Source organism: Amborella trichopoda, chromosome 4 (assembly GCF_054954075.1).
Source record: "Amborella trichopoda isolate Santa Cruz 75 chromosome 4, AtrichopodaSantaCruz75HAP2 v2.0, whole genome shotgun sequence".
NCBI lineage: Eukaryota > Viridiplantae > Streptophyta > Magnoliopsida > Amborellales > Amborellaceae > Amborella > Amborella trichopoda.
This window is the reverse complement of record NC_142339.1, coordinates 5,118,476-5,190,564: the sequence shown is the minus strand read 5'-3', so window position 1 is coordinate 5,190,564 and position 72,089 is coordinate 5,118,476. Positions and strand designations below refer to the sequence as shown.

The window sequence follows — 72,089 nt, the reverse complement described above, 5'->3', positions numbered from 1 at the left end:
AAATATTTTTTAAAAATGAAATGACCAAATAACCCTAAAACTTGTAGGGGTATTTTGATCATTTTATTTTGTTGGAAATATTTTTTTTATATTTTTTGTAGGTGTGATTTTAAGAGATGAGTGGATGCCCAAAATTTGATATCAAGATGGTTGGTATAAAAAATTAAAAATAAAACAGTGTAGATGTGTGGCAGCAAGTGAAGTCTAAAAAGCTTTCCTAAACGTCAATCCATGAAAAAGAAGAAATTGAGACATAAAAAAACGCTCTTCACTATCTACAATTAGTTGCTTTGAGTCACTTCAGTTGACTATAACTGTTTAGCTGTAACTAATTTGTTCCATAAATATGTTTCAGCCTTTCCAACAACTAAAGAGTAACATAAATACACTTCAGTTGACTACAACTGTTCAGCTGTAACTATTTTTGTTGGTCCATAAATATGTTTCAGCTTTTCAAACTAAAGAGTAACATAAATACACTTCAAAGACAAGATGCTATCGAGGCTTCGACGATTTCAAGAAATTTTTCAGTATTTTGAAACCAGAAATCGGATTTGGCCATTTGTGGTTCCGAGTCCCCCGAGTCAAATCATCGACGATTCAGGGCGAGTTGGATATGATAGAAAAATCATCTCGTTCACTACAATGAACCAAACGTTTTGGGATGAATCGGGGCGAGCGAAAATTTTGGAAGAAAAAATAGATTTTATTAGTATTTTTATTAGCCAACACGGGACCATCATCATCATCAAAGTTTTTCTAATGAATTGGGTTCGGCTAATGATTCGGTTCGGCTCTACGAATCATGAACCGACATTCAGCTCTATTAAGGGTCATATTCTTAGTGAGAACATAAATCACCATATATTTTCTTACTACTTCCAACTATATCCTTCTAAACCTATCCCTAAACTTTTTTCTAGTTTAAAAAGGGTGAGGACCTTAAACTTTTCCATAACCCGATCCATGCCCATGGGCAGCTAATGTAAATCTTTGCCAAAACTTATTATAAACCCTAAACCTACAACCACGGGATGTCTAATAGAAATATCATAATTTAAAATAACTTTAAGTAAACAAACATATCTTTTGTTTCCCCCTTGTTGACTGCAACATCCATAGTTGTAAAATTAGGATAGACCCACCCTTAAACCCTTTGATTCCCCGTTGTTGACTGTGATATGGCTAGTTGTCAAATTAGGATAGTTTCAAAAAGGTTCGGGCCCTTTTCTTAGACAAAAGTGTGGCTCAGGAAAGACAGACGGGTGGCTGGTCTAAAGCTAACCACTGAAAGCATCATGCCTGGATGAAAGAATGCCTGGATTCGAAGAAAAATACTCACTTTGGTGATCCTAGAAATTTCTCAAAGAGAAAATTTATAAGGATATTTCCATTTTTTTCAAGGGAGGTCTTGATAAAATATCAAAAATGTTAAAAGCAATAATTACCCAAAAAAAGAAAGAAACAAGTGATAATTACCCAAAAAAAAAAAAGAGATCCGGTTCACATGCGAGCGTATGTAGAAATACGGGCCCCTTAATAAATTTATTTTTGAGATGGCTCTCTCTCTCTCTCTCATATTTATGTACACCAACCGTTTCCCTATCATGAATCAGCAACTCAAGATCCTAGAATGGAATGGGGAGTTGATCTAATTTAGAGGTATCTCTCTCATATTCATGTACACCAATTGTTTCCCTATCATGAATAAGTAACTCATATCCTAGTTTGGAATGGGGAGTTGATCTGATTTAGAGGTTCTTGCCCCGTTTGTCATAAAATCAGGCAAGTTTGTCAGGTTTCGGGTGATCCGAATTGGGCGGATCACCTAACTCCCGCTTATTTTATTTTTTATTTTATTTTTTGTCATATTTAAATATGGATCCGTTTACCACATTAATATTTTTTTGAGAGACTAATAGAACGGGCCCACAGGTCCGGATCGGTCAAATCCCCAATTCCCACTCTTCAAAAAGTTGCCTTTTAGGTGGCAAACAAAAACATAACTCGAGGAATTAGCGTGACTCAAAAACTTGTCCAACCAAATTATTCCCTAACTAACCAATTGTTGGGACGACAATACAAGAGCCAACAATTTCAAGCTCTAATTACAATTATAGTTATGGCCCACTGTTCACTTTCGCAAGGTTAATCAATGATTATTTGTTTTCACTAATTTCTTGATAGTTTATTTTGGACGATATATCCAATGAGACCGACCCACCGTGAATTAATCTAACTTATGCACTATGTAAATCTAAGACTCTTAAGTATACCCCAAATAATAGTTCTAGCAACTTCCATATAATCTTCATGGCCCATTTATGAAATAAACGGCTCATATCTCTTACCTCATAAGTCATCCAAGATCAATGGTGCATATTCAATCTCACATAAAAATGCAAACAATGAAAAACCCTAAGATCCATTGAAGCACTGTAAAAAAGTGGAGCACCCTATCCATAATTCTCTACACTAACTTTCTATCTCTCTCTCTCATATCCACATAGAGGGCACGCCCCACTATTAGAAATTTCTCCCTCTCTTAAAAAGTTTCTCTATCTCCCTTATGCAAACAAAGGGGCACGCCCCCACTCTCTTGGTCTCATGGAGTTCTCTCATCTCTCCCATCTTTCATTTTATGTTGGGGCTAAGGTTTAGGGGATAGTAAAAGAGACTATATCTCAATTAGGTTATCAAGGGGGATTCACCTATGTTTGAGCTTGGCCTGAACTTTTTTTTCCAGTTGAGATTGAAGGTTGACTATTGTTCCAGCACCATCGGAAGGTGGTGATTCTTTGTGGGGTGTAAGAAACCCGGTTGAAGTAATCTCTTGCATTTTCTTTTGTTTCTTGCATATTTATTTCTTACATCTTTTATTATTCCCAAGCATAGTTTGTGTTTTTCTTTTGGTTATTGAAAGAAATGTTTTATGTAGCATCAAGTTTTGAGATCCTAAATTTATTTCTTTTATTTTATTTGAAATTGATTTATTGTAAAAAAGACTACTTGTGAGTGATCTAAACCGTGAAGAAAAGAAAAAAAAAGCAAAAAAGCAAAAAAAAAATATACACTCTAACTAAGATTACACGAGTCCTTCTTTCAAAAACTACAAGGATCGAAAAGTGATAGTAAAGAAAGAAAAAAGGGTAAAAGACGAGTTTGGGGGAGTAGACGAAATAGAAAACATAGGAGGAAGGGAACAAGAAAGATAAAGAGTTAAGACGAGGCTCCTTCTTTGGCTAAGCGATCAACAACTCGATTTCATTCTCTGTGCGTGCGGTTGTAGACTATTTCTCTCCCTTGTAGAGCTAGAGCAATCCCGTCCATGATTGAAGTCTAAGCCCACTAGGTGATAACATTGATAGAGTCCCTTCAATGATTAGGCGAGAGTTGCTAGAATGAAGCTTGGATATGCCTTCCTTCAATGCCCATAGCTCAGCCTCATTTACAGAAGTGCATGCGGCCTTGGTGCTGCCACTGGATTACTCCATCTGAGTTCCGCAAAAGTCCCCCAGAACCTGCTAATTGTTCCTGGATTTTGACACTGACGTCAAAGTTTGTTTAACCCAATCTGCTGGTGGCACCCTCCACTGGGTTGCACGAGAAAGACGCTTTCGTTTAAAATGAAGGATCTCCCTGAAATGAGTGAAGAAGAGCTCTTTTGGGATGGGTCGGAAGGGGGCTACGTCCTGCGTCCATGTGATGACTAAAACTTAAATGGACCCGGATAACCGGGGCATGTCTTTGCTTTTACCCTCAAAAGTTTTGAGATTTCTTTCTTTCCATGCATTTCATATCACGGTCGATGTCTTTGTTTTTACCCTCAAAAGTTCTGAGATTTCTTTCCTTCCGTGCATTCCATAGTACGGCCGCTACTAAAATTCTCCAAATAATAAGACCGTCATTTTTACAAAAAAAGGCACATCAAAATTATGATCTTGCGTAGCTGGTCCGTGGTGAGGGGCCTTCGATGACCAAATAACCACAAGAAGGCTCTCACTCTGTGCGGGCTTGTAGTTCCACATAAACCTTGTTGTTTTCTTCGATATGGCAATTACGATAGATGATATCATAGAGCGAGGTGACTGTGAAGGCGCCATAATAATCCCATACAGGACCAGAACCCCTTTCGGACACCATGGTCAGGATATTACCATTTTTCTGATTAGGCCTCTTATATAGATCTGGGTATGTGAACTTGAGGGGACATTGGCTGAGTCATTTATTGTGCCCCATCTCCAACCACCGTTCTGGTACAGGCCAAGAAATAGGCATTTTTTGTTAAAGGGTTCTAACGTCATATTTTGTTAAAGGGTTTTAACGTCATGAATCGTACCTGGCATTTTTTGTTTCTCAAAAGGTTTTAAGGCATTTTTTGTTTTTTTGGGTTAAAATGATTGTCCAACAACCTCCAGGCTAAGTGTCTTTAACCACAAGCCCCACGCTACTTCATGCGTTTCACACACGTTGAAATTCGGTAACAAAGTAGTATTTATTCCTATCAATTTTCTTCCGTCTTTCCGACGTGGGATTATTGTAGTAAACGGTAATAGCTGAAATAGTAATATAATATAATCTTTAAGTCGGGCAAATAATAACACAATTCCAACTATGGTGTGTTGGTTAGCACACCTTTTTCTCACCTTGTAAAAAAAAGAGAGAAATTATCCTATAAAACCCTAACACAACCATGTGTGTAGGACTCCAAATGATCACTATTAAATTTGGCACGGATCTAAAAAAAAGTCAAGTCCCACACCAATGTGATAACTTTTTTAGGGATCCTTGTCAAATTTAATGGTGATCCTTTGGGATCCTACACATATGGGTGGGGAACGGTCCTATAAGATCATTACTCAAAAAATTATAAAGTTCTTGTCAAAAAAATAAAATAAAAAGGTCATACAACAAAAAAAAAATTTGTCAAAAAAAAAAAGTTTCTTGTAAAAAAATTCGAGTAATGATCCTATGAGACGCTCACATACCCATGTGTGTAGGATCCAAAATGATCACCATTAAATTTGACACAGATATTTAGAAAAGTTATCACATACCCATCTGATAACTTTTCTGTATGTTATAACTTTTCTAGAGATCTGTGCCAAATTTAATGGTGATCCTTTGAGATCCTATACACATGAGTGTGGGAGGGTCTCATAGGATCATTACTCAAAAAAATATTTTGGGATCCTACACACATGGGTGTGGGAGGGTCTCATAGGATCATTACTCAAGAAAATATTTTGAGATCCTACACACATGGGTGTGGGAGGATCTCATAAGATTATTACTCAAAAAAATATAAGGTTCTTGTCCAAAAAAAAAAAGGTTATACAACAAGTATTTCTTGTCAAAAAAAAAAAAAAGTAATACTACAAGCATTTCTTATAAAAATAAATAAATAAAATGTTATTGTTAAAAAAATAAAAGGTTTTTGTCAAAACAAAATCAAAAGTAATACAACAAGTATTTCTTGTCAAAAAAAATAAAAGGTTAGATTATTTATTATTTGTATAATAAAATAATTATAAACTGTAAACCAACAGTTTCAATTGCAGTATATAATATAATAGTTAGTTAGGTTGTAATAATTTTGGATATAGTTAATTATATTGTAATAATTTGGGGGCTTTTTTTACAGATTAGAGTTTTCTGCCAATTCGATATTCTGGCGGCGATTTTTCATCGATTTAAACTATTTTTTATTGTAGTTCATGTATGATTATATACTTCATCCATAATAATTTTGTAATTTTTCTTTTGTGTGATGTAAATTTATTGATTAAAATAAGTTCATACAGGGAAAGAACATCTCAATATTCGCATATTGATGAAAAAAATGAAAATTAGTAATATAGTACCCTGATTTCTTATTGGATTCCTAAAAAATAATATTTATAGTGAATTTAATAATTTTTTTTATTTTTTTTAAAGCTTAATCTGATCGATTCCATTGATTCTCGATCCGAATCACATATTCACTGATCCGGATTAGTATTTGGTATGTTCGATCTGAGGCACTGATCCGTGTTTTAAACCACTAGTTCTAACCAATGCGATACCTTTTCACACCCAGGATATTGGAGATCTTTGCGGGCTTTGTCTAGAATGAAACCCCCAGGGTCCCGACCATATTTTCTTAGAGACTCCTTCTCAAGAGTTAGCCTTGTTGTCTAGACAATCTTTACCACCATTTTGTCAAAATTGCTTTATTGACTCTTGCTAGTCTTTTGATACCCAAGCCACCGTCTTTCTTCAAGAGGCAAACATATGCCCATCTAAAAAGGTTAAGCTTTTTTTTTATGCTGCCTTTTACTCTATAAAAAGTTCCTCATTGAAGACTCAAGTTTCTTAATTATCCAAGCTAGTGCTCAAGATTTAGGTGCATCTAGGATCGCTCATGCAGGGGTGGCAATGGACTCAGACCGGACCTGGATCCGGGTATGGGTCTAATTGGTCCAGGTTAAAAAATCGGATCCAAACACTATTTGAATCCAGGTCTGGGTCCATGTGGACCTAACCCAAATAGCGTTACTATTTAAATAATATTTAATGTGTTAATAATATTTAATAAATATAATCGTATATATTTAGTTATAATATTTATATAAAGGTGTGGTTTGTATAGAACCTAGGCTCTAAACAATCAAATTAGAGCCTACCTTCAAATAGTATCGAGAAATGTTGTTTCAATATTGGAAATTTTTGTGATAGCCTTCAAATATATTTTCATACTTATTTATAAAGTTTAGAGCTTCAAAAATAGTGTAGATTGAGCAAATCTACGAAAACTTACATCTTGAAAATTGACGGTCCTAAAATGCGTTACAAATTATACTATTTCCAAAACTTGAAATCCATTTTTTTCTCATGTCCATGCATCTTGATGTCGAGATGATCAATTTGAAGATATTTGAGCCTCTCTCTATCAAATTTGAGCCTATCTCAAAAATTTGATTGTTTGAGCCTCGACTCTGTATAAATTTTTCCCATTATTCCCTTTATATAATGGGAAAAGTTTATATAGCATCGAGGCTCTAAACAATTAAATTTGAGCCTACCTCAAAACTTTTACTAGAAGATGTTGTTTTGATGCTCAAATATCTTCAAATTGATCATCTCAACATCAAGATGCATGGACATGAGAAAAAAATAGATTTCAAATTTTGAAAATAGTGTATTTTGTAATACGATTTTGGACTGTCAATTTTCAAGTTTTCATATATATGTCGATCTACATTATTTTTTAAGCTTTAAACTTTATAAATAAAGATGAAAATATATTTGAAGGCTATCACAAAAATTTCCAATATAGAAACCGCATTTCTCGACACTATTTGAAGGTAGACTCTAATTTAATTGTTTAGAGCCTAGGCTCTATACAAACCGCACCATTATATAATACATGTATATATTTAACACAATATATATATATATATATATATATATATATATATATATATATATATATATATATATATATATATAGATATTATTTTGGTTGGGTCCAAACGAGTTCAGTCGGGTCCGAGTCCCATATTTTTTTCAGACCGAGGTCCGGCCGGACCCGGACCCAACCTGACCCGTCCCAATGTCACCCCTAAGCTCATGTTTGGTGGACTCCACTCTTGCAAAACTCATCTAGGATACGGATTTTGGATTCAAAATTTTGAAAGTTTATAATAGAGACCGGGAAAAAAACAAAAACAAAAACAAAAACCAAAAAAAAAAGAAAAAGAAAGAAAGGAAGTCTAATTTCTATTGCTCTTTTATTATTCAGTTTAATTCTACAAAAAGCTAACCATGCAATTGTTATTCGAGCTCCAAATTTATGGATTTGAGATGAAAATGAATTTATAGTAATTTGAAATGTGTTTTGGATCCTAATTCTTCATAAGCTAGGGAGGACCTATGAGTCTACCGATTCACCAAGAACTTTATCAAATTTAAACTCATTATTTGACTGCACTATAAATTCAAAGGGGCCCTCTCACCTGACCCACCCCCCCAAAAAAAAAAAAACACAGTTAACGACTAGCACATGTTCAAAAAAAAAAACACAATGAACGACCGTGCTCATTATTTTCAAGACGCAAATAAAATTGAACTCTTTGATAATGTTACCAAAATGTTCATTATTTTCAGGACGCAAATAAAATTGAACTCTTTGGTAGTGTTACCATAACAGAAAAAGAGTGATTTCAATTAGCAGTTCACCAGTCCTCAAATTATTTGAACTGATGAAAACCAATCAAAATTACTTAATAAATTACACCAAAAATCTGATTTTTCAAAAAAAAATCGGATATTTGTTGTTCACAACACTTATTTTACGAAGGGTGTAGTTTGTATAAGGTTGCAACCTTAAACAATCAAATTAAGGTGCACTTCCAAACTTTGTCCCGAGATGCAATTTTGGTATTGAAAGTTTTAGGATGGCACGATAATCTATTTTTAGCTATAATTATAAAATTTTATACTTCAAAAATGGTTCAGATCAAACATATTATAAATTCATGAAAATCTTGAAAATATACAGTCCAAAATAATATGTTGTAAAATGTACTATTTTTAGGACTTGAAATATTTTTTTTTAATCTAAATTATATATCTCGATGTCATGATGTTGAACTAGATTTTTTCAACTTCAAAACAACATTTTTCGTTGGATTTTAGAAATGCACATTAATTCTATATTTTAAAGTGTCAACTTTATATAAACCTTAATTCTATATTTTAAGGTGTCAACATTATATAAACTTCTTTTTCCTTTTAGGAATACAATATTTTTAGGAATACAATATTTGATGTGGAGATATGACCCAAGACCTCTTTTATGTTGAAGTAGAAAAATGAATTATAGGGAAGTATCAAATCGGTGGGACCTGTCCCCAAGTCTCAACAGGCTGCAAGGTCGTGTAACATCGCTGGGATGGATACACAAGGCAGCAAAAGGACTTGTCACAACAAAAAAAACAGGCAAAACTCAAAAGTCACGCTAACTCCTCTACTAATTGTCCATCTACTAACAACAAAAGGTGATGTGTCCCCACAATGATGGATGATGCTCATTATACTTATTAGGGGCATCAACAGGTCGGCCCGGGTCCGGCCAAACCCAAACTGGACTCATAAAAATGATATGGGACCCGGACCAGACCTAATCGGATTTGACCCAAAAATTAAAATATTTATGTGTTGAACCATATTAAAATATATTTCATATATTGGGATCTGAAAAATATTACCAGGCCCGGACCCGAAGAGTGTTCGGGTCCAAGACTTGGGCCCGGACTCGAATAGTGTTCGGGTCCAAGATTTGGACCCGGACCTAACATGCCGGGTCCAATTTCTGGACACATATCTGGACCCCGATCAGGTCTACCCCTCAGGTCTCAGGTCGGGTCTGGGTCCAATGCCACCAAAGACAAAAGTGAATCAAGCGATGGCTAGTTTGATCGTTGATTTATGTTTAGGTCAGTCTGGTCCAAAGATTAATATTTGTTAAAATTATTAAGTGTATTTTCTAGAAACCATATTAGTTTTTATGTTATTTTATTACGAGTAATACAGTGAGGTTGTACTCGGAAGTTTGTGAAGTCGGAAGTTATGAAACTACATAGTAGTTAGTAGTTACTGTTGTAAGTGGGTCGTTTTTTTGGTAGTAAATATGATTATAAAAAGCCTCTATTTAAGGAGAGGAGTGTGGTGCGAAAATTGGGTTACATGTTTTAGGATTAATCTTAAGTGTCAAGATTGTAATACCTTTGTATGCTTCATCTTTCATCTTTGAATGAAAGTTTTTCTTCCACCTCATCTTAATTGTTCTTTTTCTATCTCTTTGATTGTGAGTCTTTGGCTAGTATGACATTGTTATAAGGATTGCTCTGGTATTGTGGCATCCGTCTTTCTCCACATGGTATCAAAGCCACAAGGGTAGTGTTGATGTTGTCTTGACTCCCTTGGTGAAGAAGATCAATCTTCTCTTTGAAGATGGATTTGGGAGGAAGGTTGGTTTTAATGTTGAGTTGAGAACTCAACTTAAGGCGGTCTTTCTATTTTCAAATCTTCTTAAAGATCTAGAATCTTTGTTTGGAGATCTCTCGTTGATCTGGAAGAACATATTTGAAGACACAAATGAAATGAGTTGTCATTCATGGGTTAAAGAGAGAGTATATTTCCTATGTTATTTCTATTCAATGGTGGGTTACGTAGACATCTTTGGTGGAGTTTAAGAGACTCTTTGGAAGCTCGTTAAATAGCTGTATTTTCAATTTAGAGAAATGATGGAGATGATCACCTATGCATTGTCTCCTTTTTATAAAATTACTTTAAGTGGGAGTATTAAACTGTTCAAGTGTATTTTCTAGAAACCATAGTAGTTTTTATACTTATTTTATTATAAGTAATGTAGTGACGTTGTACCTGTAAGTTTGTGTAGTAGGAAGTTATGAAACTACTAAGTGGTTAGTAGTTATTGTTGCAAGTAGGTAGTTTTTTTTTGTAATAAATATGGTTGTAAAAAACCTGATTAAATAGGGGTGTGTAGGGGAAAATTGGGCCATATGTTTTAAGGTTAATCTTAGGTGTCAATGCCTTTGTGTACCCCATTTTTAATCTTTGAATGAAAGTTTTTCTTCTACTTCATCTTGATTACTCTTCTTCTATCTATTTGGTTGTAAGTCTCGGATTATTGTGACATTGTTACATAAATTGAGAAGCGGATTGTTCTGATAGTGTGGCATCCGCCTTTCTCTACATTATTTGATTAGTTTTTTACAGTATGTCTCGTCAATTTTGACTTAGTTGGTTTGGCCAAAAAAATTCCACCACATAGTTGGACATATTTTTAATATATCTCTCATATTTTTGAAATTATTAATCCTATTTTATTTATATTTTTGAAGTTCTATCCAACTAGTTCGACCCAGTTTGATTGGTTTGACCGGACTAAATTACCCGCTAGTTCTCTAGACAGTTAGACATTAATGACACCAATGCCCACTAGGATTTCATCATCAATTAGGCCTAATGCATACGCTTGCTCAACTCCTTTCTTTCAAAGTATATTCTCTGTGTCCTAGACCTTCAAAGCATATTCCCCTCTTTCAACTTAAATTCTATATTTTGTTAGAGTCACTGTAACAACATGGGAAATAAATTATAAAAGATGGAGCCTGTTAATGACCATCAGTCCCTGTGAACGTCACTATTGAAGAGCTTTATACGATGTAACCTCCTTTAACTTGCCAACTACCCTAATTAGAAACAAAATACTTGAAAAAGTCATGCATGTGCCTAAACTAAATAATGTCTTGAGATTTAATAGAGGTTTAATACTTTTTAAATAGTTGTATTTAAGTTTTTAAGAAAGTTTTGATAAAGTTTTACGTTGACTGCCTACCTAACACAACCCACATTTTTTACCTAAGCTTAAAACGAGTTAAGATGGAGTTTAAGGTCATCACCCTTCTTAGAAAAAAAAAAAAGAGTTGGTCCAAAATATCATGGTTGGAAGTAGTGAGAAAAAATATGTGGATTTATGGTATCACTGAGTGTATGGCCCTTAATAGAGTAAAATGGCGAATTAGGATTTATGTAGCCGAATCCAATTGGGAAAAGATTCTGATGAAGATCATGATTTCAATTTTTAATAACTCAAAAATTCAATATTAGTTTGAAAGTACTAATTTGGTGATTCTAAAGTGGATTTCACAGTTTAAGCTCTAAAAAGTCTTCTTCAATGCCTCTTTTTCTTGCACAATACATTTCCACAAGACTATACTATATGTGCTCTTGATATTATAAAGCATGGGTGGCAATGGATCATAAATGTTGCCAATGCGTTTGTTTCTTAGGAACCTCCAGTTATTACATAAAATAGTAAGGAATTTGGGTATATGTGAGTATTCATAAATGTTGTGCAATATTGTAAATGTTGCCAATAATATGGGTACATGATGGTACAAAAAGTGCAAGAAAAAAAAAAACTCATAGTCATAGGATGACAATGGAACCAACCAAACTCGGGACTCGACGGGTAGACCCGACCTCGAGTCCGAGTATGGGTCTAAATTTTGGACCCAAAAGGTTGGATCAAGTCCAAAACCTGAACCCAAATACTATTCAAGTTCGGGTCCAGGTCCGGCCGGACCAAACCCAAACGCAACCCGTTGTCACCCTATTATGAAGGGCACATAATGAATGGGCATTTTCATGACTTATTTGTATTTGTGTCTGTTTTTAAGAGAACATAGTTCCCACACGAAATAAGAAATGCATCAAGCTGTGAGCATTCTTTCCCTCTATTCCCACCTTGTTGAGCAATTGTCCCCCGAATACAAGAAGCTGGGCACAATGTCCTTCTCACTGTGCCACCTTGTTAGCCAGACTTTCCATGGATCGTATATTGGTTTGTTGACACTTCAGAAAATTTCTTGAAAGCTTAACAAAAAATATGATTGGCAGTCCAACAATTCAATAACCATACAGAAACCTTTTCATTGTATTAACTTAATCAATCACTTTCTCTGCACCTTCTTTTGCCAAAGTGTTTGTCTGGTTTACTTTTCTTGAAAGCCTTACAAAACAAATGATTGACAGTCCAACAAATCAATAACCATACAAAAGCCTTTTCACTGTATTCATTTAATCAATCCTTATCAAAGTTGTTTTCTCTACACCTTCTTTTGCCAAAGTGTCTGTCTGGTTTACTTTCTATCCAAGTGTGTTGGAAAATAACCCCCCTCCTTGCAACTGAATCTCTCACCTTATTTAGGATTTGGGTGAGATGCCATGGCTTTTTCAGTGCACCCCTGCACCAATTTATAGTGTTCAATGAATCTCTGTCTATCGCGCTCCATTCCTACCATTAACATATCGAAAAAAAAAAAAAAGGAAACAAGGAATCTCTGCCTACTATAACAATTACTGGAAACTCCCTTCATTGCAACAAGGCACATGGTCTCATTTGTCATACAATGTCCACAAGTTCCTAAATAAGTGAGAACATGTGTTCCTTGATGACCACTCACTTGCCTGACTAGGACACCCATAAGAATTATCATCTTGACAGCTCTCAAAGGTGGAGGAACCAGCTTTGAGGTTCAATATGAATAAAGCCCATTGCCCACTTCCTTATACCTATGGGTAATTAATGTTTGGGTAATTAATCAAGGGTACTTACACATTTTTTTGATATTTGATACTCTTATCTCATTATATATTAACTTTTTTTGTCAAAAAGTATTTTAGGTAATTAATCAGAGGTAAAGTATAAATTCTTGATAGAAAGATAAACATTAATTAATTATAGTGGAGGATTGCATTATCAATATAAGGTGTAACATCAACCACATGGATCAATGAGTGCTGCTTCTATTTTTGGGTAATTTAGTGGCGAAGACAGGCCCTTATCAATGAGTGCTTCTTAACCAGTAGTAAAATGTCACTAGTTCTTTTATAGAAATATCTATCCTACCCATCATATTCATGAAAAATACCTTCACTCAAAAAATTTTGTATTATAAAATAAGAGGCTATAAACCTCTAAAAATGTTGAGTATATTAAGAAGATACTCATCATATACATGAGTACCCAAACGTAACCCATATCTGTTGCCAAGAAAGAACATCAATAATATGAAATTTGAAGCTTTCATGTGATTCCGTTTTCCCTCAAATTCTCTCAAGACTGATCTCCATTAATGAATATCTATAACAAAAATTAAAAATAGGGGAAATTTATGTAAATATCTCTTATATTTTGTAAAATTTAATATCTGTCCCCAATATTTCGCATTCTATACTCATGTCCCCTTTTTTTAGACCGCGTCATATTTTAAGTTTAAAAGTTTTTAATATTCATCTGATTAAGCACAAATTTTGGGTGTCCATCTTGTCAATATTATGTACCTGTAAAAATACAAAAATAATAATTTTAAATAAATAAAATGGCCAAAATACCAACTAAAATTTGTACATATATTTTGGTCCAAATTTTTTATCTGATTATTTTTCTTTGTTTTACATATGTATGATGACAAGAAGTATAGACCCAAACTTTAAGCTAAGTCTATGTATAGAAAAAGTGATAAAATTGAAATACTAAAAGTTATTAAAAAGTGAAACACAAACATAAAATATAATACGTTAGAAAAAGTTTATATAGAACCTAGGCTCTAAACAATCAAATTAGAACCTACCTCAAAACTTTCACCGGAAGATGTTATTTTAATGCCCAAATATCATCAAATTGATCATCTCGATCCATAAACATGAGAAAAAAATGGATTTCAAGACTTTTGGACCGTCAAATTTCAAGATTTTCAAGCTTTCATAGGTCTACTCAATCTACACTATTTTTTAAGCTTTAAATTTTATAACTAAATATGAAAATATAATTTAAGGCCGTCACAAAAACTTTGCAATATTGAAACCATATTTCTCGTATTTGAAGGTGGGCTCCAATTTGACTGTTTAGAGCCTTGGCTCTATACAAACCACACCCTAAAATTTGGGACATTAATTAAAATAAAAAGTTTATATAATGCCGAGGCTCTAAACAATCAAATTAGACGTTACCTAAAAAATTTCACTAAAAGAGGTTGTTTTTATGCCCAAATATTCTCAAATTGATCATGTCAACATCAAGATGCATGGACATGAAAAAAAAAACGGATTTCAAATTTTGGAAATAGTGCATCTTGTTACACAATTTTTTACCATCAATTTTTAAGATTTTCAAGTTTTCATATATCTGCTCCATCTACACTATTTTTTAAGCTTTAAATTTTACAATTAAAGATGAAAGTATATTTTAAGACTATCACCCAGAATTGGACTTAGGTCTAATCCAAGTGACTTGGACTGGTGACTTGGACCTCACTCGACCCAAATCCGTGTTGGATCCAAACTTCGGTCTAGCAATTTAAAAAAAACAAAAATTTATTTTATATGTTATTTAGTGTATATTTTATACTAAGTCTTGGATCGGGTCTACCTTGACCCATAACCGTCCCAACCAGATAGAGTCGATGCTGGACCCAAACCTAACATAAGTTGAGTCGGGTAATTTGAACCCAGCCAGACCTGCCAAGTCCAAAACATGGACAGGGACTTGGTTCGGATCAACCCATTGGGTCGACAGACCAACCTGACCTGATTCCCATCCCTATATGCTAGGAAAAAAAATAAAAAATGAAAATAGTAATAATGTAAGAAAGGAAAGTAAAATGAAAAATTAAATAACAATTAGGTAGAAATTTAAATACATATGGACCTAGCCAGACCTGCCAAGTCCAAAACATGGACAGGGACTTGGTTTGGATCAACCCATTGGGTCGACAGACCAACCTGACCTGATTCCCATCCCTATATGCTAGGAAAAAAAATAAAAAATGAAAATAGTAATAATGTAAGAAAGGAAAGTAAAATGAAAAATTAAATAACAATTCGGTAGAAATTTAAATACATATGGACGTAAAATCAAATATTTGCTTGAAAATTAAATACCGGATTACAATAAATTTGTTTTAAAATCTAACAGAGCTTTATTCTATTATTTTTAAAATTTGATCGTGCGACTCGAGTACCATGCAACACACATGCATAGTTTTTGTTAAGTGGTCCTCCATAAATAAGGGATTGCAAGTGGCATCAATCTATAAACAAGGGAATGTCATTTGATTTTATGAAATATATCAAAATACTTATAAGAAACAAATCATTCAACATTTTACTTATTTACAACTATTCCAATTCAAGATCACATGTTATTTTATAGGTATTTTGAAATTAAATAAAAAAATAAGTAAAGTATTAAACTGTTGATATCTCATTGTTAGTTTAATAAATTTCTTTCTAATTTAACATCCATGCATTTGTAAATGCCTTCCAAAGATATTTGCTCTAATCTAGAACCAATTTTTCCGTATAATGAGATGAACCACCTTAGTAAATTGCAAAGTTCTTTAGAATGTATTGTTGCTAGATCTGAAGTCACCTCAACTGCCTTCATTGGGTTCACTAGAGAAAGTGTTATTTTTCACTTCATAACTCATCAAAAATTGTAATTCAAGTATTGAAAGAACTTTACATCGATCATCTCGACTTGAATATTTTGATTATGAAGAAAAATCAGAATTTTAAACTCTAAAAATAATGTATATTGTAATAAAATTTCTAGACTGCCCATTTCACCCTAAAAACATGTGTTCACATATTCGTAAAATCTGTACATTTTTTTGCTTTCAAATTTTATGATCGGTGTTGAAAATTAATTTTAAAGCCATTGTGGAGATTTCCGTTGCCGAAAGTGAGTTTCAGACGAGGATTTGAGATGAGGCTTTATTTTGTTTTCATAAAGACTAAGCTCATAGAAACTTCATCCCTTTTTTAATTTAATGAAATAGGTTAGTGAGAGTATAAGTTGAAGTTAAGAATACAAGGAACGAAAGGTACCTTTGGAACAATTCATACTTGTGCATTTATGAAGTAATAGTGACGCATGAAATTCCTCCTATCGATCTCTATTGAAAAGTACAAAATATTTACTATTCAGTATTTACTTTACGACACATTTGGTATATACGAAAATATTTTTATGAAAGTATTTTTATATGAAAGAACTTCCTGTATTATTAGGTGTGAAAGTTTTTTCACACTAATTAGTTCTAACCATCGTAAGAAAATCAAACCGAAATGGTTACCTGGACATGGGTTCAGAAGTGATTAACCGTTACTAACCGGTAAACTCGGCCGATTCAACCGGCCTAATTGAGCAAGTCCTAAGCAGTAAAAAATAAGTGTTAAAAAATATATAAAAAAAATCTAATAAAATATGAAAAATATATTTAAAACATGATTAAACAAAGCATATCCAAATGAAGTTGAAAATTAATTAAAAAAATAGATGTTAAAGAATCAATTTGAGCCTAGGGGTATTTTTAAAAAATTTCAAAAAAAGATGAGAAAAATGTAAAGATAAGTATTAATGGCTTAAATAATATTTAATCTTTGCCAAAATGATGAAAATATCAAAAAATGCATTACAAACAAAATCCCTTATTTTTTAGAGTTTTTATAGAAAAAAATTGCATATTTTTTAAATACCCGGTCGGTTGACCAAGACTGACCGAAACCGGTTCCGATCTAATCGTGTACCTGATTTTTCCTATATTGGTTCCAACAACATTTTTTTATGCCAATTGGAAGCCAATTGTTGTGAAAAAAACAATCACACCTAATCACAAGGGGGAGTTATTTTATGTGAAAATTGTCGGCAAAATTGATGGAGCGTACAATATCAACCCGAGATCAGAGAAGAGATGCTGTGAGGCCGGTGATCGCAGAGCCCTGATTTTTCTTGCCCTTTGAGAGAGAGTAGAGGAGTTCTGTAAAACTTTGTATATCTTTTTTTCTTTTATGACTTTCTTCCTCTCTCAGGCTTCTCTTTTTTATAAGGAGAAGAAAAGCTATCCGTTACATTTCTCAACGGGTCTCTGAGAAAACAAGAGTTCCCTAATCTCAGGGATATATATCCCATGTTCATAAAGACATTGGTTAATGTGAACGTTAGATAGGATTTTTCCCACAATTGTAGGCTTCTTAGCCCACAATTGTAGGTAAAGTCACGTAAGGCCTTATGGATATATGTGCTAACATCTCCCACTTGGCCATGATGGTCGAGTGTAATAATCAGTCACATGCATACTCCAACTTTTGATTATGATCGTTTAAGCGAATTTTTTGTCATGAGGTTCTACTCACGCTTTAGCGAATATGCCTTTCACAGCAAACGTCTATCATGAGGACTTTCACTTTAATACAGATTTCTCACTCATGAAAACTGTCTGACTTAAACATTTTTAAGTCTCAGTAAGCTAGTCTATCATGAGGATTTTCACGCTAATGCCAATTTTTCACTCGTGAAAACTGTCTGGCTTAAACATTTTAAAGTCTCATTAAGCTAGTGTGCTTAGACAGTATTTCAACACTTAGACCCTTTGATGGATCAGCGATCATATCTGATGATGGCAAGTAACTAATGGTTACTTCACTTTTCTCAACTACATCCTGAATATAGTGATATTGGATATCTACATGTCTTCCTTTGGAGCTATTTGCTCTACTTTGAATTAATTTAATTGCAGCTTAATTATCACAATATATTTGGATCAGTCCGTCGATTATTTGCAAATTCAAGTTATCTATGAAGCGCTTTATCCATATGGTAAAAATAAAAGCAGTGCTACATGCAATATATTATACTTTTTGTGTGTACATTAGCTACACACTTTTGTTTCTTGCTAGACTAAGAAACAATAGCCCCTCCAAAGAGGAAAATATATCTTGAGGTGGACTTACTATTGTCCTCATCCCTAGCAAAATTTGCATCTGAATATCCTATAACTTCAAGCTTATTTGCCTAAAAACACAATTTTAGATGCATTTATTCCTTTAATGTACCTTAGAATTCTTTTAACGCTTTCCAATGACTCAAATCTAGTATTGTACATCTCACTGTATATACCAAGCTATCAATAGCTTATGCATAGAGAACGTTAGGCTTTTATTGTCCTTCTAATGGATAATCCTTCTTAGACAATTTTATTTCCCGTTTTAACAGGAGTAGACAATGGCTTACAATTTTCTATTTTAAATTTTTTTAGAACATGGTCAAGATATCTCTTTTGGCTCAAACGCAACAAATTTTTATATTTTTTATTTTTGGTGTCTGTTTAAGTGCATGGAAGGTCATTAAAGATTTTCTATAACTCTCTTATTGTTGTTGAAAAGAAATCAGAAATAATACTTTCGAGAAAATGTTTTCACACATACAAAACATGCCCTTGGGTACAAGAAAGTCCCAAATCCAAATCAATTTCAGCTATTAGATATAAAATCATATAGTAGTAAAGTGTGTTATTCATCGCGGTTAAAATCCAATAACAAAATTGAACTTTGTGACACATTGGTAAAGGGGTAGGGGTACCTAGTCACCACATTGTGGTTTTTCATTCCCACATAAAGTCATAACGAAAATCCTAGCTTTATATGCTTCCCCTATAATATAATACGTATATACTTCCCCTTATCCAACCGTCCATTCTGAATGGAGGGCTAAGATTGCCCCAATCACAATATCATGTCTCTACACTATTTTATTTTTAATTTTTTTTTATAAAGTATTTTGACACCAAATTTTGGACTCCAATTCTCTATTATACTCGCACTAGCAAAAAATATAAAAAAAAATATTTCCAATAAAATAAAATAACCAAAATACCCTTAAATATTTTAAGGGGTTTTTTGGTTATTATATTTTATCAAAAACTTATTTTTAATATTTTTTATAGGTGCGCCCCAATGAGAAGATGACACATACCAAGTTTCGTATTCATACAATTTATACATAAAAAACTAAAAATAAAATATTTTAAGACGTCGGATCTAAGATCAAACGGTGAGTGACTCTCTTGATCAAAATTCAACGGCTGGATGGGAGGAAAATCATAGATCTTCTATGCTGTAGGGGAAATACATAAACCTTTCCCTTTTTATTAATACTGCTATAACTAGTAAAAATCGTCTAGTCTCATTTCTGACATTCCCATCCCAACTAGGAAAGCATTGGATACTCTTTAGCATTTGTACTTCAATAAGTGCAGGTGGTTGTTTTAATGCTCTAAGGGTGGTCTCGTGGGAGTACATTGTATGCTTATTCTCTAAGAGGTCAAAGACCTACTTAGGAGTGTTCCAACAATCTTAAAAGAAAAAAGAACAATCTAAAAGAAACAAGTTTATATAAGCTGTCAAAAACCCATTGAAAAATGTTGTTCCGTCACTAAAATTTTTCAAATTGATCATCTTGACCTATGGATATGAAAGAAAAATTGAATTCTAAGTGTTAGAAATAGTAGATCCTGTTATACATTACCTAGATCATTCACTCTTAAGACTTTCAAGTGTTCATAGATCTGTTAGTTCTGCACCAATTTCATAATAGGGGTGAAAAATAGACTCTTAGGCCATAATGAGAGTTTCGGCACTAAAAATACATCTTTAACGAGATTTTGAGGTCCACAATACCATGATTGTTTAAGGTTTACACCTTGTATCATCCATCTTAAAAATATGGGATCACTTTATACTTACAAGATAAATATTAAAATATAATATTTGAGTTTTAAATTCTTAGATTTGACTGTTAAGAAAATAATAATTCTCAATTAATCTTAGAATGTTATTTCTTAAGCAAATATAAAACGCTTGAGTATATTCTTCTTCTTCTTCCCCTCATTTTTTTTTTTTTTGAGGTCAAACACTTAATTAATTAAGTTATATCCTCAAAATTCGAGATCCATTTTTCAACCAAGCTTTATAAGTATGAGTTAATATGTCACTTAGCCTTTAGATACCCGGGTTCCACTTCCAAAAAGAATATTGCACGGTTCTCCGAATATTTGATTGGTGGGCTTTTTTCACAAAATCCGAGAGGTGTGACTTTAATAGGGTAGCATGAAAGCTGAGGCTTCCCCAAATCAATGTAATTTGAAAGTTGTTGGAAGCAACGACTTTCAAATTAGCATCGACTTTTAAATTAGCATCACATTGCCGATGTAACAAACGCATAAAATGTTACAATTTGTTGCATCTGTAGGCCTCGGCATAAACAAAACAAACATGCATTCCGTGACAAGAGTGGAGATAGTATGGATCTGACACGCTAAGGGCAATGTATGTTTTCTTTCAAATGGGGGTATCCTATGTCACCAAGTCTTGGATATTGGTTCTAGAATCAAAGTGCATCTTGGTGTAATAATGAATTAAAATTGAGATGGAAGGTCTATTTGCATGATTATTCTTTATAGCCAGATCAAATTTCTAATGCATGAATAATAAATTATAATACAAAATAAATAGTAGAAACAGTTTATATAAGGTTGTAACGTTAAAATGGAGAATTAAAGATGCACCTCAAAATTCTATCGAAAAAAGGTTGTTTTAATGTTAAAAAACACTCAAATTGATCATCTTGACATCGAGATGTATGAATATGCAAAAAAAAATAAAAAAAATTGAGTCCTAAAAATAGTGTATCTTGCAACACATTATCTAGACCGTCCATTTTCAAGATTTTCATATGTTTATAGATCTACTTGATTTTAACCATTCTTGGAGTTTAAAATTTTATAATTAGATATGAAAATAGATTTTCGAATAATCTTAATAATATTTTACACCAAAATTACATATTATGATAAAATTTGGAGGCGCACCTTAATTGGATTGTTTAAGGAGGCAACTTTTATAGAAACCACACCCATAAATAATTCATATTAACTAAAATTAAAAGCAATTCCACAATGGCAAATAACATATACTTGACAAAAGATAATAATTTTAAAAATGAAATGTGTCAAAGTGTCAACACGTGCCAATGGTATCTAGGTCATGCTTTCAGGAACTAGAATTTGCTTAAAATTTTGTTGATGTTCTTCTCCAGTTTGATAAACAAACACTAGAAATCCCTCGAGGAGTCTATCTAAACAAGAAAGAATTCAACAAAACAATATCTTGGGCATCTGAAAAATTATTGGCCATTGTGGTCATTCACTTAATTAAGTAAGGCTATTTTCATCAAAGATAAAGAGAAAATTAAATATATGAAGTTAATCTTGTAAGAAAGGGCGCTACGCTATAACCTCTTCTAACGTGTCTCCTTTTTTTTTCCTTTTTTAATAGTTTTGTTATTTTTATTATCTTATAACTATAGCCTCTTTTTATTTTATTTTTATTTTTATTTTTCATTGTTTTATTATTTTATAAGAAACATTTATAAAAGAAATACTCTTTACTTGGGTTATTTCACATTTTATACATTTTCAACTATTCGAGATTTTTAAAATTAAGTATATGACAAAGAGAATTTATCAAAATAAATTTAAAATATCATTATTATTATTAGAGTTTTCTTCTAACTATCTGGAGTCGGCTACACACATTTTTATCCGCCATTCTACTTTACCAAAGTCACATCTTCTATGAATTTATAAGTTGTATCTTTTCTCACCATTTTCAATCATGTCTTTTTGGTATTATCAAAATGAATTTAAAAAATGAACTGTTTAATATTTTGCTTATATTTAATTTCAAAAAACCCATCCTACTACACATATCGAAGTTAGAATAGTGGAAAGAGATGAAATATTAAATAATTAATAAATTAAATTATTCAAAAAGTTTGTTTTTATTCTTTAGAGTCAATTACATGCATGACCGTGTGTTCTTTTATTTTTTATTTTTGGGCAATTCAATGGGGAAGATATGCCCCTACCCGTTTTTTCAAGTAGATTAGGAGTTCGCAATTTTTAAGGTGTTAGTGGTGTGGTGTTATTGGTGGGAATGGAAACTACAATGCAGTGACTAAGATGCGGGGTGGTACCACCGTGCCCCCCTTTCCCATTACCGTGTGATTTTTGTTATTATAAAAAGTACATTCTTGCTTAATTTCTTTGTTTTTCTTTTTGTTCCAAAATTATATTTTTTTAGAATTTTAAAGTCAACAAATTATTTGGAATTTTTGAATATTCAAATATCAGAAAATTCATTTATTTGTAATTTTGGATTTTCAAAATCTAGAAAAATTGAAAATCAAAATAAAATTAATTTTTTAATTTTGGAAAAAAAAAACAATTGCTCGTCGCCGATATGGCTCAAGGCTAGGGGAATTTTTTAATTTCAAAAATCTGAAAAGTTTATATTCTCAGATTTAAAAATATGAAAATGCTTGTGGTAAAAGTTGTAAACAAATCACTCAATTTCAAAAAGGGTAAATTTCATATTGAAGATCCGAATTATGGGTTGTTTGGTTATTTTTAAAACAACTATAAATAAAATAAATACAAATATAATATAAAAAATATTTAGTTAAATTTCAAATAACCTAATTTTAAAATGGATAAAATATCTATAAGGCCTCAGGTCTATAAAAACCAAATAAAGTATTAAATTAAGCCTTTGTCTGGAAAGCACTTTCGGCCACATAAATCTCCATGATGGTTCTAAAATCAATTTTCAATACCAACAATAAAATTTGAAACTAAAAAAAAGCCTACAGATCTTGTAGATTTTTGAACACTTATTTTTAGGGTGAAATAAGTAGTCTAGATAATTTGTTAAAATATATATTGTTTTTTTTGGAGTTTGAAATCCTAATTTTTTTCACAAACATAATGTTCAAGTCGATGTAAAAGTTTTCCAATGATTGAAATATATTTTTTGATTAGTCATTAGGTGAGACTTTACTTATTTTGATAGGGTTGCACTATCAAACTATTTTTTAAAAAAAATGGATGAGGTTTCTATAAGCGCTAAGCATTATGAAAACAAAATAATGCCTCCCATCAAATATTCTTTTGGAAAGCATTTTTAGCAAAATAAATTTCCATGATGGCTCTAAAATCAATTTTCAATATCAACAATAAAATATGAAACTAAAAAAATAGTTCAGATCTTACAAATTTGTGAACACTTATTTTTTGGGTAAAATAGATGGTCTAAATAATTTGCTTAAATATACACCATTTTTAGAACTAGAAATCTTAATTTATTTTCACAATCATAATGCTCAAGTCGAGGTGATCAATATAAAGGGCTTCTAATGCTTGAATTGTGATTTTGGAAGAGTTACTAGGTGAAGCTTTACTTACTTTGATAAGGCTACAACCCTTTCAGGTTTCTTAAAAAATAGGAACATTATTTGATAGGTAAAGCCTCACCTCATAACTCATCGAAAACTGCAATTTAAGCATTGAAAAACCTATGCATTGATTATCTCGATTTGAACTTTATGGTTGTGCAATAAATTAAGATTTTAAGTTCTAAAAATAATATATAATGACTGTACATTTCGCCCTAAAAACAAGTGCTCATAAATCCACAAGATCTATACTATTTTTTGAGTTTCAAATTTTACTGTTGGTATTGGAAATTTATTTGGAGCCATCATAGAGATTTTGCGGCCGAAAGTGTTTTCGAGACATGGATTTGAGGTTAGACTTTATTTTGTTTTCATGAAGCCTAGGGCCTTATATAATTTCATCCAAAAAAAACATATGCGTAATTTTGGCATTCTCTAATATAAAAATTAGAAGAACCAAAGGATCAATAAGGACAAAGAGGAGGGCAGATAAATAGGAGGAGAAAAAGGGAAAATCGCAGTTTGATGAGGATGAACAAAGGGATCGTAAGGGTCTCGAATATGCCTAATTTTAATATATTATTTAGTATTATTTTTCTTCTTTATAGGGAGTGAATAGAGTCAGAAAGAGGCTCTAATATGCTTAATTTTAATATATTATTTCGTTTTATTTTTACTTCTTTGGTTTGGGAAAAATGCAGGTGCCTATGCTCTCTCTCTCGCTACCTGCCATGGCAGATTCACAGGAAGAAGAACCAGATGCCCTTTTAAACCCTAAATCACGAGTGTCTCCCCTTTCCGACGCTTGCTTCTCTTCGATCTGTAAGCTCTATCTAACTCTTTCTCTGCCTCTCTCTTCAAATCTACTCTCCTTTTTTTAGTTTTTTTGGGTTTTGTGACGAATTTGGGGATGGAGTTAGGGTTTTCTCAATCTTCTTTTTTGGGGGTTTTGACTGGTTTATGGAGGTTGTGGTTTCGGGTTTTTGATTGATCTTGTGGTCATGGATGCGTTTCTGAGTTCATTGTGATTTTGTTGTGTTTGGTTTGTGTCTGGTTTGGAATGATGGATTTGGTTAGGGTTTTGGACGGGGAGTGTTTTTTTTAGCATGTTAAATGTTGGGTTTTGTTTAGTGCATCATGTTGTTTTCATGACTGTTTGGGCATTCATGTTTTTGAAGTATTTCAAGGGCATTTATTTCTGGCTTAAAGTCTCTGGTTTTGGTAAATCTTTAATTGTGAGGTTGGGCTTGTTAGATTTGGGTCATGTGTAGTGAAATTGATTTCGAGTTAACCTATTTTGATTTCATTTTGTTGAATATTTACTCTCCCTCTTTGATATGCGTAGCTTCTCTTTTGAACATAGTGGTAGTGTTTGGAGTCTGAACTGTGAACTTTGCTCTATTTTTCACCTTGAGCTGAGTACAATATTACGTATTCGCTGGTAAAGAGTTCCCAAATGCCTGAAAAGATGTGAAATAACCCTACGAGTTTTATTTGCAAAAGTTTTTTTTTTCTTTTTCTTTTTTTAGGAAGAGGATTTGCTCTATCTTTTTCAAACTTATATATAGGAAAAAAGGAACTTTTTATAGTTCTTCTTTTGTTGATTTTCTTGGGGTATTTGGGTTCATTTTGATCTACTGTGATCGGGTTTGTGACATATCGTATATGATTTATCTGAAAGTATAGTTTTTCCATGTATTTGTTACCATCTTCATTGTTTTTCCTTTGTGAAAAGACACTATCAATCCACTTTGAATCAGTAATTTTCAGGTCATGCGAGTTCTTCTCTCTAGTCTCTGATTGACTAGAGATTGGGAAATGGGGGATACAGTGGATGTCATTTTAGATTACTTGAGACGGCATCGTTTTACCAGAGCTGAGGCAGCTCTTCGTGGAGAGCTTAGTAACCGTCAGGACTCAAATGGATCCCATCACCATCCTCCTGTCGAAGATCCAATAGATATTATTGGGAATGAAAAGGAATACGGAAAAATAAATATTTCAACAGAACCCAGCAATTATAATATAGCCCAATTGCCCAAAGTTGAGGCACCACGTTCAGATGCAAAGCCCCCAAAACCCCAAATCACAGGCACTTGGAGTGGAGAGACTTCTGGAGAACTTATTGTGAAGGAGGTTGAGTATGGGAGTGTTCGAAATGCGTCAGAAACCAATCGTAAATCTACTTCCATTGCAGAAGAAGTACACTCTAGTTCTGAAAAATTGAAAGCCCAAGAGCTGGTCGGGACAAGCGAAAGCAAGTTCACTTTTAAGCAAGGTTCAGAGAACACTCAAAACCCGACTTTAGCAAGCCCCTCTGAGGACCTGTATCCTTGGAACTTCAATGGTGGGCCTGTTGGCAGAGATAGTTTTCTGCACGATCCTGATAGGGATAGTTTATTAGAGCTTCAAGCATCTGGGCTATCTAAGTATCTGCCTGCTCGGGCCTCATCTAGGAAGAAACCAGCAAAAGATACCAATAATTTGGGAGAAAACCATAAATGGGTCCAAAACACGAGGGAGATCGATCAGCAGCCAGAAAATGAACCAAAAAATATCGAGTTTGAGCAAGCTTTTAGCCAAATGAGTGTGTCAGGGAAGAGATCTTCTTGGTCTGGTGGGCCAAGCTCGATTGTTGATCCGAAGTTTGAAGCAATTTGGACGATCCAAAATAATGAAGTTGATCGATCTTTGAAGTCTTCAGTGAAGGTTTCTAGGGAGGTTTCATCTTCTGAGGGGAGTAAGCTTGTGGGTCCTTACTCCACAGAGTGCTTGCCTGAATATTCATGGCCAAAAGGGGATAAGCTTTGCCAGTCTTCTTCTTCTGATGCTTGGAAAGATTGTTCCATCAAGACCGTCTTCCCATTTCCAGTTGGGGATTCACTCTCCGATTATAAAGGTTTTCATAGTTTATCTGCAGACCAAGGGGACAGTAGAATGGAGGGGAAATGGAAAGTTGAAGAGAGTGATCTTTCTTCTGAAAGAGAGCTTCAATTTGAAGGGGTCAACCGAGCTTCCTTAAAGGGGAAATCTCAAGGAAGCAGTGACCAGAAGAACATTGTGAGCTTGGATATGCCTCTAAACTCAGAGTATCACCGGGAAGAGCTCCCAAGGCTGCCTCCTGTTAGACTCAAGTCTGAGGAAAAACCTGTTAACATCCATTGGGATGAGAAGGCAGATCGAAGAGGGTCCGGAATCAAGCCCTCTGATGCTGACAGTGCTTTCTTAATAGGATCATTTCTCGATGTTCCAGTTGGGCAAGAGATCAACTCCTCAGGTTACTTTAATTAGTCTCTTTAATATAAAATGCTTTCTTTGATCTGTTGGGTAATGCTTGATGAGTAATCATCTTTTATAGAATTTTCTGTTTCTGAATTAATTTGAAACTGAGTGGGCATGTTCTGGCATATGATACCATAAGAACTTGAAAAAGAAAGAAAAGAAAAAGCAACAGGCAGATTATTTGTCTATGTCTATTCTCACTTTATGAGAGACCTTGAATTCTTACGATGACATCAATTCATGTGCTGCGGAAATTTATTTGTAGTGTTCCTATTTTTTTTGTTGAATTATCGTAAATGCAAACATTTGTCAACATCAGTTTGATTTTTGCAAGTGTTACTTCATATTTTCTGTGTTTGATCCTGTATTGTTGGGATATGCAAATTTCATGTGAACTGTTTGGTTTCAGTTTTGATCCCACACTGTCCAACAACAGAAATTGCTAGAAGCATGTATTGCATACATGTATTAGTAGCATCATTGCCGCTAACAGGTATTGGCACCTAATACATATTTTATGTTAATAATTATCTCAAAACTTTATCTCAGGATATTATGATGCAGAGTGGAGCAACGAAATGATTTCAAATATAAAAAACTCATGGTTTTTTGACCGGTTACATATCATTTGATATCATTTCGAAGTCTATGCATAGCCGAAGAATAAGGGCTTCCCATTACATGATGCGAACTGGTTTGGTGAATAAAGTTTATTCTTTGTATGTGAGTTGCACTCGTTTCAAGATTTTCAAATGCATAACCATGATCTTGGTTTTAGATGGTTATACCTTGTGATGCTTAACTCCTCAAAGTGGTAGTCACTATTTCTTGAATTATTGTTTGCATGGATTGAATATAGAAAATTTCCATATTTCTTATTGATTTTTCATTTTCTGTTTTCTGGAGTATGTATTTACCCTCAAACTATCCAAAGTTTCCTATTATCGTTTGAAGTTTGAACAAGGCTGGCAGAGGTGCGATAAGTCCTAAACATGGAATATGTTGAGCTGGGATGGAGATTTTCTAAATATTAAAAATTTAATCAAATTGCAAAAATCCAAAAAAAAAAAATAGAATGAAAAATTTAAAAGGGGAAAACATTGTTATTTCTTGTAAGATAGCATGTTCACCTTGTATGGTTGAAAGAAGAAAAAAATCATGTCAACTTTCATTTCACGACTATAGGTGTATAGTGATATGATATGATAGAAGCACTCAGTTCTCAAGCTCTTAGTTGTATTTCTAAATCTCATATTAGTCTAAATGTTCAAGCTTACGTCAATTGCTGGTACATCTTGGCCCTACACTTGAGGGTCTTAAAAATTGACACCTAAGAGTTAGGACTTCAAATTATGACCGTTTTTTGATCCTTCTCATGATGATCAGAGCTATCGTCTCTTATAATAACGTTCAATTGCATGCAAGGCTTCAAAAAGCGCTAGGTGTCCGGCTTGGAGCCCAACGCCTAGTCTAGTGCCCAAAACCTCAGGCGCATTGTAGTACAAATTCTTTGGATATATAAATGTATGTGCTGTCCAAACGCACTTATATGAATATATTTGTGTCAATTTGAAAAGTCAAACCATATATTGCATGTTGAGAATAAACTTGTTCAAAATTTCAAAATTTAAAACATACAAAATTTTAATTTTTTTTAAAGTCTAATAGGCTATGTATTAGTAATAGTTTGATAGTCTCCAACTCTCCATATTCCATAATGACATGGACTCCAAGTTTCCAACTCTTCACCAAACTTTCCAAATTATAAAACCAAACAACAAAATAGTCCAAAAAGGTAAAAAGTGTAACATCCAAATGTCTAAAGTCCAAACCAAGATGGTGCAATAAAGATATGACAAAAGAAGAAGAGAGAGGACATCGTCGTTTCTCCAATCATCATCAATAAGAATTAGAAGCAACATCGTTATTGCATCTACTTCAACATCATCATCAGAATCGTCACCCACTTCAACATATTGCTTTTCTTCTGCAGTTTCTTCTAAATCTGCCTCCTCTTCTATCTCCCTCTCCCTCTGTGAGTGTGAAGTACGAGCAACAATTGTTGCTCAAGTAGCCCTCCTAGGTTCAGAAGCGCGACTTGAAGCCTCCTTGACCATTTCCCAAGTCAGACCCTCCCCGGGGAGGACCTCGGTACCAAGGACCCCAACTATCCAATCAGAAGCATTTTCCATGTCTTTCGAAATGATGGGATCCTTCTTTTGCTGGTCATACTTCTCCTTGAGCCTCTGATTTTCTCTAACAAAAACCAAGTCATTGAGCTTCCTTTGCTCAACCCAATTTCTTCTCTTTGTATGCTCATATAAGGAAAAAATGCATGCGTATTAAATTGCTAGTGTACTACTATTATTACTAATTAAGCTATCTGTTAGTAATCTATTATATCATATATTAATATCTAATTATCAATTATCTTTTATGAATCTATATTAGAAAAATGAACTTGTAAACAAAAAAAGAATATAAAATACCATCTCAAACAAACTCCAATTGCTCTCACAACCAGAAGAAGTAGTTTTCAAACTCAAGATCCGAATAACCATCTTCTGGAGGTGTGGAGCGCGACTCCCATGTTGTCTCTACCATTGGGCTGCAACATATGGGAAACCTTTATAATTAATTTAGGTATTTAACATTATCATATAGAATTTTAGGAACTTGAAAGAAAATTTTCAAACAAAAATACAAAATATATTATTATTACTTGGTTCGTCTTTGCTTCTCTGTCTTACTGCCATATCTTTGCCGAATGACATCAAAGCACACTTGTATGAAATGAGCTCTTCAGTTGATATCTTACCTTGGATATTTGGATCGAGAATTAATCTCTCAAGGCACTTATTAAAACCATCCATAATTGTTTCTTTTGCCTCAATATCTGCATCAACATAAAAGAACTTGGGGTTCAAGTAGTACTCCGCTGCATGCAATGGTGTATGGAGCTGCCTATCCCACTTCATATCTATAATCTCCCAAATTTGGCCGTACTTGCCTCATCATTGCGAAAGTTCTCTTCAATCTCCTTCTTAACTCCTTCAACTGCATCATAAATAAAGCCCATAGAGGGCTTATCAGTATCAACCATGTACAAGACCTTCACCAAATGTAGAAATACTAGTATCGCATGCTTTACCCCATGCCAAAAATATTTGGAAAGAATAATATCCCGTGCCTTCATACCCTTGGCATCTCTAGACCACCTACACCTACTCCAATCCTCTAAAGCAAACATAGTCCTCAATGGGATCCTCATTTTATACATGCTCTATAGACTAAGGTAGACAGTGGCAAATCTAGTGACTTCGGGCCTTACTAGGTCCCTCTTCTTAGTAAACTTGCGCATCATTCTAGGGATAATAATGTGATTGTATATAAAGACTGCAACCTCCTTAGCTTTAGGTAGCACTCCTTTAATAACAGACATCTCACCAATGGCCCCAATCATAAGGTCAAAGCAATGTGCAGTGCAAGAAGTCCAAAATATGCAAGGCCTCTTCTGGCGAAGTAAATGACCTGCAACTATATTGGGAGAAGCAATATTTGTGACCACTTGAATTACATGCTCCTCCCCAACATCCTCAATGCCCTTATCAATGAAACAAAGTACATAATGAACATCATAAATATCATCAAAAGCATCAATGGATCGCAAAAAATATGTACTTAAAGGACAATTTACTAACAAATTCATGGTACTCCTTCTATCACTCCATAGATTGGTCATTAAAGAAACCCCAAATTTAGCCCACCCATCCTTATGGGTCTTGAGATATTCCTTTGTATGCTCAACTTCTTTCTTCAATAATGGCTCGTCAAGCTTATATGGAGTTGGGTCTTTCAACCCTGGCCCAAATTGCCCAATTGCTTCCAACATTGTATGGAAGCTATTCAAGGGAGTAGTATTAAAAGAAATGCCCGCATTGTAAAACCACCAAGCAATATACTGAACCACGTGTCCTGTCTTCCTTCCTAAATCTATTTTCAATTGTGATTTGCTATTTCCCCTTACCCTTCCATTTCTCAATTATTGTTTCGGGGTTAGGTGTAAAAAAACTATCAATAGGCCCTTTCATATGAGGAATCATAGACCCAAAACTCCTCTTACTCATAGAGCTCTAAGTAGCAACCATACCTACCTCGTCTTCCCCTTCGTCATCGTTATCAATGTCAACATCATCATAAAAAATATGGACCCGTGCCCTCAATTCTGCTATATCCTTTTTTTTTGTTATTTTTTTTTTTTTTTTTCAGCTCCAATGTACTCAGAAATTTCGTTTTTTACAAGTTCTAGGACCTTCTTACACGGGGCGACATCACCTCTAATATATGCAATGTGTTTCTCGAATCTATTACATCCACAAAAATCGCACATAATTTTATTTTTGTCATTCTTATTCGGGTTAACACAATACTTTCATCCCTGATCCCCACTCGTCGTAGACCCCGCAGAAGATATCTCAAATCCAAAAAATGAGACTCAAATAAAGATTACAAACTGACCTTTTTTGCCCAATCTTTTCTCTTCGATGTTTGTGACCTCAATCAAGCTACAAATCACCTCAAAAGTCTTCTAATACCTCCAATAGCACCCTAAAAATAATTCCAATGAGAAAAGAAAAGTTTAGGAAGCTCTTCAAACTACAAAAAATATTTTTGATTATCAAAAATAGGTATAGCTAAGAGATTGAAGGCTTATGGAAGTGTTCTTTTAATTTTGGGGGTTGGAAATAACCCCCATAACCTATTTAATCTCTTTGGGGCTTAAAATTACCCCCTTTTCCCTTTTGGACATCTTTAAAAATTGAAAAAGGACCCACTCCTTGGGTGCCCGCCTAGGTACAACCGCCCAGAATGGGCCGCCCAGGCCTAGGCGTGCGGCCAGATGTGTCTTGGGCATCTAGGCACTGTGCGGATTGTTTTTCGAAACGTTGATTTCATGGCTGCTTTATCTCCCTGTCATACATTTCTCTTGTTTAGGTATAGCAGTAAGCCAGTAATAGAAATGTAGGAAAATGTGTATGTTGCATTTTAGCTATAAGATGTGATTTGAGGACTTGGCCTTCAGAAATTTTACCATAGAAAATTTCCTTTTTCCTTAAAAATATTGTTTTGGTCCTCCTCAATAATAGACCGCCTGAAGAACAGGCAGATGGAACTTAAGCACAATTTAATGTGTACCCCTTTCTTTTGAATTTTAATGACTCTTTTCTCTATAAGTGAATTTTAATGAGATTTTTTCGTAACAAAAAGAAAAGTCTTGTACCTGGGATTAACTTTTAGAAGAGCTTCAACCTGGTGCACTGCCTTCAAAATAACAAAGGATATTTATTGTGTAGAACAAGTGGAAGATACATGTATTTTAGGCTCTCTTTTTGATGGGCGAGTCTTTTTATGGATTTTTGTTCACAGATTACTGTTGCCTGCACAGCTCTTTTTTAATCGAAGACTCTTTTTTTGTATTTTTTTTAACTTTTTGTCCTTCATTATTTCATATGTTTTATTTAATAAACATGTGTTCTTTACCTTAGTTTAAATTATTGTTTCTGTTCTTGTACTGATATTTTAGTACCATTCCAATATAAAGCCCTTTTAATAATGGAAATTGGCTAAAACAGGTGGAAGGAGAACAGTTGGGAGTAGTTGGCTCTCCGTAAGCCAGGGAATTGCCGAGGATACATCTGATTTAGTTTCTGGCTTTGCTACCGTTGGGGATTTGAATGAGTCAGTTGACTATCCAAACGAGTACTGGGACTCTGATGAATATGAAGATGATGATGATGTTGGGTACATGAGGCAGCCCATTGAAGATGAGACTTGGTTTCTGGCTCATGAGATTGACTACCCTAGTGATAATGAGAAGGGAACAGGTCATGGTAGTGTTCCGGACCAGCAGGAGCGAGGTCGAACTAAGGACGAGGAGGATGAACAGTCTTTTGCAGAGGAGGACTCCTACTTCTCTGGGGAGCAATATTTTCAGTCTAAAAACATTAAGCAAGTTACTGCTTCAGAGGATCCTATAGGATTGTCAATGACTGAAATGTATGGGAGATCTGATGAAAATGATTTAATAGCGCAATACGATGGGCAATTGATGGATGAAGAAGAACTAAACTTGATGATGCGCACTGAACCTGTTTGGCAGGGATTTGTTTCTCAGACGAATGAGCTCAATATGATAGGTAATGGGGGGGATCCTAGTGAATGTGAAAGGCCTCGACAAGAAGACCTGTGCATCGATGATGACCAGCATGGTTCAGTAACTTCGGTTAGATCCATTGGAGTGGGAATCAACAGTGATGCAGCTGATTTTGGCAGTGAAATGCGAGAAAGTTTGGTTGGGGAAAGTAGTGAAGGAGATGTGGAATACTTTCGTGATCATGATGTCAGTATATGTGGGTCTAAACATGCCCAGCATGAAAACCTTAGGAGTTCTAGTGATAGATTAAACCGGGAAAAAACAAAGACATCTAGAGGGGATTCTAATAAATTTGTTGTTGTTGAAAATGATGTTAGTGGATTTGGGGCCACTTACAATGATGGCTTTTCGTTCCCATCTCCGTTAAGACCTGAAGATGTGCTTAAGGGGGAGTCTGGAAATTCCTTTTGGTCAAGCAAAGTGAACAATGCTAATGCTGCTGTTCCAGATGATTATGAGAACCATTTGATTGGTCCCAATGACGTGCTTTCTTCCTGGAAACGAAAGAGTAATGAGTCCTCGCCCATCAAGAGCTCTAGAGATGAAAACATAGCTAGTGCGAGAAGATCAAGTACTTCAACGGCATCAATGCGATCGAACTCTGCCTATGCTGAAAGAGAACTCACAAAGGATGGTCGACAAGAGAAAGTAAGTGATCATACAGAAGAAGAGGCTGGGGCAATTGTGGATGATGAGGAAGCTGCGGCAGTACAAGAGCAAGTGAGACAGATACGAGCTCAAGAGGAGGAATTCGAAACATTTAATCTCAAGATTGTTCATAGGAAGAACAGGTAATTTGATCTCATGCATTGGTTCTGTCATTCTAGGAACTTACCATTCCCAATTGACACATATATACATGTGGTCCTGTGAGCATTTTGTTTATTATGAAGTTAACTGTTGTATTAAGTAAAGGGGAAGAATACAGTAGTCCTTCGAGAGAGCCCACATGCCGGGCCTCTCGGCAGAAAATAGCCTTCCGTGGTTCTGTGAGCGTTTACAAAGAAACAGGGTTGGTGAATGATTGGTTTTCGTCTCAAGAAAAAGGAGAATTAATGAACTTAGCAATATGATAGCAATAACAAAAGTAATGTTATAAGTAAAATGATATTATCATTTTACTTAATGCTCTATCAAAAAGAAATCTAAGGTATATGAACTGTCTTTTTTTTTTGGGGATATACTTTCATTTTTAGTTTATATTTTTTTCTTTTATAATCATTCCTAGGGTAAATGCTTTCTACAATATGTTTTAGTTTTTTTTTTTTTTTCTCATGGTCATGCTTCTGATTTTTTTAAGAATTTGCGTTTTTCATTGTTACAGAACGGGCTTTGAGGAGGATAAAAATTTTCATGTTGTTCTGAACTCTGTTATTGCTGGGCGCTATCATGTTACTGAGTATTTGGGATCAGCTGCATTCAGCAAAGCCATTCAAGCACATGACCTGCACACAGGCATGGATGTGTGTGTGAAGATCATTAAAAACAACAAAGATTTCTTTGATCAAAGTCTTGACGAGATAAAGCTTCTTAAGTTTGTAAACAAGAATGATCCTGCCGACAAGTATCACATTCTACGGTTGTATGATTATTTTTACTATCGTGTAAGTTGAACTTCTTTCAACTCTTTCTTAAAGATATTATCCGCTTTATGAATCTATGAATTAGGTATATTTTTTCCTCTTCTATCTATGAACTATGCCACGATGTGGTTATATGTTGTAGAGTTCAAATTAATTGTTGCTTTTATTTACTGCAACCTGAGACAGTGCTTATTATATTTTTCTGTGTACTGCATGTCAAGACAATGCTTATTGTTCTTATGTCGTTAATTCTCTTGAGACTAAGACCATAATTATTTGTAACTGGTTTCAACTGGTAATGTTTGAACCACGAGAATCTCTTCTTCAAGTATTAGACTTCATCAGTTAGAGTTCCTGGGTTTGAGATGGTAGTGATTGGGGGTTGTTAAGCCCTACCTGGTGCTATTACAGAGGGACGTGTGGCAGCAGGTGTGGAAATATAAGGTCAGGCGGTTATATTGGAGGTGAAAGCATGGCAAAATAGCTAGGTTCACTGAAATGACATCAGTTATTCTGAAATGCATTTTCTGCATTTTAATTTTTCTTTAAAGAAAATAAGATCACTATCACTGCTTGCTAAAAGAAAGAGAGAAAGAAAGTTTGTGACCAGCTCCAGAATCTGACATGCATGTCTTTGGCTTGCTTGTTGTCATACCCTTTATTCCATGAGTAATAATGCTGTTAGTCTGAGGGAAAGTGTTGGGAGATATATTATTAATCTTGGGTTTGCTTGGCAGATCAGCATTTTAAATTAGAATGGTTGTTTTGTGTTCTAGGTCAGGTTTACTTGTTTCTCTTACGGTTTGGACAGAATATTAGTTGAATCATGTTTATGTGCTAGTCTTAATTCATTTAAAGAACAGCAGATTACCCTTTATCTTACCATCCATGGTATTGCGGCATTGATTATTCTGTTCTCTAGATAATTGATTTCCATTTTCTCTTGTGCAGGAACATTTGTTGATTGTATGTGAACTTCTGAAGGCAAATTTGTATGAATTTCACAAATTCAATAGAGAATCCGGGGGAGAGGTTTACTTTACCATGCCAAGGTTACAGGTCTGTTCAAATATGTGCTAATTCGAAATTGAAAACTCTATCAGAAAAAGAGAGTTTATTTTACTATGTTATCTCTTTGAAGTGCTAGTATATGACTATATCATGGATATTCTCTTGTGCAGTCAATTACCATTCAGTGCTTGGAAGCTCTGCAATTCTTGCATGGTCTTGGCCTTATCCACTGCGACTTGAAGCCAGAGAACATTTTGGTTAAGAGTTATAGTAGATGTGAAGTGAAGGTCATTGACCTTGGGAGCAGTTGCTTTGAGACAGATCATTTGTGCTCATATGTGCAGTCCCGATCTTATCGTGCACCAGAGGTTATTTTGGGCCTTCCATATGACAAGAAAATAGACATTTGGTCACTTGGGTGCATCCTGGCAGAGCTTTGCTCGGGAAATGTAAGCTATTAATACAACTGTTTTTTTAAATTTTTTTCAATTTATGATGTGGACACATATATGATATTTTTAGAGAGAGCATGATCCCATAGACTATGCTCCATTGGATAAGAAATGTCCGTTGAAATGATGGATGCTGTGCGCCCCAGTAGTTTTAAAGTGTGGCATGTCCAACTCGGACTCGTCTGAGGTACTCTGGCTTGGCAAGATGCCAAACACAGGGGCCCCCAAACTTGGGGGTATATATAATTAATTTATTATTGATTATAGTTGATTTATAAATGACTTTAACCTTGACGAAACCAATTATGTTTGACTTATTTTGGTTCAGTATATTTTATTATGGTTTTATATTTTCATATTTTTTTGGGAGAATAATATTCTACCAGTTGTTTTTTATTTTTAATTTTTATTTTTTAAATTTTTTTCTCATCCTTATATACTTTTTCTGTTGCTGATATTTTTTTTGTTTTTTGTAATCTTTATGGATTTTTGGGAATTTGCCCAATGTTCTTGGGTTTTTTGGCTCTTTCGGTGGCTCAGCCCGAACTTGGGCAAGTTGACTCGGACTCAAGTAACTCAAACTAGGCTAGGGACCTTGTTTTGCGCCCTAGCAGAATTTAAAAACACTTTCTACCATTTGGTCCATGAAATGATAGTATACGTTCTCAATTTATACGTGAGGCTTTATCATGTAGTGAGGAGTTTTATTCATTTGTTCATTTATTTATTTTTGTGAACTCAATTTTTCTCATGTTAATTTTACATCTTTTCACTATGCAGTTCTATTTGTGCAATACTTAGCACTTCTTGATATAGTACTATTAATGCAATATTCAGTACTTCTTGATGTTGTCATTTCGTAGCAGTCGGCCTTTTATTATAGTTACATATAGGATTCAACTGCTGAGCAGGTAGGTATGTTATCTAAGCTAACATTTAAGCTAAAACATGCTTTGGAAAAGTTAATTTTCTTGTAATTCTCAGAAAAATGTTAAGTCCTTATACTTTAAGGGGATTGTATACTATGAGACCATTTATTTTTGGTAGGAGGAGGTCACAATCATTTTTAGCCCATTGGGTGTGAAATCCAATAGCTGAAAGTGTCACAAAATTCGACAAATTTTCTTTTGAACTTTGTGCCTAAACAATGACAAATCCTCAACCACCTGATTTCAAGTCTAGCGGTCAATGATGATTGTGACCTCCTTGTATCAAAAGAAAATGGTCTCATTGTATGCATTTCCTACTTTAACACTGTTTAGGTCGTCCCTCTTTTAAAGAATATCAAGATGGTTACAATCCTCTGTTATGTTTGCGGGTTAACAGTAACCTTACCCTCCTTGCAGAGTGTACCATTTTGAAGTTTCAGGAATGTCTTTTAAGATATATAAGGGTTCTTATCAACCAAAAACAAAACAAAAAAAAAAAAAGAAAAAAAGAAATTTTCGTGGGTTTGCTGATTATGGTTCCAAACAAGCAATTACTTTTTCTAGATTGACCCCAGTCCACGTTCATCTTGGGTTAACTAAAGAATGAGGATAATTTCTATGGGTTCTTAGGAACATTGTATTATTATGTTACCACCTCAAAACCCCTTTTACAGTGTGCAAAATCACCTCCAAATAACATTTTATTTGGAGCTCTAAATAAAATCAAACCCTTAGATCTACCATCTACTTTCTGATCAAGATGGACGCCTCAAATCTGGTTTCTGGATGGCGATATTCTGGAGCACTTATGGAGCTCCAAGCCAAGTTTTTATGAAGATATCTTTTTTGTAGTGGCTTCTCCAAATAAGATTTGATTTGGAGCTCCAGAAAAGCTTCAAATTACTTTGAGTATCTGCCCATTGAATTGGGCGGCTCAGATTCAATTTGGCTGTAGCAATAGATTTGAATCAATTTTTTGGATCTCCAAATGATTCCTTTTTAGGAGATTGGCTTGAGAGACAGCGAGTCTGATATGAACTTTTTTTTGTGGTTTTTGAAAATAATAATATAATGTTCTTGACATTTGGAAATTTTCCCTTAAAGGCCTACCACCTAATTGACCTTTGATATGCTGCATGATATCTTGTTCTATTGTGCAGAAGTCATAAGTTATGGTTATCTTAAATGAATTGGGTCATATTCTCAAAACATGTGGAAAGCTTTAAGAAGCATGCAAAACAAGTGCTATTTGCTGTAGTTTTCATGTTTGTCGTCTGATATCTTAATTGTTGTGGTTTACCAACAAGTGGGAACAAAAGCTTGTTGCTTTCAAATGGATGATCAAATTCTGCACTGTAAAAGTACATTGCTGCAGTGAAGGTCAAAATTTCCATATCTGAATTCATTTGGACTGTAGTTTAGCAATTACTTTCTCCAAGCTGGATGCAACACTTGTGCATTTCAGTGGTGAGGTTGTATTTGGTTAGGTGAGAATGAGTGTTCATCTTTCATTTCATGGCAATGGTAAAGTTTCAAAAGAGTCCAGTTAGTTTTAGTTGTAACTGAGGGTGATTAGTAATTATTATGAAAACTGATAAAGGTGGTGAGAGAAACTTGGTGAAGAATGCTTTGATTAGTTTGTAAAGGTTCCTGCTTAGTTTTAACTAAGCTGCTCAACTGAAAGCTGATAGATGTGGTGTGGAATTATTGCGATGAAAGTAGTGACTAGGAGGGCGATTCTTTTTGGCTGGCCTCGTTCAGTGTCTATGTGAATATCTTCGTTGCTTTGATGCTCATCTAAAATCACAGATAGTGATTGAGTAGGATATGCTTTTCTCAGAATTACCTTTTACTGCAGAGATCCAGTCCAGGCTTGTTTCTACACAACTTGAAACATTGAATTGCTGATGATTTGAAATTAATACTTTGTTCTTAAGTGCATGTCAAGTTATTGTTTTCATCTATTTTGTGTACTTCCAATATCTATTTTCATGCTAGTGAAGGTTCAAGGTAATCTCATTCTAATCTTTATGCAGGTTCTCTTCCAGAATGATTCCCCTGCTACGTTACTAGCTCGTGTGATCGGTATCATTGGCCCCATTGAACCAACAATGCTGGCAAAGGGACGGGATACATACAAATATTTCACAAAAAATCATATGCTTTATGAGCGCAATCAGGTATTTTACATTTTTTTCATGTGGTAGTTTGACTGTGCGGCTTTTGTTGTGGCCTTGGCGTCATTGGGGTGTAGCATCTATTTTTCCATGGTTTGGTTATGGAAACAGTTCATATAAGGTGTCAATCTTATACTATTGAAGTAAGGTCCACATCAAAAATCTTCTAGAAGAGAGTGTTTCAATGTTGGAAAACCCTCCGACTGATCATCTCGACCTCTACATATATAGATATGAAGAAAAAAAATTGAAGTCCGAAAAATAGTGCTTCTTGTAACCAGTCATCGGGAACATCTATTTTCGAGATTTTCAAGTGTTCATATATATGCTTGATTTGTACCTTTTTTTGGAAATTTAGATCTCATGACTGGGGATGAAAATAGTTTCAACCCTTTGCAAGGTTTCCAATACTAGAACTTCATCCCTAGGAAAAATGTAGAGGTGCGCCTTACTTCTACAGTATGAGGGCACCTTATGCAAAACCCACCCTTTTGTTATTAGTGGGAAAGCTTATATTTCTTCTGTAGGAGGACTAATTTAGCATTATCCTATACCATTTTCCTAGCATGTTGACCAGAATTTGTGGAGACCTCCAGTAAGCCAGTCAAGAGATTGACAGAAACACCTTTGCCACAACTTTATCGGTTATTCTATGGTGAAAATCTTGATAGATAGCACTACTAGTTCACCTTTTTGGGACTGCTCTGTCCATTTACTATTTATTATTAACCTCTCCTCAAGTCTTCACCAACGAAATGAATGGATGGTCAAAATGGGTTAGGACACTGTTTCAGTCATTCTATGGGAGGAACAAAAGTTTTTCCTTTATTACATGCCTGTGTTGTTATCCTGTTTCTAACTGTTCCTCCTCTGACTCTTTGATCCCTCCCTCTCTCTCTCTCTCTCACACACACACACACGGGCGTGCACAATATGTGTGTGTACAACCTTGATCAACCATTAATGAGTAATCCCAGTGTGGGTAGATTTGGTCAGGGGTATGCAGAAATAGTACTTCAAGATCCATTAGGTATCCAATGTTTTTTTTCCTTTTTGGCATACTAACATGCACTGTCAACTGTTTGAACTGAATAGTGCATCTGCTGATTCCAATTAATTGTTAGAGAGAGCGAGTTAGGGAGAGAGGGCTTTCAAATTGAATTATGCACCTGCTGATTACTAATGAGAGAGAGAGAGAGGACTTTCAAATTTAGCTGTGCTCCTGCTGATTCCTTTTAATTGCTAAGTGGCTCTTCGTTGTTTCCCAGGACACAAACAGGTTGGAATACTTGATACCAAAAAAGACTTCCTTGCGCCACCGATTACCAATGGGAGATCAGGGTTTCATCGATTTTGTAGCCCATCTGCTTGAAGTAAATCCCAAGAAGAGGCCGTCAGCTTTGGAAGCCTTAAAACACCCATGGCTTTCTTACCCATATGAACCCATTTCCTCTTGATTTTTGGCTCATAACTGAATGGTGATTCTAAAGGTTCAAGAGCTCTCTGTGTGGTCTAGTGCAGGCTGAAGAATTTGCTTTTGTATCAGCAAGAACGAAACCAGAGCTCTTTGGGTTTCATTTTTCCACCTGGGTTTCACAGCATTGGGCTGGAAGTGTACAGTGAAAGGTGAACCAGCGCCGGGTCTTGTGTTGATCAATCGTAAAGGTGTGATTCTTAGGAAACATCATGTTGTATCCTTTAACAATGTAACGTTAGAATGTAATTTTGCACACGCCCAAGTGGTTCTCAGATTCTTGCTTTGAAGAACTTGCATTGTGTATATGATGTGTTCTATTATTTTCTTTTTGATCTTTAAGCTTTGGCATCTTTCTTTAAGCTTGGGTTGGATGCTTGGATTGATCTCAGTTGGATGAGATCATTTGTGGGTGAGATGCTTGCCATGTCAATGATGGTTAGATTAGGCCTAATTTTTCGGCATATTGGCTGTAGAATTCTTATGATTCTACATTTTTTTCTCTTGGCTTTTGGATCATTTGGTGGCTTCAGGATTCTGGTTTTTGTATGATAATGGAGTGTGGCAATATGTTTTGAAGGATAGGTGCTTTTGTGTCCAAGTTGTGAATGCATGGATCATCTGTTCAATCTGTGGCTTTTATCTGCTCAAAATATGGGAATCCTACGCAGGTTGATGGCACAAAATGTTACTGAATAGATGATATTACAAGTAAATTTCTGATGTTGAATAGAACCCGCAGAACCCTAAATTTTGTAGCGTTTGAGGTTCAATAATACGAATAAAGAGCTAAAATTTAATCGAGTGTGAGGTTCATTAATATAAAGAGACAACAAGGGGGTGGGGGGATGATTGGTATGAGGTTAAATATTTAGTAGAGAGAGAGAGAGAGAAAGAGAGAGAAGGGTATTGAGCATGGGGTTCTAGTATAATGAGGGGAAATGGTAGAGCGCTAAGGGTTCCATTCCTGCGTGTTCGCATGTCGAGATGTGAAGAGGGATATTACGGCAGTCAAATATTGAAGTACGATGCGTACATGACTGTAAATACCATGATCACCATCCAAGTGATGTAACAAACGGCGATGCGATAAACCCAAAGGTTTTTAATGGGACTATGTATCCCATTCAAATGCAGCATCCATCTTTTTTGAGATTAAAAATCCATCCCTTATGTATTTTAATTTATTCTTATGTCCCTATTTTTAAAATTTTTTCCCCCCAGAATGGCATTTGTTTGGAATTTAAAATCTGTTTGGAGCTTCAAAATCAGGACCAAAAGTTTTTGTGAACTAAAACGATTTGGATTTTGAAATTCTAAGGTGGTCTATTTGAATTTCAAAATTCAAAATATATTATTTTTAAATAAGGAAAAAGTACAGCCATTAATTTCAAATAAACCAACTTAGAATTTTCCTTCTAAAGATATTATTTTTTATTTTTTTACACATTAGTGATCTCTGTATTAGGTATTGCATATTCTTTAAAAAATGGAAAAAGTTTATATAGAGCCGAGGCTCTAAACAATCAAATTAGAGCCCACCTCAAAAATTTCATTAGAAGAGTTTGTTTTGATGCCAAATATCTTCAAATTGAGCATCTCGATATCAAGATTTATGGACATAAGAAAAAAATGGATTTCAAGTTTTGGAAATAGTGCATCTTATAACATATTTTTGGAACGTCAATTTTCACGATTTTCAAGTTTTCGTAGACTTACTTGATCTACACTATTTTTGAAATTTTAAAATTTATAATTAAAGATGAAAATATGTTTCAAGGCTATCACAAATATTTTAAATATTGAAACCATATTTCTCGATAATATTTGAACATGCCCTTTATTTTAATTCTTTAGAACCTTGGCTCTAAACAAACTGCACCTTAAAAAATAGGATCAAAATTTATTTTTTAAAAAAAGATGATTAGGAGACCAACATTTGCACGTATGAGTATGAGGACTCATGGAAATTGTTCGGTCCTTCCGCAAAACTTGGGGTGGCAACGGGCAGGGTTCAACTGGACTTGGATCCGGACCCGAATAGAATTCAGGTCCAATTTGGACCCATAACCGGACCCGTCGAGTATTGGGTTTACTCATCGGGTCCTGGGTCTAGTCGGATCCATTACCACCTTATGACTATGAGTTTTTTTTTTTTTTTCTTTTGCCCTTTTTAACCATCACATATAACTATGAGCTTCACTTTGATTTTTTTTTTGCTAATAATACAGTGTGGCTTCTATAAGGTTGCAAACTTAAACAATCTAATTAAGGTGCACCTCCAAATTTTATCATAATATATAATTTTGGTGTAAATTTTTTTCAAGATTTTCTTAAAATTTATTTTCATCTCTAATTATAAAATTTTAAACTCCAAAAATGGTTAAAATCAAGTAGATCTATAAACATATGAAAATCTAAAAAATGGATAGTGTAGATAATGTGTTGCAAGATGCACTATTTATGATACTCAAAATCTTTTTTTTTTTTTTCATATTCATGCATCTCGATGTCAAGATAATCAATTAGAGGTTTTTCGTTTCAATAGATTTTTAAAGTGCATCTATAATTCTATATTCTAAAATTGCAACCTTATCTTAACTTCTTTCTAATCGATAAAATATTGCCAATATTAAGACAATATGACCACCTAGCTAGCGCATCAAGACATATGATTACCATCATGTACTTTACAACTACGGGTGCGGCTGAGCTCTGGCACCAGACCGGAATACTATCCAAATCTAAAAGTTAGAGGACCCGAGGTCGGGTCTACGCGTCGGAGATTCTCGTCAAGTTCATTGCCACCCTTCACAAAACCCCTCAATTCATTGTAAATTATCGAAAATACGCTTATTTTTCCCTGACCGTTTTATAAATGTGCACATACCTGGAGGTCACACACTCGAACTCGAGGCTTCAGATTTTGTTGGCAGCAACGAAGAGAGAGAATAACGCTTTGAGAGTTAACAGAGTTAGAGAGAGAAATGGAAGAGAGATTGCAATCTCCTGCAACTTCAACCCCTTCATTTCCTCTCTCTCATTCTCAACGGGAAGAATTGGCAGAGTTAGAGAGAGAACCGGGAGAGAGGGAGCGGCCTTCTGGAAAAGCAACCACTTTGTTCCCTCTCTCTCACCCTCAACCTATTAATAGGAGCTCTCACCTCCAGCAATGGCTTTCCAGTTCGAGTTTCACTGTTGATGTTGCGTCCTTGCCAGAAGTTGCAACTTCTGGCCGCCAATTAGGGCACGAAGATGCAGCGAGTTTAGGGAGAGAAAGCGAGGAAGAGAGAGAACAGCCTTCTTCGACAAAATCCCCTTTGTTTCCTCTCTCTCATCATCAACCAGTTAGTACTTCCCATCACCGGAAATGGCTCTCCAATTCCAGTTTCACAGTAGATGTTGCTTCCTTGCCAGAAATAGCAACTTCTGACTATGAATTAGGGCATGAAGATGGTGAAGAATTATCACCTGAGAAACCTTATTATGGAATTTTGGATTCTCCAGCTTCAGAGTCAAGCAAAGGCTTGCGTGAAATGAAGAAGAGGAAGAGAAAGAAACGTAAGCGGAACAGAGAAGTGGAGGAAGATTACTCAGGGAAATCTAGGGTTAGAGTTTTGTCAGGCTCTGGGTCTAAGTTGAAGAAGGATTACTATTTTGATACTCGTGGTGATCGTGACAATTTGGCTTTTGGAAGTCTTTACAAGTATGTGTTTTTTCTTCTTCAAACTCCTTAGTTTTTTAGCTTAAGCCCATTTTTTAAACTGAAAATTGCACTCCTCAATTCATTTTTAGGCTTTCTTTTTTTAACCTGAATAGCATTTAAATTTTGTATTTTTTAATAGAAAGACGACCAAATCAAGCTCAATTTCATTTGGTGTGAAAGAATTTTTCATTGAAGGCTGAAACATTTACTGAGTAACAAAAAAGAGCTGAGCTATTCAGCCTTCATGTGTACTTTCGGGCTTTTGGATGCTAAGTTCTATAGTTGTCAAGTATTTCAATTGAGACACATGCATGATGACTTCACATTCTTTCACACTTTTTCGTTGCTAAACATGATTTACATTTACCCAACAACTTACCCTGCAATACATGATAGAGGTTTTCCCCATTATGTCTTACAAGGACATATGAATTTGTCTCTTCATTGATGTTGGATACATTGAGTGAATCAGAACGTAATGGAAGCACAAAATAGAAGGATTGGATATAGGTGACATAACTTTTTCGATTTTGATTACCCTCTTGTGGTTGGTACCCATCTCGTGCTATCTCTCTTCCTTTCCCTTGTGGTGTCTCCAAGTTGAGAGTTCAATGCCCACAACCACAGGTCGACTTTTAATTACGAGAGCTAAAACCACAATTTACATAGATGGATATGGAGACCAACGGAGACTTCTCGTCCATCCGCCAAATTTGGGTGGTACTTGTCTCATTCTAGGATTTTCAGGGAGACATGAAACGAAAAAGGAGAGAGAAAAAAGTAGGGATCTCATTATTGATAGTAAGCAAGCAATAGTTGTGTTGCTAGTTGGCTATAAACAAAGAAAATCATCAGTTTGGTTGTTGTCTTGGTCTTTAAGGTTGGGATCGAGATCCCAAATAACAGGAATCGAGATCCCTGACAGTGGGGTTCGAGATCCCAAAATTTAAAAATAGAGATCCCTGAGAGATCCGTTTCGGGAGCGACAAAATCGAGATCCTTGAAGGGATCGCCTACCAAAGTAGGGGCTCCTGGTAACCATGGAGAAAAGTGGAAAGTGGAAAGGTCTTTTGGATGACATGTGAGGCCTTCTTTTTCTCCCAAAAGAATCTTCTTACTTTTCTCTCTCGAAAAATCTCCTTACATAGAAGATTCCTTTGTCTCTCCTAGGTGGATATGTTTTCCAACTTCGATCAGATTCTTCATAGTTAACATTATCTTTAAAACTATTGTCTTATCACATGGGATTCCATCTTTCTTTATGCAACTTGGATAATATATCAAATACTAATTGGATCCTCCGCCCTTAGGGTTGGACCCAAAAACAACACATCCAAGGTTATGAGTTTGAAGAGGGTGACTAGTGTTGAAAGTAAAAGGAATAAGCTTTATTGTATTTGATGGGAAAAACTGTCATTATCTTTTGTTTAGTCGTTAGTTGTCTTATTTCTTTAAATAAGGGCAATATTGTTCTTAGTTGTTATAAATAAGGAGGTCACTAGAGTGCTCTACCCCTCTCTTCCCCTCTTTATCTCTCTATCTCTCACCCACCTCTCTCTTCCTTCTTCGTCTTTATTTTCTCTCTGCTCTTTCTCTCTCTAGATCCTATCTAATTGTCTTATTCTCGATTTTAATTTCAACTTGGTAGTAGAGCAAGAAGTAAAAAAGGTCAATCTTGAAAAGGTGAGCAGGAACTGTGTTTAGGGCTGATGTCATCCTTGGGTTTGGGTGATGTCATCATGCCCTAAGACGCCAAACTTTTTTCTCCAACAGTAACTGTGTCAATGGAGGTGAGTGTTTTTTCTAGTTTTTTTATATGATTTTGGATGCCGATCAAGTATTTATTAGAAAAACCTAGTTTTTAGATGGATTAGAGTTTGTATACCCCAATCAAAGAAATACTATTCGTGTTGTTTCTTGATGTTTTTCTAGAAAAAAAGGAGTGTGATCAGATTTGAGGGTGTAACCAGATATGTAAAATTTTTTATTTGAAGAGATCAAAGGGTGTAACTTGATCCTAATTGTTGATTAAGATTTGAGGGTATAACCAAATCTTAACTATAGTGGAAAATGTCTTAACATGCATTAAATGTGGAGTCTTCTAGACCCCAAATCACCATAGTTAGAGTTGTGTCAGTTAGACTATTTCTGGGTGGAAGAAAAAACTGTGATACATTGACGGTCGTGTAGAAAAAACTAGACCTAAAGGATGCTAAATATGCAGATTGGGACGCTGAAGATATGGTTATTCTGGATTGGTTTCTATTTTCTATTTAGCCTAATATGATTCGATCCTATATTAACTGCAATACCTCTAAGGAAATATGGGATGTAGTTTCTGAGTCATATTTCCAAAAGAAAATGTTGCAAGGGTTTATGGATTGGAGCAACAAATGTGTGATTTTAAACTGGGTGACTTGTCATTGGGAGACTATTATGCTCATCTACGTGGTTTTGGGATGAATTAAGCCAACATCAATACATACAATGTTCTTCTTGTGCAAAAAAACAGAGAGAGATTTGAACAAAGGAAGAATTTGATCTTTTGAAAGGAGTTAATGGAGAGTATGAAACAATTAGGGTGAATGTTCTCGGTGGTGAGACTTTACCATCACGTAGTTCTATTATCTCCCTTCTTTAGCATGAAGAAACTCGTCGCAAGATAATGACAATGTCTATGGGTGAAACTGAAAGATCTACCCTATTCACAAGTTCTATTGGTAATTGAGGTGGAGAACTTTTTGGGAGCCTGGTGGAGGCCGGGGTGAAAACCCCACATCTGATGAGAACGACAAATTTAAGTGCACCCACTGTGGATTATTGACTCTGGAGCAGCTGAACAGCTGACTGGTAGGACTGATTTTTTTTTCCTCTTATATCCCTTGTTCTAGTCATAAATCTGTTAAAATAGCAGATGGTTCTCTTATTCCAGTCAAGGGAAATGGAACTATAAATATTACTCGTTATGTTAACTTGTCATCCATCTTGTATGTTCCCAATCTTTCTAGTAACCTCCTATCAATTAATAATCTCACAAAGACCCTAACTATAATATAACCGCTCTCCCTTCTCACGGTGTATTCCAGAACTTATGTCAGAGAAAATATTTGGGCATGGTTGTGAACATGGAGGGTTGTACTTTTTGGAGACTCTTGATCGTGCCTTGACCAGTGTTTTAAAAAGCAGAAGCTGGTTGTCCCTCAGTGCCCGCCCAGGGGCAGAAATGCCTCTTGTTGAGGGTATTTTTTGGTCTCTTTTTTTAATACTAAAGGGCAAAATTGTGGGTTTTAGATTCATTTGAAACCTAAACCCCATTAGAGCTTATTTTAGAGAGAGAAAAACCCCAAAAAACTAGTTTTTTTGGTGATTTCCATAGGATCGAAGTTCTCAGAGTTATGAGAAATTGATCTAAGCATCACCCGTTGATATTAGATTAAGTGGACTATCAAACTATGGACTTATGGACTATGGAGGAGTGTGTGTTATGTGGACTTGTGTATTAGACATTTGATGTGCTCTACATCCCTAACTCTTATGTGTTATACAATTATACTTATACTGTTACATTATAGAGATATTTTTCTTTCTACTGGGCTGCCCAAGTTCTGGTTGCTTGCCTAGGCCCTAGGCGGCTTGGACCCCCCCGGTCGCCTAGGTGCCGCCTAGCGTTTTTTGAAACACTGGCCTTGACTTCTGCAGCCACATCTTCAATTGCTAGTAAAGAAATAGTGTTTTTGTGACACACCTGACTTGGTCATGCATCGTCTTTTATGTTGCATTTTATATTTTCTAAAATGTTTGAGTCTCTAAGTCGAGTTCAATTGCAATGTGACATTTGTGAGTTGTCAAAATATTGTACAACTTCATTTCCTATTGGTATAAATGAAAAGAGTGATGTTCCTTTCTCTCTTATACAATCTGATATACATGGTTTTGCTCCAGTTGCATCTGCGTTTAGATTTTGTTTCTTTGTACATTTGTTGATGGTTGTTCTATACTTACAACTGTCAATCTAATGAAACACAAAGATGAAGTCGCTAAGGTATTCTAAATCGATCACAAAATGGTTGAAACTCAATATGATGCACAAATTAAAGTGTTACGCTTTGACTAGGTGGGTGAGTATGTGTAAAACAAACTCAGAGATTATCTTCTTGATCAAGGGATTGAGTTCCAAACAATATGTTCATGCACATCTCAACATAATGGTGCAAATGAGAGAAAAATAGACACTTGTTGGAAGTTACCTGAGCTCTTTTATTCGGAATGAAAGTTTCAAAAATTTTCTAGTCTGAAGGAGTTCGCCCTTGCTGCCTTTTTAATACATCGCATGGTTTTAAAATGTGGCATGCTGTGGGCTTCGCATTAGAACTGACGGCATATGCGCTTTTGACCTATGCGGCTGCATATGCGCTGCATCAGGCCGCATCGTAGTTGCATCCCGCATCACACCGCATCCCCTTTCGTCGAAAGTTTTTTCAATTTTGCCCCTTAGGGAGGGGCAAAATGGTCTTTTTGATCATCCATAAATGGGGGAAATTGTTTGGGGGGGTATTGAACCCCTTAAATGATGACTTCCAGCCACTTTTGTGGCCTTTTTTGCATTAAATCGAAGGAAAAAAAAATTTGACGGAAATCTTTTTTTCATTCAAATCTTCGATTTGGCGGTTGTTTGATACTTGGATGTTGATTTGATGCTTTTGATTGTTAACTTGGGGATGTTATGGTGAATTTGTGATAAGAAATCAGGGGTTTTAGAGGCCGTGAATTTGTGCTTGATGGTTGTGCTGTTGCGCTTATGGTTGTTGATTGTTGAATGTTTTATGAAGCTAGTTTCAAGTTTCTAGTTTCTATCAGGGGATAGTGGATAATTGGATACAGAATCTCCGACAACTAATAATTTTGAAGTTAATCATTAAACTAAAATAGCTACTATCACCTCCATATTATTTTCTATGCATTAGCCTATTTTTGTAGATTTTTTAAAAAAAATATACATTTATTGACCGCATCGTCGCGATGCACCCACATCGAGCCGCCTCGGTCCCCCCTCCACTTTTGGCTGCATCCCGTATTTTAGAACACTGATACATCGTATGCCTTCTCATGTTCTTGAGGGAAAATCTCCTGCTAAAATTGTTCATCCTAATGCACTCATGTTCCTCGTACCTCCCATGGCTTTTGGCCGCATCCCGTATTTTAAAACACTGATACATCGTATGCCTTCTCATGTTCTTGAGGGAAAATCTCTTGCTAAAATTGTTCATCCTAATGCACTCATGTTCCTTGTACCTCCCATGATGTTTGTTTGTGTATGTTTTGTCCACCTCCTTGGTCCAAAGAGAGTAAAGCTTGATGCTAAAGCTGCCGATTGTATTCTTCTGGGGTGTCCATCTCATCAAAAGGGGTACAAGCACTATGATCCTATTACCACGGTCTGCTATGTCTCCATGGATGTTACTTTTTTTGAATTTGTTCCATACTTCTCTTCTACAGGTTATGAGTGCTCTTTTCAGGGCGAGAATAAAATACAGCTTAGTGAAGGGAGCGCATCAGTTGTTCCCCTTCCTATTCCCGTACCACTTTTACCTGAAGAGTGGTTTATCTGATGGTTTATCTTGAAGGAATGGTGTGCATTCAGAGAAGGAGTTGAAGACGTATACCAGGAGGAAGATAATGGTACAACCCAAAGCTCTAAGCGACCATACCTCGAATGCTAACCCGGAATTAGGAATTGTTCCTGATGTAGCAACTCTTTCACCCTCTTAGATAGTTCTAATTTGGACTTCCCTATTGCTATTCGTAAAGGTACATGTTGCTGCACTTAGCATCCAACAGAAAACTTCATATCTTATAATTTTGTGTCTACCTCTCATCGTGCCTTCATATCTGCTCTGTCTTCTAGTAGAATACCTTTCAGTGCTGAAGAAGCACTTCCACAACCTCAATGGAAAGCTGCCATGAGTTACAAGATGTGAGCACTTTAGCGGAATAATACATGGGAAATCACCAACCTTCCAAAAGGGAAGAAGATTGTAGGATGTAGGTGGATATTCACTATGCAATACAAAGTTGATGGTACTATTGAAAGGTACAAAGCAAGATTGGTTTACAAAAGGATTTACCCAGACTTCTGGTGTAGACTACCACGATACTTTTTCTCTTGTGGCAAAGTTGAGCACTTTGAGGATCATTCTTTCACAACCTGCTAATAAATCATGGCCACTTCATTAGTTAGATGTTAATAATGCACTCTTACATAGAGACATCCAAGAAGAAATCTTTATGGCCATGCCTCTTGGTTTTCAAATTAAAGGGGAGACAAAAGGTTTGCAAGTTAAAGAAAGCGATTTATGGACTTAAACAGTCTCCTAGAGCATGGTTTAAAACATTAAATGAGGCGTTGCTGAAATTTGGATTCAAAAGGAGTCAAGATGTTCATACACTATTTGTGACAAAGAATACTGCTGGAATTACTGCCTTGATAGTGTATGTTGATGATATTGTTGTGACAGGGGATAATGTGAAGGGCATTGAGGATCTTAAATCTTATTTAAGCAAGGTGTTTGATATCAAAGGTTTAGGACCGCTTAAGTATTTTTGGGGAATTGAAGTGGCGAGATAAAAGAAAGGGATACTCATCTCTCAGAGAAAATTTGTGTTGGACTTGTTACAACAAATGAGGTGTTGGGATCTAGACCTGCTGATACTCAAGTCAATGATAAACTTCATGATGAAAGGGGAGAGTTACTCAAAGATCCTAATCAGTATCAATACGAATAGTGGGGCAACCTTATTTACCTTACATTATGTCAGCCAGACATCTCTCTTATGCAGTTAGCGTTGTTAGCTAATTTATTCATGCACCACATAAATTGCACCTTGATGTAGTTTATAAAATATTAAGATATTTCAAGTCTGCACAAGGGAAAGGGATATTATTCTCCAGTCAATGGCAGAGGAGGCGAAGCTCGTTGCCTCCACTGGCTTTGTTCATTGCTACTTGGATGTCTAATTGTCCACGCGGTAATGATAATATCTTGTACCTGAACCGGTGGCTCACTTTTTTTTAAGTAATGGGGAAGAGGACCGAAACATGCCACTGAAAAACTCTACTAAGACAAAAATGGGCTGTCAAGACCGTAGAGGAGGTAGGATGGTCAGTTGGTCGTATCTAGTATAGATCGTACATAGACGATAGTTGGAGTCGACGGCTCTCCTAGGGTTACCTCATTTGCGATTCCTGGGGAAGAGGATCAAGTTAGCCCTTGCGAGCAGCTTGATGCACTATCTCCCTTCGCCCCTTTGAGCGAAATGTGGCAAAAGGAAGAAAAATCCATGGGCTGACCCAATCATCTCCACCCCGTAGGAACTACGAGATCACCCCAAGGATACCTTCAGCATCCAGGGTCACAAACCGACCATATGACATTCTGATGTTGCAGTTTACACAGATGTTGATTGGGCTGGTTGCCAACTTGATAAAAGATCCACAACTGGTTATTGCACCTTTGTTTTGGGAAACCCGGTTACATGGAAGAGCAAGAAACAAAATGTGGTGACAAAATCGAGTGCTGAAGCAAAATACAAGGAAATGGCTCATGTTACATGTGAAATAATGTGGATAAAAAGTGTTCTTTTTGATTTGGGGGTTAGAGTTAAGCTTCCTTGACCCTATATTGTGACAATGAAGCAACCTTCATATTGTAGAAAATCACAAGCAAGCTGAATCTGATTGATATCTATACACCAGTTTGAGGGGGCTTGTTTGAAATAAAAGGAACAAGTTTTATTGTATGTAATTGGCAGAACTATCATATATCTTTTGTTTAGTCCTTATTTGTCTTATTTCTCTAAATAAGGCCAATATTGTCCATAAATTGTAATTAGATTATTACTTAATATAAATAAGAGGGTTATAAGTCACTAAAGTGCTCTACGCCACTCTCTTCCCCGCTTTATCTCTCTACCTCTCGCACACCTCTCTCTCTCTCTCTCTCTCTCTCCCCCCCCCCCTTTCCCCCCTTCTTATTCTCTCAGTAGATCCTATGAAGTTGGATCTCGCGAAGTGGACTTCATTGAGTTGAAGTGTGCAAACATGAGCTCTTGAATTACTTTAGATCTATATGAGATGGTTGGATCTCAGAAAGAAGAATGATAAGGAGATTTTTCCGCTGGAGGATGATAGTGGGAGTTTTCCCATGGTTGTCGAGGACAATAGAAGTGAACCATCATTGATTTCTAACCCTTGTAGGAGTGCATTATGCAGAGTGCCCGCCAGATATTTTGAGATTGAAGAGATGTCGGCAGAAAAAAAGAAAACAATGGGTGAGAGATTATACCCTCTCTTCGAGTCTGCAAGGGAATCCACCCCCAACGAGAGAATATATCCTCTTTTAGGGTCGGCAAAGGAGTCTTCCCCTGCAAGGGAATCCACCCCCAACGAGAGAATATACCCCCTCTCAGGGTCTGCTAGGGAGTCTACCCCAAAAACGATATTTTTACAAGATCAATTTACTCAATTCTGAATCTTTGATCATTTTCTTATCTGTTTACAATGATGGACCTCTTCCCTTTAAATAGACTTCAAATAAAATAAATAAATAATTAAAAAAGAATCCCAAATAAAATAAAATCTCTCTCTCTCTCTAAAAATTATGTACTTTCTCTCAATATCTTTTCCCTATTTTCTCTCTCAATCTCTTTTCCCTATTTCCTCTCTCAATCTCTTTTCCCTTTTTCCTCTCTCCTCTCTATTTTCTCTCTCACCTTTTCTCTCTCTCACGTGCCATCCCTATTTTCTCTCGTTCTAACTTCGACATTAGAGTAAAAATTAACTACCACATATTAATTCCTAAATCAAAGATATTTACTTATTCCCTAAACTAAAAAGATAGACCTCACCAAAACAAATCACACACCCAACTAGGCCCTTGTAACTTATCTCTTCCTATCCCTAATTAAAAATAAAAAATAAATAAACTCTAATTTTTATTTGCATCATTCTCCTTGGGTTGGGAGAATCTCGACCTCGAGCTTGAAGCCAATCACCACCCTCTAATAATTGGTGATGTAATCCCACCATGCGCCTTGGCACATTTCTTCAATTTCTTCAGACTCACATGGTAGGATTTCGAATATTTCATCATACATATCTTCTTCTTCATATTTGATTTTCAAACTTTCTTCTTTTTTTTACACAATTGATATTCAAAATTTCTTGCACATAGGCATCGCCTTTTATATTGAGATCTACCTCTTCATGTTCTTCTTCCTCTTGTTCCAATTGTAATCTAAGAAATACATCTCGTATACATTTTTCTACTACTTTGCTAATACTCTTTGCTAGGTCTTCTTTGATTCTCTCAAATATTTGATCCAATTACTGAAACCGCTAATTGATGTCACAAACTTCGTTTCGAACATCTTCCATAATTAGATCACAAATCTCAAGGCTCTTCATAGATCTTAGGGCTTTGATACCAGCTGATGTCGAGAAAAAAAAAAAAAATCATAAAAATAAAACAATGGGTGAGAGATTATACCCTCTCTCCGGGTCTGCAAGGAATCTACCCCAAACGAGAGAATATACCGTCTCTCAAGGTCTCTAAGGAGTCCATCCCTGCAAGGAAATCCACCCCCAATGCGAGAATATACCCTCTCTCAGAGTCTGCAAGGGAGTCCACCCCAAAAACGATATTTTCACAAGATTAATTTACTCAATTCTCAATCTTTGATCATTCTCTGATCGGTTTACAATGATGGACCTCTTCCCTTTAAATACATTTCAAATAAAATAAATAAATAATTAAAAAAAGAATCCCAAATAAAATAAAATCTCTCTCTAAAAGTTTGTACTTTCTCTTTCTCTCAATCTCTTTTCCCTATTTTCTGTCTCCTTATTTTCTCTCTCACATTTTCTCTCTCTTACATTCCATCCCTATATTCTCTCTTTCTAACTTCCACATTAGAGTAAAAGATAACTACCACTTATATTTTCCTAAATCAAAAGATCTTTACTTGTTCCCTAAACTAAAAAGTTAGACCTTCCCAAAACAAATCATGCACCCAACTAGGCCCTCATAACTTATCTCTTCCTATCCCTAATTAAAAATAAAAAATAAATAAACTTCAATTTTTGTTTGCACCATTTTGACATGCATCTCCATGATGAAGATGGGTTGGTTTAATGTCAGGATGCTTGCGACCCCTTATTGTAGGCATTTGGATTAGACGTATGGATTAGTTCCTCGAAGAAAACCAGAGTCTGGGAACTCGTAAATTTTCTACCAAGTGGAAAGGCCACAAGGAACAAGTGTGTCCTAAAACTTAAGAGAAAGGTCAATGGAACTATACACAAGTACAATGCCTTATTAGTGGCAGAAGGTTTCAAATAATTTAGAGCGTGGAATATGATGAAATATTCTCCCTGGCAGTGAGAATGATATCAATTCAATTGACATTTACCATTGTAGTGAGTTTAGAACTTACCCATATGGTTGTTTAGATGACATTCCTTATCAAGGATCTGTCATCAAGGACAATGGGAGTTCTATGGATTTATCGTCATGAGTTTGTGAGATTCTAATGGCAAGAAAAGACAAGGAAACGATGAATGTTATCAAGGAGTGTTTGTCCTCCAGTTCTAATGTACAGGACATGGGCAAGGTGCATCATGTGCTCGATGTTGAGATCAAGCACAATCATTCTAAGAGGCTCTTTAATTATGTCTTAAGTGACTTGTATTAGGAAAATATAAGAACGGTTTAGGATACGTGATTGTGAACTCATCAATACTCATGTCAAGAGGGGTTCTATGCTTAGCTTGAATCTCTGTCCATAGATGTGGCTTATATAAGAAAATATGATCTTTGTACTCTATGTGGTGTACGGAAGTAGTCTTATGCATGCCATGTTGTGAACGTGATGGGCTGTACCATGGGACTTGTCAAGTTGCTACCAGAGCAATGTAGGTCCAGAACATTGGCAGATCATGAACAAGACATTCTGATATCTTTAGAGAACCGTGGACAATTCGTAGATCTTTCTAGGAAATTATCTCCCATTGTGCAGATAAAATAAGTGTGATTGGATTACTGACCTGGACAATTGATGGTAAACACCAGGATATCTCTTAACTACGGGAGTGGGTGCGATTTCTTTATGCAACAAGAAAGAGACACGCGTGGCATGCATGTCCAACACAGAATCAGAGTATGTGGACTGTTGTGCAACATTACATGAGGGCATATGACTCATGAGGATCTTCCAAAGCTTGGGGATCACATTGAGTGCTTGAGAGCTTGCAAGCGTGTTTTTATGACAACACAATGGCACTGGCTTTTGCAAAGGATCTTGGGATCAAAGTAAGACATAGCATGTAGGGATTGGATATCGCTACGGGTGAGGTGTCATTTAGAGGAAAGAGATAGTCATGACCTATATTCCCTTTAGCAGGATGGTAGCCATGACTAAGCTTATAGCTTGAGTGAAGTATAGGACTCATGTTATTGCAGTTTGTTCAATGCAAATACCCATGATTTGAATGCACATTCGCACTTGCGCACTAGGACATGTGTTAATTGTGAGATAAATCATTGGAAGGTTTGGTCCATTTTCTTGCACGTTGTTGACCACCCTCAATGTTGGGGATATTATAGGATGAGACACACACATGTTGTGAGAGTATCACCTCGATGAGAAGTCAAGATGAGATTCCATGGTTGGGAATCTGCATGATCCATCTGGCGTCCCATCGGATCATGTAGCCTATTTGATAGTTAGGTTGGGGATGTTTAGGTTAGTTGCTTGGGTGCAAGCCAAGGGTGCATTTTGAGGGGATGCGAAACTGTGATTGAGTTAAGACCTGCATGATGTAAATTCAACATAGATCCTAGTGTTGTTTAGCATTTGCACGATATCATGTGATTCATCCCACACGTGCTTAACGAGACTTCCATTACTTTATATAATGGTGTATATGGCCCTTATAGATCTTGAGACTATATTAGGAAGGGGCGACTTGATGTTGCTACTTTAACATACCATTCCCATGATCATGTGTGTTTGGCTGGGTAGGACTGGGGCTAGGAATAGTCGGGCCAAAGGAAAATAATAGTGCAACCAGGGGAAGAGGCATCACGCTATGATTGGGCCCCCAGAGAACTATGACACGTCTTTGGCAACTATTTGGTGTTACACTGAGAATGTTCTTCTGCTAAAATGTTTTAGGAACTATATTATAATATAATATTATAATATTATTTGCAAATAAATTTCTTGGCTTACATGTAAATGAGGTTCTATAGGATGAGTTAGAGTGGGAGGGTACGTAGGGGTTGAGCAGTCTCCTTGAATACACGGCTCATGTTATATTAGTTGGGATACTCAATCTGGTGTGGCTAAGAGAGTTAAGGGCAGATTGGAGTAATTTTTTATTTAGAGAAGAGGGTTTTTTTTTTTTTTTTGAATATAGAGTAATTGCTGCTCTTGGGGCAATGACGCAGCTACTGAGGTGTTCCATGTTAGTTTTAATGGAAAACTTAATGTGGTTCTCTAAGGAGAGATGCAGTTTGCTCTTTAATGTCTCACGGTTCATTTCACTATACAGCGCATGGAAGAGTTCTGGCTTTGAGATGTATCATGGATTGATGATGAGGGATTGACAGGTATATGTGCACTCTCTAACAAGTAGGATTTATTGTTTTTTGGGTCGACCCCTTGTGGGTGGAGAAGCCAATTGATATTTGATACATTCTCCAAGTTAGAGAGAGAAAGATAGGATCCCATGTAATAAGGCATTCTATTTAGAGATAAAGGTGGTTATAAGGAATCACATAAAATTTGGAAAACATATCCACTTAGGAGAAATGTTGGATTCTTTCTATGCAAGGAGACTTTTAAAAAGAGAAAAGTAGAAAGATTCTTTTGGGAGAAAAAGAGGGCCTCACATGCCACCTAAAGGACCTCTCTAGTTTTCTCTAAGAAAGACCCACATTTTCTATCTTTTCTTTTTGGTTTTCTTTACCAGGAAATCCTAGAATGAGACGAGTACCACCCGAATTGGCGAATGGGCGAGAAGTCTTAGGTCATTCCATCAAAGGCTCGGGGATTTGAACCGTGTAAATTGTGCTTTTAGCACTCATAATTAAAAATGGGCATGAGTTTGTGGTCATCAATCTCTCTACTTGGAGGAACCACGCGCGAAAGGAAGGAGAGATCAACACCAACCGCAAGACGTTAATTGGAATCGGAAAAGGTATGCGACCTTTATCCAAACTTATATTTTTGTGTCTTTGCGCATTTGGATTCGTCAGATGAATCATAACTGTACTCCCCAAAGTCAATACCTCTGGGGTTAATACAATTTGAAGACATTTCTGAAGTTGCCTACAGTTCTCTTGGGATTTTTTATCTTTTTCTTTTGTACCAATGATGGTTCCCTTAATCAGCTAAAACAGTGAAAGAGAAAGCATTTACGCCTTTACATCATTAAAACAAGAAAAGATCATCACTGAGCAGATCAACAGCCTATAATCCATATGTTGTTGGAAATTCATCAATTCAAGAAGTGTTGTGAGCCTCCATAATTACTGAACTATGTCACCGTTAAACTAAACCATAAAAAAAAAACTGAATTATGTTTGATTAACAAAGACAAAAGTTATTGTGAGCTTTCTGTATTTGTTTTATTTCGCGTATATTTACTGTAGCCAACTTAATTGATGTTTATCATGTGATGCTGGTCTTCATTATTTCACATATGAAGATTTCCACACTACTTTTTATTCTATACATTTTGTTTGTTCTTCACATTTTTATTTGCATGATACTATCGGCTAACCACTTTCTAGATATTTCAATAAAATACTTTAAACTGGGTTGCTGTTCATTATCGATGTGTTCATGTCCATGACAGTGGTGCCAAAAATGCAGAATGGATATTGCAAGATACAGGCTCCATCACCTTTTGGAAGATTATTCCGGGTCTTCTTTTCAGTTATCTTATTTCGGGAGAGGAAAAAATTCAGCCTTTGAATCTGAAGGAGATGTTGATGCCTTGGATGGTAAACTAAAGACAGAAGGACGCTACTACTGCACAAAATACATGACTTTAGAAAGGCATAAGGATTTGAAGCATGTACGAGTTCTGGCTCTAGAGAAATTGCCCTTAGTTCCTGGAGACTTCATTCCTCTTATTGTGTCAAAGGCTACATATGATGAGAATGACAATGGGTTGACAGAGAAAGCAGGAGTTGAGGAGTCATGGGAAGATGAAGTGATTCGAAAAACTAAGGAATTCAACAAAATGTCGAGGGATTTTCCTCACGATGAGAAAGTCTGGATGGCTTTTGCTGATTTCCAGGTATGTCTCTTCCCCTCACTCTCATCCGGCTTTTGTTAGAAGAATTTCAACAAAACCCTTCATGGGAGCATTTGTTTGTCATGAGTCATTTGGATTATTCTCCTTAACCATTAATTGCTAGTTTTGAAGACTAGCATACTATAGTGCATTGGTTTATCACTGCCAATGAAATTATGGACAGGACAATGATGACGTTACCCCCATTGTCCTGTTCCAGTGGTTCTTACTCTTCATGTCTGTACTTTGTAAGTTCCCATTGTCCATTGGATTACAATGTCTTGGTTAATTGTTTTCTTCATCACCACCCCGCCCCTATCACTAACTAAGTGGCTTGCTCATTGTGCGTTTAATGGGTTCATTTTTCTTCTAATGTTCAGGACAAGATTGCAAGTACTCAATCTAAAAAAGGAGCTCGCTTGCAAGTGCTTGAGAAGAAGATTAGTATTCTGGAAAAGGCCATGGAGTTAAATCCTGATAATGAGGATCTTTTGATTTGTCTTATGAAAGCTTATCAAAGTAGAGACAGCACTGCAGTACTTGTTGAAAGATGGGAAAGAACCCTTGTTCAACATTCTGATAGTTGCAAATTATGGAAGGAATTCATTCACTTCTGTCTAGGGGATTTCTCCAGGTTTAAAGTCTCCTACTTGAGGAAAATATACAGTCATGCTGTCAGGGCTCTATCCTCAGCATTTGGGAGGCTATGTGGGCAGGTCCTCTATTTTACTAGTTTTCTTTATTATGGACCATGTTTTACTCTTATTTGTTGATAATTGCCATTCTATTAATTGGCCTTTCATCTTTCTTTTTTCTGGTGTTATCAATTCTGATATTATTATTTAGGGATGTTTTATTAAGGAGTCATTGTCAGTTGAGGTCCGAAATTATTGACATTTGAGTGGTAGAGGTTCCTATTGTCTATTAAAATTATTGTTGTCTGTAGAGTGAAAAGATTCTACTTGCATTTCCTTTCTATTGCATGTATTAATAGACTTAGGTTGTTCTTGTGGTGACCATCAGTTGGGCAAGGCTTTGAGTTTGAAACTGTGTTGTATGTCTGCTTTGTTTATATATTTAATGACATTCTTTGATCTTACACATTCTAGCACTGGCTCCAAGAGCAAGTAATGTAGCGTGAACATATAAGCTGTAATATTTTCTTTATGGTTGTGTTTTATTTTCTCCTTGAGACAATATTTTTTCATTTTTCTACTTATTTTACTGCCTGCAGATTGATGATATGGCTAAAACGGGTTCAGTTGCCAGTGAACTTACCCAACTTGAGACGGGTCTGGTCGACATATTTGTTAGCCTTTGCAGGTTTGAGTGGCAAACTGGTCACCAAGAGTTGGCAACAGGATTATTTCAAGCTCTGATTGAGTATAATCTGTTTTGCCCCTCCTTACTTTTAACTGAAAATAGTAAGCAAAGGCTGTTTGAGCACTTCTGGAATGGTGATGGTGCACGAGTTGGAGAAGATGGAGCTCTTGGTTGGTCAGCGTGGCTGGAGACAGAGGAGGAAAACAGACAAAAGGCCATTGCCACTGAGGTCTCTTTTCAGGACACTGAAAAGGGAGGGTGGACAGGTTGGTCAGAGCCTTTATCTAGGGTTTCTGAAAATAGTGGAATGAATCAATATACCGAGGAAAATAATGCAATTGATGAGGGGAATGTTGAGGAGGATATGCCAGAAAATATTGATGAAGAAGATGAGATGGCATCTTTGATGGAAAAGCTTGGTATGGGCATAAATGCCGATGCTGATGTTGAGATTAAAGATACGACTGTTTGGATGAAGTGGTCTGAAGAAGAGACTGCAAGGTGCAGTGGGCAATGGATGCCTGTGCGAGAGAAATCTGGTACACCTTTTTGCAAATATTATAGACTCATAATTTTGCTGTTTCTGTATTTTCAGTTTCTTTGCATCCGTTAGTTCTCATGCTTTATAAAAATCATTTCTTCTTGCATGATAATACTTCATGGATATTATTGATCTTATGTTACAGTTATGTGGCTTTGGCTGCTTATTAATTTTCTCCATGTTTTTATCATTTTATATTCACTTAAGGCATGGACATGTATCCTATGTGACTCTAGGCATATACTCTTGGGCTTCGTGAATTTCCTTACATATTATGAAGGCCAGTTTGGATGACAATTAATTTTATCTAGAATATAGACTATATTATCTGAAATTAATGTACTTTGGATAATATTATTTTATTAGTATTTTGGTACATGTATTGTATTATATATAATATTTTGATTATTTAACTCTTTTTTTTTTTGGCTATTTTCAGCCTTTTTTTAGCTATTTCTGGATATAAACATGTGGCTTTTAGCAGATTACTTTGTATAGAGTAAAAAGAGTTTTTCAAAAAGTTAAACTTACATCTAAAACTACTTGTAAGTTTATCTTAGATAACTTTATCAAACACATTGCCAAACAACAGAGAATTCATTATCACGATTAATTTATTGAAAAATAGTGAATTATTAGTGCTAATGGGCACATCCAAACATACCCTGGAAGTACACTTTAATGTGAAGATCTTCAGGGAACCATTTGGGGCATCGTTCAATTAAATTATTGATGGTGAGGGAGACAATGAGACCCACAATGGGTTCATTTCATGTCGTAGTAGGTCCCTCTATCTCTCCGTTATGATCCATCATTTCAGTGAATAATGATGACCCAATGGACTATGGTTTTTCTGTTTTCTGTTGATTAACTGTATACTTTTCCTTTGCTTAATGGACGAGCCTGAAGGTGTACTGCAAATGCTCGTTTTAGTTTGTTTGGACTGGCTGGATCAATAAGATGATGTCTTGGCATCTTCTTGATGCCATCCGCCTTATTATTTACCTATTAGCATTTTTTGTTTTTTTTTTATGAATTGTTTTACCTATTAACAGAATTCCATAATCAATGAAAGAAAAAGATAATCTTGACCGCTTTTGACTACTACTCAAATGGATGGATCACCATGAAATCCTCTTATCACTTGCGGAATCATAGTTATCCATCTGCCCTTCACTTAGTTTATCTCTTTGGTTTTGCATTTATTGTTTTGTTGCTCCACAAAAGTATTTAATTTTGTTGAATTGCAGACAACAATGATGAAGCACAACTCTCAAGGGAAGTTTTGTTTGAAGATGTGAGTGACTACCTTTTCTCACTCAGCTCTGAGGAATCACGTTATTATTTGCTGTCTCATTTCATTGACTTTTTTGGGGGGCCCATTTCCCAATGGTTGGTAGTTGTCTATCTTCTATCATATGTTTCTGATGTCTTGTTGCTTACTTTATTGTTAAATAATTGTTCTGTTCTTTTTTTTTGGATAATTATAATAGTACACTTCTTGAGCATAAACCCATTGTAATTTGAGACATTAGTGTAGTTATGCTTCTTTGAGCATATTGAATTTGTTTCCTGGAGCCTGAATTACCTTGTAACCTTCGGATTGTCGTTTTTTATTATTAAATAAGAAATTATCTTAATGGAGACGTGATCTCTATGTCATGATTTAGTTTTTGGAGCTATTTTTTATCTCTATCCTGGCTCTGTGTGTTTGCTTGTTCTGGGCATGGCTATTTATATGCATGTCAAAGCTTTAAAGGCTTTTTCTTTTCTTTTTTAAATTTCAGGAGCTGCAGTAATAGTCCTTGTGGGATTGAAAAACTTCTAAGTTTAGAAGGATTACCGGAATCTCTACTTTCAGAATTGCATAAATTTCAAGTAGCTGTAGACGAGAAAGGCAGTAGTTTCATGGGGATCAATTCAGATTGCAGCTTGAATGAAATTTCTGGAAGACCTGACCATCTGAAATTTCTTCGAAATGCAATTCTCCTTTGTATAAAAGTTTTCCCTCGTAATTATGTTATGGAAGAAGCCCTATTGAATACAGAAGGGCTTCTTGAAACAAGAACAACTTCTGATACCAGCATAATTGCAAACTCACGAACTTTAGCCAAGTCTCTCCTGAAAAAGGACCGCCAGGTATATTGCCCATATGTCATTGTCATTTTCTATTATTTTTTTAGTTAGTTTCAAGTTGATTTATTTTATTTTATTCTGCTTATGCGAATGTTTGTGCCATAGATATCAACCTCGTAATGGAGGTATGTTTACACATTTGATGTACCAGTGTTTAGAAACATAGGATCAGACAGGAGGGAGGTTCGAGTCGGCCTGCAGAGTCCCGAGTCTGACTGGTCAAGAGCCAGACCACCTACACTAGTTTTTTTTAAAGACCCACAGAGTCAGTGAAGACTCAGATCAGGCTCGGATCATGAAAGGGATCATCTGGAACCAGTAGGGTGCCAGTTCCAAGTGAAACGTGAAAGTCCAAATCAGACTCGCTAGAGTTTTTAAACACTGGCATGAATGTGCAAACACGTGCACACATCTTTTATCTGTGCAGATTTATTGTCAAATTTGGATACAAGTGAGGCAAATGCAATGGCTGATGAATAAACAAGCAAAATTAAAGGATTGGATTTTAGGCCAACTTACTATGAGACTCATTGCTTGTAGTTTTGTTTTCTCATGTTATATGAATTCAGCATCACACAGAAAACAAATATTCAATGGTTGATTATAAAAACTAATAGCCATACAGTAAATATGGGAAAAGATTAAATGATCTAGCCTGACCACCTAATTTTGGTGGTCTAGCCTCCAAAAACATAGTTATGGGTATTTTTTGATGTGAAAATTTGTAGATCATCTTTGAACAATTGCCCCCCCCCCCCCCAAAAAAAAAGCTTTTTAGCTCTTGAAGATCCTTGTTGTTCCTCAAATGGGCAGTCCATTGTCAACTTTCAAGCAGGTTTGAGTTGGCGCATCTTCTAGGCTGCAAATCAGTTTTTTTATTTTTTATTGTTTAATTATATGTGGATTGTTGACTAAAGATGATTAGAAAATTTTCAGATAAAAAATGTCCCCCTGATAATGCATTTTGGGGGCACAACCATGTGTAATAGGTGGGGGTTGGGGGGGGGGACCTAATATGCACTCAATGCATATTAGAGTGCATTTATGATCTTCTTAGCTTTTCCTCTTTGCTAATGCTACTTCATTATAATTGCATCAATTCTGTGCAACCTCATCCCAACATATTTGTTCTTTTACCTTGTCTATAAAGCTTAAAATTTTCTGAAGCTTTTTCTTGCATTTTTATGAATCTTATTTCATTTTTCTTTGGAATCACACTAATTTTTTAAAGGTCTAGGTTTTGTATTTATTCACTAGTCTTTCTGAACTGTCAGTAGTCTTGAACATTTTTTTTTTATATATATATTTTAGTAGTTGAATTTTGAATAATGTGAGAAAATCTTTTATGCGATAATGATTTTTTTTGGATTGATAACTATATCATAAATGAGTGCTTCCGAATACGTTATTTCAAAACATGGGGATGGACTTGGTTTAGTTTTAATGCTTCTCGGAATTTTCTGAATAGGATTTATTATTATGTGGAGTCTATGCACGAAGAGAAGCGAGTTCTGGAAACATTGATGTTGCAAGGAAAATTTTCGACATGGCCTTATCTTCTATTAAGGGGCTTTCTTCGGTAAGACTTGTTAGTTCTTTGGTGCTCTTTGCATATAGATATATACCCCCTCAACTTGATAAAGATTAAATTTAAGGTGCAGGTTTATTTTTGTTGTTGTCCTTGGTCTTTCGAAGATATCGTCAATTTTCTGGAAGCACATGGTTGTGCCCACTAAGGTTCTGAATGCTATATTTGAAACTCCTGCAAAGAAACAAAAAGAAAATCAGGAAATACACGAGATGACAGAGTGATCATGTGAGAACTCCTAAGCATTAGTGTTACAGAACTTCTATATATAAATTTTGTCATTCCATCTATTTATTACTGCATGCAAAGTCAGTGTATCCCTGGTAATGAGGGAATCAATGTGTTGGTAAATTGTCATGTTTTTGTTGAAAGTGAGGAAAGTCTCTATTGAAGGAAAGCGAATTTCATCTGTCGCGTTATAATCCAGAATCTGTGGAAGTGTTTATTCATGGTAATTATAGGAGTTTTGGAGAGTTTTAAGTGATTCAACTTCCTGTTGCAAATAAATTCTCTCTGAATTTTTTCTCTGAAAGTTTGCCTGCATGTTTGTCGTTTCGTCTTTGCTTATAAATTATATTCGTGAGCCATGAAATATGATCTGCTTTTTGAGTTTATCAACATGAAGCCAAATTGACATTTTGATTTTCTGGAAACCAATTGGAAACTGGAACACAGGTCAAACTAAAAAGTGATGTGGCCAGTCCAGTCCAGTCCAATCTGGTTCAACCACGAGTTAATCAGTTTGTACCATTTTAATGGAATAAATTAAAACATGCAAAAAAATGTTTATTTGCAGGTTTTCCAATAAAACCAGCCTGGGACCTGGTTTAATCCAGTTCAGTTCTGTGTTTTAAAGAAAAACAGGGTCTTTAATAAACTGGACAGGCTGTGGTTTGGGGCCAGGTTTAAATGGGTTTTAAACCATTGCTGGAAACCTTGTTTATCACTGCAATGATAGTAGACACCTTATATCCTTCTTGGGGTTGGTCTATCCGACAAAATTATAATTCTTCTTTTCTGTTTCATGAAAAATTACTCGAGCAGGACCTTCAGTCGAGTGTTCCCCTTTTGTACTTATGGTATGCAGAGATGGAGCTTGCACACAGTTATGCAGGAGATGGTTACAATTCTTTATCACAACAGCGTGCAATACATATTCTATCCTGCTTGGGAAGTGGTATTGAGTACATAGCTTTTAAGTGTGAAGTTTCAAATGTACAGCTTTTGAGAGCGCGCCAGGGATATAAGCAACAACTAAAAAACTTGCGATCTGTTTGGGCTCGTGGAGATATAAAGGAGTCATCCACTGCTCTTGTGTGTTCGGCTGCCTTATTTGAACGTTTGACCTCCGGTTGGACTGCTGCTCACAGAATTTATGAGGAAGCTTTGTCTATGGCCCTTCCAGGTTCTTACGAAATATATGTTTTCACTTCTTTGAATTTTTATTTTAAGAAGAGCACAACCTGGTATCAATTTATGACAATAATAATGGGAAAAAGTCAAATAAGAACAATTGAAACATGCGGCAAAATTATTCTTTTGACGAATGGTTTATCTTCAGTAGTTTAACTACATAGATATCGTGATGATCATGATTTTTTATTTTTCAATCTCCATGCTTTCACATGGCAGATCTGCCCTGCCAGTTGTATGTTGTTATTTGCATGTTTGTTGATTCTTCTTGTGGATGGATTTCATGCGACCTCCATGTCCTTTTCATTTGTATACATGTTAACACTTAACTTTGGTGTCTTTGTAGTTCTGTGAGTGTTTACATATGCCACACAAAAATCTTTCATACTTATGTATGCTGCTATTGATGAATGACATATCTACCCCCTATTTCTTTCAATCTTTTGTTCTATCTTCTCAGATAATACATTGTTGAGATTGGCCTAGACTTTGGATCATTTTTTTTGCAACTATTGCCTCTTCCTATTCACTGAGTTGTCATCTATAGCATGTTTCGGCATTTTATTTACTTTGCATACTTCTTTTTTGTATACTAGTTCAACAAGATGCATTTTGTTTTCATTAATAATAACATGGTCTATGAACAACTTGTTGGTGCCTGTTATTCGCGAAATAACAAGGAGCTATGACATGTTGTTTAATTGTTTGCCTTACTCCTATTGACATTAGTTATTCCCTTGGTAATTTTTTAGTTGATCGTTATGCTATTACGTTCATCTTTTCCTGGTACAATATTTTTATCTTGAGCTAAGGATTCGTTCATATTGGCCCATTTTGCTTCATTTCATCTGCAGATTTAACATTAAATAGTATCCACAGTTTTACCCTTGCTTCTCTAGCACAAGAAGGTTTTACTGAATGTTGCTTTGGTTACTGGGTATTGAAAATTGCATTTTATTTTATTTTTTTGTATATTATCCTTGTTGTAGGAAAAAGTAACTGTCTCTTTTAATGCTTTTGTTTGTCCCTTTTTTTGCCAAGGTTTAACCATTTGACTCATTATGTTCAATAACAGGGAGGAGAAGCCAAAATCTTCAACTGGAATCCTTGTTCGTTCACTTCACCTCTATGTATCAAAAGAACTTGAAGCTTTCAAACTTCTCAAAATCATGGGAAATTATGCTGCAAGGATTGCAGTTGTACCCGTACAATCCTAAAATTTTTGCAGCAATGATGGAAGTAGCCCGTCTCTACACGGTTCCTAACAAGATTAGACGGATACTTGATCAATATATTCATGAGTAAGGACTTCATTTCCTTACTTTTTTCATTCATTGAAAGAAGAATAGTCATTGGAGATCAATAATATTTTAGTAAAGTGTGGTGTTTTGTTGTTTGTTTGCACCATGTTCAATTTGGTTTCTGCATCTTTAAATTTTCACCAACTTTTTTTTATTTCTATCAATTTAGGTTTGCTCAGGTGTTTCTGGGGCAGGATTTGCACATGTTCTCCTTGTGGGGTAATTAATGAAAGATTATCGGTGTACATTATTGTCTAGGCACTTGTCAAGCTAGGATTTATCAGTAAGGAGTGGATTGGTCATAAAAAACATAGGAATTTGAAGGCTCAGTGTTGGGCCTTTAAGAGATTGCAATTTATGACTCTATTGAGACTGCAGTGGGAGCACAATTTAAGGGTTTAGTGGTCTCTCTTGAACTTGATTTGATCCTTCTCAAAATCATAACATTTCACTAAACTTTTGGGTGAGGCATGAGTGAAAAGTACGTTGGCGCGGTTGTTTTTGGGATGGAAATGCTGTCCTTTTGTATACTTTGTTAAAGCAAGTTCGTAGAGAGAATTGGAACTTCCAGAAAATTAACCTCACTTGGGCCCACTTGTTAATTAGATTGAGAGGTTTGGAGCAGGCTTCTAGAATGCTTACACTCACTTCTATAAGGGTCACTAGGATAGGCATGTGATAAGACAGCATATATTTGTGCATGTGTGCTGCCGTCTTCATGTGCGTTGTGCTTTGAATTCACGTGTATGCCAGACGTGATACATCGACACTCATAAGCGATTACTGTGATTTTTTTTTTTATCTAATTTTTTTTTCCTTATAAAGATGAACCTGCTATATCAAGCAGGCTTGGTTTATTTATTTGGCTTTATTGGGACAAACTTTATGGGTTTAAACCCTTGACCTCCCTCACCCAAACCAATATGTCCACCATTAAGCTGAAGCTGAATAGACTTAAATGGTTGGTGAAAAGTTGACCATAAAATGATTACTTTTGTTTCCAAAAAATACAAGAACGTTCATGTGTGATTGGTGGTGCCTGCATTCCCATGTGCCCATAGTTGAAGTTCTTTACTTGAATATTTTTGTTGACTGCTGATTTGTTACTTGCGCATTAAATTGTTCACTTAAGAAAGGAGGAGTAACTCCATCTGTGTTTTACTTTTTAACAATTCTCTGTTGGGCCAAGTAACACGGGTTCTGTGATCTCTTGATGTATTAACTCTGGTGATGATTATAACTCTAGTTCTGTATGGCACTAGTTATCTACTTGAAGATCAAATTTAGGGAAATTTATCAAAATACCCATAAGAGAAACTATTTAACACTCTACCCTTTGCAACTGTTCCAGCTCAAAATGGTGCGCGTTTTTGTTGGTGTTTTGAAATTAAATCAAAAGATATGGTTAAGGTGTTGAAATTGTACATCTCTCATAGGTAATTTGTTAAATTTCCCTAAAATTAAAATGCCACTCTTTCCTGGCCTTAGCCATTTCTTTCAGGATTTGGGTAGTTCTCATGGAATGCAATAATACTCTTTCTTAATCAACAGGAAGCCCTCAATCACTGTCTATCTCTTTGCCTTGGCATATGAAATGGGGAAATCAAGTTCACATCATCGGATTCATGGGTTGTTTGAGCGAGCCTTGGCAAACGATGAATTGCATAGATCAGTGTTCTTGTGGAGGTTCTATCTTGAATATGAGATCCATGTATCATGCAACCTTGTAGCAGCCAGACGCGTCTTTTTCAGAGCTATCCATGCCTGCCCATGGTAAGAGCAAAACTGGCATGCATTTCTCAACCGTTTTACTTGTTTTTGGCTCTTCGCCTCTTACTGAAATTGTGTTGCTCTATTTCTTCTGCAATGAGAAATGGAGTTTATGAATGTCTGTATATGGCCAAAAATCCTTATATTTTGTAACATGTTAGAGATATTCCTCATCATTGTGTTTGTATTCAGAACAATCGTAAAGAGATTGCAAAGGTCAATAAACTTTTCTTGCATTGTGGATTTTCCGTATTTTGCTTTTGCAAATTCAACTTTTGTGTTCAGGAATTGAAAATAATATTTTTTCTTATAGCAATGAAGCATGGGTTTCCAAGAAATTGCACCTCTGAGATTCTGTGATAACTTGCCTACAAGAACATATTAGGAAAAAGGCTATGTTTTTTAGGAAAAGCACCTTGTCGTTGTTGTTTTGTCTCATGTTAACTCGAGTCTTTTGGTCAATCTCCATATACACCTTGGTTACTTACGTTTATTTCCAGAATTCAGACGTCAGCTCATTTTCTTGAATCTTCCATTTTACTGGGTACTATACATTTTAAACTAGGTCAATAACATTATAATGCTTGCTATAACGGTGACTGCACAAGGTTTTGTTATAGTAAAATGTTGCTTAATGATCTCTTGTATTAAATATTATCATGGCTATTTGCTGTAAAAGCCAAAAGCCATTAGAATGGTTTAGCATGGCATGTTGATATCAAATTCATGATAAGTTTTGTGATACCTAATTTCTTGGACATGCTTTTAATAATTTCCACCTAAAACTGTGGATTTACTTGTCCTGACAAATTTGAATTTGATACACAACGTAGGTCAAAAAAGCTTTGGTTGGAGGGCTTCTTGAGACTAAACTCTATCTTGTCTGCAAAGGAACTATCAGATCTCCAAGATGTAATGCGTGAGAAGGAACTACTCTTGAGGACTGACATTTACGAGATTCTTTTGCAAGATGAAATCACTATGTGATCTGGTTCATGATTTCACTGCCCCTTTTGCTAATGTTGTACCATATAAACCCTCAAATTTTAGCAGCAATACCTCTGTAACCTTCTGTAAATTCGTGGAACTCTGTAGAGATGTCATATAATGTGATCGCATATGAATGTCAGATTGGTCTTGGTGTTCAGTTGGGGGGAGGTGCAACGTGACGTCAACTGTTTTATTAATACTCGTTAGCATGTCAGAAAGAAAAGGCTGTCAATTTCTCTTTGTAAACCCTAGATTTCATATTTGTTATACTCAGAAAAATTAAAATTTAATTTTGAGCACATTACATTGGATAAAGGAGGAAGGTTGAGTCAATATAAAAATTAGCCACATACTTTTATAAATCTTGAACTTATGGTTGTTTTATATAGTATTGTGCATGTGGCTAATATACGTTGTTTCTCCTAATAATGTTTATCCTATTGTTATTGTATAGTATACCAGAAATAATCTCTCTCAAACCTTTTATGAAAAAAAGAAATCCCATTCCCCCACCTTTTTTTTTTTTTTTTTAATTGTTGACTTGATAACTGGCCATTTTCCCTCGCTTTACTCTTCCACTATCTCCTCTCTGCCCTTTCTCTTTAACCCTGACTACCCACTCGTTCAATTAGCTGTTGACTTCTTTCTAATTTAGCTGTGGCAACGGGTGGGGTAAGGTCCGGGTTTGGTCGGATCTATCCAGACTTGATTGGATCCTATCCAAAATTAAAAAAATATATATTTAAATAAATATGGGTGCGGTTTTTATAAGGATGCAACCTTAAACAATTCAATTAAGGTGCACTTTAAAATTTTATCATAACATGTAATTTTGTTATAAAATTTTTTTAGTATTGTCTTAAAATCTATTTTCATATCTAATTAGAAAATTTTAAATTCTAAAACTGGTTAAAATCAAGTAGATATATAAAGATATGAAAATATTGAAAATGGATGGTCTTGATAATGTGTTGTAAGATCTATTTTCGGGACTCATATTTTTTTTTTGTTTTTCATATTAATACATCACAATGTCGTGATGATCGATTAGAGGGCTTATTCAGCATTAAAACAACATTTCCGATAGATTTTTGAGGTGCATCTGTGATTCTACATTTTAAGGTTGTAACCTTATATAAACTTTTTCCAATAAATATTGCTAAAAGATTACATATTTAATATTTAATATTATTATAAAAATATATGCTAAATATCATTTATATAATAGCACTATTTAGGGTTCGGTCGACATGGACTTAGACCCGAATAGCATTCAGGTCCAATATTTGAAATCGGACTCGACCCACTGGGTCCAATTCTTGGACCCATACCTGGACCCGAGACGTCAGGTCCCAGGTCCATTGCCATGCCTATCTCTAATCGTAGATGATGGTTTTTATTGCCCTCGTATTTGTAGTGTTCATGGGTTGTGGGGCACAATGTCCTTCTACACGGCTCTCACCTGCTACAAATGGGTTTTGATTTGTAGTGTTCATGGGTTGTGGAGCACAATGTTTTTCTACACAACTCTTAGGTGCTACAAATGGGTTTTGAGAGAGAATTTAAGGGCTTAAAATGTTTAGAAATTAATTGAGGATGTTGAGATGGATGAGTGGTAAGACAAGAAGTGATAGAATTCGAAATGAATATATTCATGAGAATTTAGGTGTGACAGGTGATAGGATGAAAAGATAGATTTAAGTGGATTAGCCATGTGGAAAAATGTTTCTATGTGACCCCAACAACATATAAGTTATATGTGACCCCACTTTTTGGCCATTGGATTCAAAATCAACGGCTCCAATGGTTCTTGGCACAATGTCAAGCCACACTGTTATATAATTTTTTTTTTTTACAAAAAATTTTTGGATGAAATTTTGGGTGTCCCACATGAAATTAGGGTAAACCCGAAAAAAAAAAAAAAATATTCCCTATAAATATAAATGACCAAAATACCCCTACAAATTTTAGGGGTATTCTGATAATTTTTCATCAACAAAAATATTTTCTAATTAATTGTATTATGTGCGCTCTTGTCAAATCTATACATGCTCCAAATTTTGCTACAAAATTATTTGTAGAATAAAAAATAAAAATAAAAAACTATGAATCGTCTAATCAAGGTCCGAC

General features: G+C 35.5%; 2 protein-coding genes across 11 annotated transcripts; both read left to right on the top strand.

The window, feature by feature from the left end:
• Positions 1-24,226: 24,226 nt before the first annotated feature.
• LOC105421050 (uncharacterized) lies at positions 24,227-41,162 on the top strand. Of its 2 annotated transcripts, none has more exons than XM_011626961.3 (8): positions 24,227-24,529; positions 25,468-26,984; positions 32,623-33,994; positions 34,528-34,807; positions 35,738-35,845; positions 35,968-36,246; positions 39,215-39,358; positions 40,624-41,162. In XM_011626961.3, exons 2-8 carry the CDS (start codon positions 25,526-25,528, stop codon positions 40,810-40,812), a joined length of 3,831 nt encoding a protein of 1,276 aa, XP_011625263.1. In that variant the 5' UTR covers positions 24,227-24,529; positions 25,468-25,525; the 3' UTR covers positions 40,813-41,162. The 2 variants fall into 2 exon arrangements, with proteins under 2 accessions (XP_011625263.1, XP_011625262.1); XM_011626960.3 differs by having other exon boundaries at positions 24,256-24,529; positions 25,478-26,984.
• Positions 41,163-43,491: 2,329 nt separating this feature from the next.
• LOC18439259 (uncharacterized) lies at positions 43,492-70,321 on the top strand. Of its 9 annotated transcripts, none has more exons than XR_016053898.1 (12): positions 43,492-44,535; positions 58,471-58,900; positions 59,278-59,613; positions 60,132-60,759; positions 62,012-62,058; positions 62,549-62,900; positions 64,366-64,476; positions 64,559-64,713; positions 65,530-65,890; positions 66,974-67,199; positions 68,751-68,972; positions 69,803-70,321. XR_016053898.1 is itself a non-coding variant. In XM_011627045.3 (11 exons), exons 1-11 carry the CDS (start codon positions 43,817-43,819, stop codon positions 69,954-69,956), a joined length of 3,681 nt encoding a protein of 1,226 aa, XP_011625347.1. In that variant the 5' UTR covers positions 43,492-43,816; the 3' UTR covers positions 69,957-70,321. The 9 variants fall into 9 exon arrangements, 3 of the variants coding, with proteins under 3 accessions (XP_011625347.1, XP_020526015.1, XP_020526016.1); XR_002281823.2 differs by lacking the exon at positions 64,559-64,713 and adding an exon at positions 68,551-68,635 and having other exon boundaries at positions 62,012-62,153; XR_016053894.1 differs by having other exon boundaries at positions 62,012-62,153.
• The last annotated feature ends 1,768 nt before the right edge of the window (positions 70,322-72,089 follow it).

Coding starts and splice junctions, on each gene's coding strand:
- LOC105421050 (XM_011626961.3), top strand. CDS start 25,526: ATGGGGGATACAGTGGATGTCATTTTAGATTACTTGAGACGGCATCGT. Junction 26,985..32,622: donor GCAAGAGATCAACTCCTCAG/GTTACTTTAATT, acceptor TGGCTAAAACAG/GTGGAAGGAGAACAGTTGGG. Junction 36,247..39,214: donor CAGAGCTTTGCTCGGGAAAT/GTAAGCTATTAA, acceptor ATCTTTATGCAG/GTTCTCTTCCAGAATGATTC.
- LOC18439259 (XM_011627045.3), top strand. CDS start 43,817: ATGGAAGAGAGATTGCAATCTCCTGCAACTTCAACCCCTTCATTTCCT. Junction 62,154..62,548: donor GGGGGGCCCATTTCCCAATG/GTTGGTAGTTGT, acceptor TTTAAATTTCAG/GAGCTGCAGTAATAGTCCTT. Junction 64,477..65,529: donor CTATTAAGGGGCTTTCTTCG/GTAAGACTTGTT, acceptor TTACTCGAGCAG/GACCTTCAGTCGAGTGTTCC.